Source organism: Hirundo rustica, chromosome 6, assembly GCF_015227805.2.
Source record: "Hirundo rustica isolate bHirRus1 chromosome 6, bHirRus1.pri.v3, whole genome shotgun sequence".
Lineage (NCBI taxonomy): Eukaryota > Metazoa > Chordata > Aves > Passeriformes > Hirundinidae > Hirundo > Hirundo rustica.
In genome coordinates this window covers 34455054-34527142 of record NC_053455.1, presented here as the reverse complement: position 1 = coordinate 34527142, position 72089 = coordinate 34455054, and the positions used below count along the sequence as shown (strand labels likewise).

Genomic DNA, 72089 nt, shown 5'->3' with positions numbered 1-72089 from the left:
GAGATAGAAGGAATGGCCTAAGGGGGAATCCTACCTTTGTATTTTGAAATACAAATACATAAATAAATATATATATACACACATACATATATTTAAAAATACCCAGAAACATGAAATCAGAGACAAACCTCTCCACAGTAACAATCTCTTAAGTAAAATCATGTCTTTTTTTCTCTGAGTATTCACATACAAAAGTGGAGGAAAGAGTTCACTGTTTATTGTAACAGAAAGTGACCAGTTATAGATGAACTTAGCTGTAGGAAAAAATAAAAGTTGAAAGCAACTAGCAAAAGATTATTCCAGATGGCATCTGTCATATTGTATTTAGGGTTATTTTAAAGAGATTACTGCCACTATGAAAACATTCCATTGACAGAGTTTTACTAGGCTGCATTTGAAACCCCAGCAAAACATACTACAAATATGGAAGTAAATGTGTATGAAGATTTTTATCCACATTTAAATATACAAACCTACATGGATTAAAAGGTAAGAGTGAGGTGAGTAACTTGAATACAAGTATAATATTTTAAACCCCCCCCACACACACTCTCTAAGCTGTAATTTAATAAAAGGTGAAGAATTTGCAGTTGCTACCAGCCTAATTAATAGAACACTGTACAGTGAAGTGAAAATTCACTATGAAATTTTAATGTTACTTATCAAACAGTGGTTAGGGACACACATCTTCTTGCAGTTATTGTTTAATTGCTGGAGTCAGCAATTAAATTAAATTTAAAAAAATAAAATTTGTTTTTTCATGCAATAGACAGAAATAAAAGAAAGGATGGGAGGATATCAAAATTTGACTATATTTAGCTAAGCTGGTTCTGGCATGATCATGGTTAATGTGCATGTGGTGTGCAGTGTGAGCTCAGCAGTTACTGGGCCAACTGTCTCAGTATTTCTGGGAATTCTGCCTATTCACAGTGCAGGGATTGTTCAATTGCTGCAAAATGTACAAAATGAATTTTACAAAAATGAATTGTAAGGAAGGCCCCATTACAACGATTTTACAGCAAAGATGTCAACATCAATTTTTCTTTCATGCATAGCTAATGATTAAAACAACATATTCCATTTGCCTAAGAATTTATTTCTTATTGGCACATCAAAATATTGAAATCAAAGTTATCTTTACCCTTATTACTCATTGCTGCTGAACCCACACCATTGTTCAAACCATGAAAAAATAAAGCAAACTTGGCAAGAAATACTTAAAACAAAGGCTCATCAATATTCTCCAATTTGTCAACATCTCAATTACAGCAATGGAAAAAAATGTAAATTTCATGTGCTTTGAACACTAAGGGGTCTATTCTTCTGTCAGTGCACATGCGTAACTCCCATCACCATTAATGGGAATTACTCATACATATCAACACAAGGACGGGCCCCTCAAACTTGAAAGGAAAAGATGAATTAATAAGGGCTACTCGCTTCCTGTATCTTCCTCAGTTGAAGAAAGTCATTGTTCTTTAAGAGTTTTTCATACTTCATACAGTTCACCTTTATGAAAGCTGTGCCTTCTGAAATAATGCATCTCCAGTGAAGCATTATTTATTAGCAAGTTTGATTTTTCAGTCTGGATGTTTCAGCCCTTCTGTGAGGAATTTCCTTTCTCACAGAGGACAGCTCTCTTCCAACAAAACCATACCCTATCGCTTTATAGGTAAAAAATACAAAGGAATAAAAATGTGTTCTGAATCTTTATGATGAATATGCATACTAGCTTCAGTAGGCTTACCATACTTACAGAACTAGGGGAAAAAAGTTGTAGCATTAGCTTTTGGATTAGCTTCCAAAGACTTTGCATGAATATGTTATTTCCTAATTGTTGCTAACATCAACATGTCCCTCTCCTTTTTCTAACTACTGGAGTTTGGTTCTAAGCTTTGTGTAGAGCCAGTAGAATTTCTAATGTTAAAACAGACCGTTGGGCTTTTTCCCTTAGTCTTGTAAACAAATTTGATTTGCATACTATCATTATTAAAGGATGGTATATACTGAATAAGAAATAATACTACTTAATTTTTCCAACAAGCATCAGTCCAGAGAGTTAACCTGTGATGGATGCTTCTTTTCAGTTAATATCTTAGTTGAATTTGTCCTGAACCAGATTATGGAGTCTTTGCCAAAGAAAGCTATCACGGACAGACATCAAGCTGGCACAGAAGTGCTTCTAAACTACTTTGAGATTTGCCCTAGAGAGTAGACTCAGATATTATTTATAAAGGGGCAGATCATTCAGCACAAGTAGTTACATTAAAAAAAAAAACAAACAAACAACAAAAACAAGCCTAAAAAGCCACACAATGAACTACTCACTCACATGTGTAAAACAAAATAGATATGATACTCATTTATATTTTTACTGCTCTATAACCTATCAGAATTTTCTAATCTCTGGTTTCTTACTTATGATCAAGTTTGTTACCCCAGGTCTAATCCTAAAAAGATGCTGAACTTCCTGAAAGGTCCTGAAGGAAGACAGCCTCCCTCTGACTTAGGTGAATCAGGCCCTTTGAGTGAGTGAACTATGAATATGACAGATCAAGTATACAATCCTGGTATCATAAAACGTGAAACTAAAATTATTCCCTGGTGCTTTCCTGTAGACCATATGTTTTTAAACCTTAAAAAGATTTATTTCCCATTTTTCATGCATAATCTGCCTTATTCGTTATTTGCAATATCCCATAAAGAAATTAAATAGGAATTAAAGTCTGGGAGGATCATATCCATCACTGTGGTACAAACTGATGCCAAATTCTAGAAATCATTTAGCCTTTTACATAAAGGCAGCGGCTGTTTTCACTTTGTTTTGCAAAGAATAAAAAACAGAATACCCCAGAAGACTTTCAGATGTGTTTTTTCCTCTCCAAAGGAAAGGGTGGATGATAAAGCTACACACACCTTTTAATCTTCCACTTAGAGTTTTTACACATATATTCCTTGGCAAAAACCCCAGGGTCTTCTCTTTCCCCCCCTCTTCTCTCACCCCCTTTCCTGCCATCTCCCTTGCTATAACTCAGCTAACCCAACAGAACCAGTCAGTTTTAAATTTCAGTTGGGACCCCGGTGACCTGTTAATGAATCTACAGAGAGGAGAAAAACTCACAGTGTTGAGTTATGCCTGGTGTTGCTAGCTGACTTGGAGTCAGAAATGCTTGAAGCGTTAACGTAATTGCAAGAATGTGAAAAATGAAGCGTTGGGCTCCTGAGCAAAGCGAAAGGTCAAAGCAAGCCCTACACAAAACAAGTCTCTGGAAGATGGCCTCATTAGACCATTAAATCAGCTTCTCCTTTTTCTCCTTTGTAAGATGTTTAGAGTGTTTTATTTTTATTATTGGATACGTTTAACTCTTTCCAAGGCAGGGGGAAAGTTGATCGGACCTACTACATAATTACTAATCTTTAAAATAGTACCATTGATTTGCATTTGTGGATCTGAACTGGGATAAAGTCAATAAATGCTTGGTGGATTACAGATCACTACTACTTTGGTTTGCCAGATGATCAATATGTTGTATAGCTTAGTTTTCTGTTGAACAAGTGAGGTGACGTGCTAAGAACAACATAGACACTCACCACTAATAAAATTAGGATAATCTTTCAACATTTACTGCCTGAAGGCCCTTTCCTTAACTCTTCCAATGCCAGCATGCGTCTAATAATACCAAACACAGATTAGATTAACCCTTTTTATGCCAAAGGGCAGCCAGGCACTATAGCGGAGAGACTGTCCTCCATAAAAAGACAAAATGCCTACACATTTTTTATTTGCTTCAGTGTGAGAATTATGGGTGTACTCTTCCAGGTAAATAAATAAATCTACCTCATGTAGAGAAAGTCCACAAAAAACAGTCATCATTTACCCAAATCCTTTCCATCACCTCCTTCCCCAAAATAAAATAAAATTAAAGAAAATAATAATTAAGGGGAAAAAAAAAAAAAAAAAATCACAGGATGCACATCATACACAAAAGGCAAAAGCAGAGACCCTTGGAAAGAGTGCTCTCAAAAGCCAGAAGAGACTGACTGTAGGATGAATCAATCTCTGCTGCCACCAGGCATTAGTGGAGAAGACTGTAAGTTGCTAATGTAACCCAAGACTCTCTAATGAGCTCCCATTTCCAAGAAATCCTTTGGGGCAAGTGGAATACTTGAAACAGCATTTGTGGAAGCTCTTGGCAAAACTGCAAGGAAACCAAGTTGACCCAAGTAAGTAACCACACTGGAATAACTGAAGAGAGCACCTATCCTACTTGGCATTGTCTGGGACCAGCTCACTGCTGGCTCAGGAATTATAAGGTAAATTTTCCCCCCACTCAAGGAAGTCTAAGGATAACTCAAGACAGACCTCATTCTCTTTACTGTTTCCCAGGACTGAGAGGGCAAGAGCAATCCAGAGCCATCTGCAATGGGAATTCCACTGGTGCTGTAGAATAATCTTTCAGCTGCCAGCAGCTGAATGGAGAGGTGATTTGCCACTCGATGTCAGCTTTCCTTTAGAAAGCCCAGATGTGCACAAAGTGAAACGTACTAGCAATGTTTTACCCTGCTAGAGTGGACAGCACTAGTGACTGATTTGGCCCCTCAGAGGTTTTTCCTCTTCTGCAGAAATGAATAACAGGTTTGTTGAAATCATATATATTGGCAGAAACCTGTTTAAAAAGGCAAATTGCTGTAGTAATCATCCACTGCTTTTTCTAATGCTTAGAAATATTTCCCAAGCACACAGAGTTACATGACAAGGGATCAGAGACTGTGAAACGCAAGATCCCTGGATAAGGATACAAGGGATTTCTTTATATCGAGCACGGATCAATGAAGGAACTTTTTCTAATTTCTAAGGGGTTCCTGGGGCAGAGTGATGATACAGGTGTGAGGAAACTTCCTCCCTAGGGGTGAAATGAAGATGGCAGACCAACTAAAGAAATTATTTTTAAGCAGGCAAATCATATGCTACACCAAGCACTCTAGCTACAATATACCATGTAAAAATAAACATTTGATCCCCAGTAAAGCCTATGGCCGACCAATATACATAACACCAATATGCTGTTTAGCAGTCGAGCTCTCCCTGTCATTAGCTGTTGAATCTGTAACAGTTCATGCTGGGTCTTGCACAGCTCAAATTTAATCCCATAGCAAAAAATCCTTGTGACTCATTTTGGAGTTGGATCACACCCTTTGCCATGGCTGCTTTCTATCAGCAGTAAGATTACAAATGTATAAACAATTCTTACAAATAGGAAACAAAACAAAACCACTCTACCAGAAACAAACTTTGCAAGTCCCTAGAATCACAACAGGTACAACACCAGATCATCAGGCAGATGAGGGGAACTAGTTCTGTGCCAGGCAATGGGTCATGTAAGGGACATGAAATCACATATCTGTTCTACTGTTTAGGCATGGCAAATATCATGGAGGGAAGCAGTCTGCAGCATGAGACTAGACAAAGCGACTCTAGCCCTGAAGGCTTCTCCAGTTTTGGGATCCTGCAAGGCTAGCTGGATGCCCACCCTGTCAATTGGCTCTGCTGGGCATGTGGGGAAAAAGACAGGCAAAATGCTGCAGATGTGGAAGAAACGTCTCATGGTGAGACCACATCATAAGACCTTATAGAGTTACTGGCAGAAGCTTACCATGGGTACAAAGCCAAACAAGAATGGAGTCCGCCTTAAACTCTGGACTAAAAAATATCAAAAAAGGAAGGAAAAAAAAAAAAATCATCTCTTGAGTCAAGATCCAAAAGTGACAGCAGGACATCTTTACCCAATTTTTAGCACTGGAGCCTTGACTCTTACACCTTCTGGAGTCACTTATTCTTCTAATAAGCACATGTAAAACACTATCATAACAGAATGACAGCCTTTGACACTCAGCATGGATGCAGATGACCACACATAAGGGGCAATGCAATAGGAAATAAAACAAAAAACCCTGAAATAATAATCAAACCTCCTGAACCTTGAGAAAGTTTCACTGTATATACAGAAGAGGTTTTGCAGTTCAGATGTAACTCCATTTACCATTCAGAATTCAGATTTTCAGAAGCAGAAACAAATCTGTACAAGCAAACATTTCAAAAACCATTTTTCTGTCTAATTCAGGGTTTGCTTCTACTTCATATAATTTAGCAGCTTCATAACTTCACATAGAAGTCTCTTTCTCAGATAAAACTACAGGTTAAACTCTCCATCTTTGACCCAACTCAAACAACTGCACCACAGCTGGAGAGTATGTCTGTCATTATATTTACTTACACCACACAAAAATAAACTGTAGATAACCAAATTTGTAAAGGAATTGGCAGAACTAATCAATTGTTATTACAAAGCTTGTTTGAAGATTAGATATTTCGCTTTGAAATAACAATAAAATGCAGCTAAGTGGGTTAGGAAAAGGAAATACCGTCTCCCTAACTTACAGCTGATTATACTGCGAGTCTGCCACGCCATGTTTACTCTAAGGCAGATGTACTGATATAATGAAAAAAGCTGGAGTTATTTTAGTCATGCCTACTTTGTGGAGGGAAAAAGTTTGACCTTTTACCTTGCTCACTGCTGTTGTCTCCACTCTGGGAAGCGTGGCCCCCGCTGGAGGGCCCTGGTGTGCCTGCTGAGTGCGTTGAGGTTGCATCATCGTGGTCTCTCCAAGATGAAGGATTCTGGTGTCAGAGTGCCAAGGAATTTTTTCCACGGTTCCCATTCCAATAGCAAATGAAGAACAGAAAGCAAACCGGGAGAAGAGGGGAGGAAGGGGAAGAAAGTATACACATTAGCATTTGTGAAACGGGCCAAACACCTATACTCTTTGCACAGTGTAATAATTTTCAGCAAAGGCAAATAGAGGAGATACAAAGATTTACTTGGTAAAACACAGGTCAGATTTTTTTTTTTTTTTTTTTTAACTTTCCACAGAGTTGTCTGGATTTAATTGTGTGAATAGTACTGGAAAACAATATTTCAGGACAGACAAAAAAAACCCATAAGTTTAGTTTCTTAAGGAGCTCTACAGGGCAGTGGAGGACAGAGGAGGGAAGGGCATCTACCTACATAGTTCATGATACTAAGTGTTCTCGTTAGGATCGGGATAGGAGGTATGCAAACTATCTCCCCACACTGCTTTTCCCGACTGACTACGCCTGCAAGGGGAGAAGAGGAGGGAAAATTTTTCAAGAAGTACAGGAGAACACGCATGAGAGAGGTGTCCTCACTCCCTAACCTCTCTGTCACCCATTTAAATGCTGGAAAAACTTCCAACAAAGTCAAAGCTGTGAGGGGGAAATAGGAAGCTTTCTCTGAAAGACATTACATCGGGAAAGATGCTTCCTCACGCCCAGCCACCACCTTGATATGACACATTTCAAGAGACTTTCTAGCTTTATCACTCTAACAGTTCACTTACAAGAATTGTCAAGAACAACCACCAGGTGATTATATAAAACAACACCTATAGTGATTTTTATGTAATTCATTCTACATTACTATGCATGAAATGCTACAAAAGGGAGTGCAGAAGACAGACTTACAAAGTTTGCAAAACTTGGCTAAGTAAGAGCTGAACTACTGTGCTTAAGTCACGTTATTCATGTACACTTTCTAATTTATTGGGTATTGGTTTTCCCAGAGAGAGGAGCTACTATTTAAAAGGACAAGTGAGGAAAACGTAATGTTACATTTTAGTGCTACTTTGCTGAGTGTATTCTCCTCCTGTCCTCCTCCCCTTTCCTGATCATTCCCAATACCCTGCTGTTGCTTAAAGGAAAACAGGAATTCTACTGTACAGGAAGAGCTTTATCAGCACCACATGAAGGCAGGCAAGAGATGGAATTTCCTCTGGCAGAAAAGGAGAGCAAGAACACATGAAACAGATCAGAGCAGTGGTTGGACCTTCACTACTTGTCACCTGGATGCGACAACTTAAATCGAGCACGTTATAGTGATTCAACAACAAAACAAAGAACAAATCTTCCCTCAAAAAAAATTGCTTCTTAGGTAGCTTAGGTTTGATTATGGTTTAAATCTACATTGTGAAGTAACACTAGATTATTAAAGCATGATGAGAAGCTGAAAGCAGCAAGTGACAAGACAGATAAATTTTTCGAGCAGGACTGCTTCTGACCTCATCTACATCAATGTGTAGTAGGAATAAGTTCAACATAATCAACTGATTTACCCACTGTAAAATACAGTGTAAGTGTGATTGGGACCAAGTCCCAAAATCTATATTGAAACATCTCAAAGTAATCTTCTAGCACTGATTAGTACCACATGCTGTATAGCAACACAGAATAGAACTGCCAAGTAACGGCTTGCTACGATACCCAGCAACATAAATCTGACGGGCCTGACCTGGATCGCAGCTGAGACAAAGGAAAGAGCCCATGACTTCAAAAGGTTCCCAGTAAAGTCTCAGGTGACCAAAGGGTAAGAAGGATCCAAATCCCCTTCACCTTACAGACAGACACACACATACACTCACATATGTGGTTCCACAACAGGAAGACATGAATAAAATCAGAAGGCAGGTCAGGATCTGAAATTTGCCTAACCTGTCTGCACAGCACACAGCACAACAACACTTACGGCACAAAATCACGAGCCCCTCCAAAACCTAGAAGACTGGTCGACTTTTCCTTACACAGAACTACAGCAGGAAAAAACTGCCGCCAAACAGTATTTTATATCCATTGAGGTTATTGTCTTAATTTTATCTAATTAATACTGTTATACCCCACAGTTAAAAAAAGAAACAAAAAACAAAACCACAAAACAAACAAACAAAAAACACCACAAGAAAAAGAAAAACAAATAAACCCCAAACATTTTACCATCATTTTTCAGAGTCAGGTGGAGAGAAACACAAAAAGAAAGATGAGAAGTCTTGAAAGTTGAAGCAGCCCAGGTGTTATTAAAAAGAACAAAAAAGTTGAAAATAATGTTGGCAAAAAGTTCAGATGGAAATAAAAGGCAAAAACTGTGCAAGTTTCTTTACAGCCTGGATTAAAACACAGTTGTGCCTATGAGCTTCTCTTTTTATCTCTGACTTAGGAAACCACTCAAATAGCTTCAAGCTGAAGGCAAACAGCAGACAGGAGCTCTTCAGCCCTCTGCAGCCTCTCAGCGTCAGCTGTTTGCCGGATGGTAATCAGATAAAGAGCAAGAAGAAATACATGAAAAAGAAAAGAAACAATAGCATAGCATGAGTTTAGCCCTCCAACAACATCGTGCTGGAACCTTCTTTTAGAAAACGTAGTAATTGCAACATGTTCACCTAGGATAAACTTTCCAGGGAACACAGTGAGTTATGCTAATTTTGTGTACTGCGGGCTCTCTTGTGCTGGCTGTTGTTGGAGCTCCTTATCACGTGTATGAATGTTACAGTAATTAACTGGTAACAGCTCAGCTATGTTTTAAGGCGAATGTCATCCAAAACCTATCATACAGTATTTCAAAATCTAGACCAGCCTTTCTGTTTCAAAGCCGTAAAAATTTGTAAAGGATCGCTGAATGAGGCTTCCCGCAGCTGAAAACACTTGCTGTCTTTACCAGGCTGAGTTGTTCTTGACCTCAGTTTGTAGATCCGGTTTGAGAAAGACAAACTGTATTGACTGAGAATTCAGTGTGTTTCTTGTGACACAGTTTTCTTGAGGAAGCTTTTTGTCAGAGTTTTGTTGGAGAGCAGAAAATATAGGTATTTGTTAAATGCAACATTAGAATGTTGAAGGAATTTGAAAAGGAGAGAAATAGCTAGACTTTAATATTGTAAAAAATGGAGTTTACAGACCCATAAAAAGGCAGCATTCTTTTGGTTTGGACTAAGATCATTGTACAAGTCAGGGAACTGATCTTTTTCTCCCCTAAACCATTTCCAGCCTCACATCCCTCAAAAAAAATTCTTGGCTAAATGACTAATCATAAGTATTAATTTTATGCACATCTTCACAAAAAAAGCACCTCTAAAGCATGCTTCTCTGGAAAACTTCATCAGTATAGTTGAGATACCTGAAGAGATCCTAGTCTAAAGCCCTCTGATATTAGTTACAATTTTTTCTGTTAGTTTCAATGAAATTTGTATTGAGTTATCACACTGAAAAAAAAAAAATTAAAAAAAAAAAGGAAAAGAAGAAACCAAACATATAGCATTAGATAAAATGCACAAACTGCTCATACAGCTTCTGATTTCTTGCAAGTTTAATAATATACTTTTCAGAACCTCATTGAAGAGTGTGGATGATATCTGCCAAAATGCAGATATTTTGTCGGTTCTCTGTACGTGTGCATACTATAAAAATTTCACACATGTATGACCTAAACTAATTCCAGATACCATAGAAAGTGAACAGCACACGTGTATCTATTCCCAGTAGTTTTAATAATTGGGAGCCAAATATGGTACTCCTCTTGCTCTTACCTAATTGTGTTAAAGAGCAGTGTTACTAGGAGAAAAGCAGTGAATACTGAGTAGAGCACAATAGGAGATGGAAAATAGATACAAGAAGCTGTGTCTCCAGGGGCAGTATTTTCTATTTGCTGGGCTACAGACTCACAGCTGATAATGCAAGTTGTAATTAATATAAAAGCAGGAGACAATATGGGGAAAGCTTGTACTAGCAGGGCCACAGGAGATCACTCCGCTGCTATCCACTGTTTCTCATTTACACACATGGCCTTCTCTAGAAAACATAATTTAACCAGTGTTTTTTCCCTTGAAAGTGAAAAAAAAAATTGATTTATCACCACCATTGAATTTTACTAAATCTAGAAAAGAGCAACAGAAAGGACAAGAGGCATAGAAAGCCGATCTGATACATTTCTCTTTTGTTGATGCCGAAAATCTGCTGGAAACCATAAGAGTTTTTAACTAGTACAGGATTTCTTGAACAGAGATGTTGTAATAGAGAAATCTGATACAGGATAAGCTTCTGACAAATTGCAATTCTTACTTTGTATGTCCAAAATATCTGCTGGGCAAAGTCTGGCTAGCTTTTTGTGAGTCCTGCTAGGGCTGATTCTGATCTCATACTGCTTTTTATGGTGATATTAAAGACTCAATTAACCATAAGGAATCTGCTTCTTATTTATAACTGGGAAGTAAAATCAATCAGGCCAGCTGATACCCTTGTGAATAAGCTGAGCAGGATTTGACTCACATATTTTAACTGAAGTTTCAAGTACACAACTCTGACAGGATCAGGCTCCAATATAATTTTATCAGATGAAATTGACAAAATTATTAATCTTACAAGAACAAACAAAACACAACTTGTTTTTATGAAAGAAACTATAATGGCTAGAAAGCTTATTGTTTCAAAACATGGTTGACTCAAAGGTCTGGAAAATTAATTTTAAAAACACAAAACTGAACTGAACGGAACTACTTGATACGGATGGCACTATCCTCCTCAAACACAATACAAATGCTGCTCACCTTGCTCTTACAAGTAACACGTGTAAACACAGTAATTCTACTGATGTGACTGATACCCTAAAGATCTGTATCTAGGTACAGCCATATATGAAAATGTGATAGACTACACAGGACACAGAAATTCATCACACGCATGAACCTGTGTTTCTGTGTGTGTATCTGTGTCCGTGTTCTGCGTGTGTAAACTTCAGGATGGTACCTTAGAGATCATGTTGAGTGCATTTAATAATAAACTTACTATTTAAAGAAACTTTCAATAAGACAAAAAGACATGAAAAAACTCTATTTTTACATAATATGTATGTTTTCTAAAAAAGACTACTCCTGGCATTGCTAAGGTTTATTTTCCAAAAGATGCGTACTTAATATGTTTATTTTTTGTACTCGAGTTATACCATTGAAACAAAAACAAATCACAGCAATCTGTCAGATATTTTGTATATATGTACAAGTTTTAATTCTTGTCCCTTGATTTTGCATTTGACAGGAGTGTCAGGAGCAATTTTTGAGTCTCCTAGAACATGGCAGCATCCTGAAAAGCTGCATGTTTTGTGTTTTCTAATTAAGATTGAAATCAGACATGGAATCCACCTGTCACCAAGGAACTGAGACTTGAAAAATCAAGGGGGTGTTGGTTTTTTTAAATTGTCCTTCTATGTCATTCTGTATGGCTACACTTCATCTAGACTGATAGACAAGTCAAACCAAAAAGGGAACACAGTTATCGATTAGATACTGAAAAACTATTGGTTCAGTTTGAGAGAACAGAGTTTAAAGTTAAAACACTCAGATTTGAGACTTCAGTTGTTGACGGAAGTGTGCCTTGGCCCATCAAAAAGCAGGAATGTACAACATTATCTACAGTCTTGGAAAGTTCCTGATGCTCTTTGCCCCTTCAAAAAGCACAGGGCTTACTGCAATGTCCTAAGTCTTAAGGCACATTCTAAGTTTGTCTTATTATTGTCGCAGTTAGCTACTTTGTTTTCCTTCTGATCTCGTGTTTCTTGAAACTCCCACTGAAGCCCACAAAAGTGTGGCATACCTGCAGATTCTAGCATCAGGCCCCAAATTACTTCTTCATTACTCAGTGAAGTCTTACCTAAAGATTGAATTATATTACTGGAACAGGTATGTCCCACACTATTTTTATTTTTTCTTATCTGCAAAATGTCAGGAATTTGAACAGACAATTCTTTGAGGAGAAATTTTAAAGAAATGTTGTCTGGATATCCAAAAGTACAAAATAAAGTATCTCCTCACATGAGAGCTGAAAGGTTTAATATTCAGACTAATCTTTCTCTTCTACAGCTAAGATATTGGATTTTTAATCTGTCAAGAGTCTTTTTTTATAAAAGAGATGTATGTATATTTGTATCAGTTTTAATGGTATTTTAGGAATGATGATCTATATATTATTACCTCTGAGCTACAAAAACATATGAAAAAAATCAAGAAGACTGAGGCCCTGGTCCTGTTCCCACAAAAGCCAGTGGAAGGACAGCCATAAATTTCTGTGGGAGAATTACTAGGCTTCAAAACAGGTTTGTGCTAAAGGAAGAATTATATGACACCAGGTGAGGCCAGCTACAAAAGAAATGTAATTAAAATACAAAATGTTCTCATATGATTAAAAAAAGTTTAGAAATCTCCAAATTTTACGAACATCATGTTTTCAAAATTTGAATAGCTTGAAATAAGAAAAAAAAAAAAAAATAAAAAAAAATAGCTCTGCAATCTCATCAGACATAAGAATTCAGGACATGGCCTGGTATGTTTAGTTGAACAATAGTAAATTGTCTGCACTGGGAAACCAAACTTGAACTGCAGCTGCAAAGGGTTTGTTTCTCTCTTTTCTTATCTTTTTTTTTCACCCCTAACTAATCTGGTTCAGCCAGGGCATAGCTGTAATTACCTTCTTCCCATCTACAGCTAATACCTCAGAGCAATAAAAAAAAACTGAGGGTGTTAAAAATTCAAACACTAATTATGGGCTGTTATATTTACTAAACACAGCTGAGTAATAACAAAAGTTTCAGCTTCTTGTGGCCAGCACTACACTATTTGATCTGCCATGTCCCTGGACCCTTTACACTAACTATATTACATAACAGTTAATAGTGCACTAAAATAAAATTCAATAAGCACATTTATTACCAAACATGTACAGCACAACCACTTTCAGCTGTCTCCTTTTTTCAGCACAGGTGTATCTCTGAAGAGTTCACTCCTTTGTTGTTTTTGGGTTTGGTTTCCAATTAAGTTATATAAATAGCAGAGCAGTAGATTTTGAAAGGGGAAGCATGCAATATTTGAGTACCTCGTTTAAAGTCTTATGGTAAATATTGGCTAATCCTACAATTCTTTTTGTTACTTTCCTTCTTGCCTGTTTAGGATCTAGAAAAACAATAAAGCTGAGAGCTGCCTTACTTCCTAATTCAGCACCGCCACTGTCACTACTACCACCCCTCACATTCACATTAAACACACACAGGGTAGCTTTACACTACTTAATAACAATAAAGGGGTATGGATTTTGGGGGTGTCAAACAACTGTCACAAACTGTCACCTCCACAAGAGAAACCTTGGCACGCAACAAATTAACCTACTCTTCTTTTGGGCTATCATTATTCATAGCCAGTCAGTTGAAATGCTCCTAGTATTTCATGTGCAAATAAAACCATGAGGGGAAGACCCGTGGATCAGAATAGTGGGCCAATACATAAAACAGAGGAAACAACATGCTGTCTCTGTCCTTCTGAAGTGGCTCATCATCACCCCTACACCAACTTTCACCAAATGAGATCTAGCCTAAGGCTATATATTAAATATGCATATCAAGGCAAATGAAAAAAAATGAACCTGGAGAGCTAAATTGGACAAATTTGCATGCTTGAACTACTACATTTTCAGGTAGATGCTCAGAAATGGTAGCTCATTTTTTAATAGACTTGCATGTTTATATCAGCCATTTTTTAAAGCTTTTCCTTTTGCATAAACATGCATTTCTTTCTGCTGGAATATTGTACAGGGCAAATATAAAACGTGGGAGTTTGACTAAGCTATATAAAGGTGTTAAAGTTTTGTCAGGAAAAAAAGCTAATATATTAAAAAAAAAAATCCAATAAGGAGACACATTTCCCAAAACGCATGAATAAAATGTAACTATGTGATACAACTCTTCATTTCCCAGTTGGTGTTCTGGTTGCACAAATTATTGCTTCCTTTCAAAACAAATAGCAGGGGGCTAAAGTAAAAATGTTATAGCTCAAATCTCCAGGAAATAAAAGGCTTTAAATTATAATACCCAATGAAGTGGTAAACCCTAACGGGTGCAAGATAAATGGGTTGTCATATTTATTTGAGTTTGTTTTTGGGGCCACAATGCAAGAGGAGATTCTTCTTAGGGAAGATTATAGTTACCAAATTATCAAAATGCTAACCCCCTCCACTCCTGTCCTATCATTGTGTGTGAATTTAAATATTATAATGGAGCACTGCAAATTGGCTTGAGCATTTGCCATCTGCCAGAACCCTAAACAGGCTAGTTTATCTAATCTCTTCAATATAAACATAAGCATGCTCCATTTCTACACTTCCACTTGAAACACACTCTTGTAAAGAAACTGTACTGGAGAAACATGTTGGGGGTTTTTTTTGTCCTGTTTCTCTAAATTTTACACAGTGACTCACTATCTTTCAGGTTGCCACTCATTCCAATTTCTTTTCTAGTACTCTCCCAGAATACTTATGCCCACGAATTTAGGGTTGTAAAATGCCATGAAACAAATATTTTTGAAATTGTGTCATTCCTCATGGAGTTTATTACCTACATGTGAGTTAGCTGATAAGCAGAGAAACTTTAAGGAAGATCTGCATACATTTGGTTTTTTCCTCTCAAAATAATAGATTTAAAATGTAAAACATAGCACAAACCTTGTCATGCGATGTTTACTGAATACAAATGAGAAAATGAAAGCTAAGGCTTGGGTCCAAAAATATTTCCCGTAACTAAGCCACGCCAGAAGGGGGACATTCAGAAGAATTTATTATTATTTTATCTCCCAATTCAGCTTCAGTCCAGGTCTAATGTAATTACCAAATACACACAAAACCAACATGTTTTCAAAGGAAACAAAAGCTCCTAGAAAGCTCATTCTCCCTGGGCTTCCTGCTACTCTTCTTAACACACTGGGAAATAAAGGCAGGCGCCTGTGCAGAAAGCATGGTTAACTTCACACCGGGTGTTAAATTAATATTTCAACCGCTAAAATATTAGACTCTATCATTTAGATTATTAGTTCAATTGAATCTAAAACTGTATAAACCCCTTTGCCCCCCAGGGATGCGTTCCTATAAATAAAGTGGAGTTCACACCCACCCTTTTTAACCAGAACTATTCCTTCCCTTTTCTGCTGTGCCAGCTGCAGTCTTTCCCTCCACATCCCAAAGTCTCTCTGCATCTACATCTTTCGAAGGATCAGAGAAGCCGCTCCAAAACCCGGAAAAACAAAGGCACTCTCCTCACCACGCACACCAATGCTCAGTCCTACACACATTACACTAATTCACCAACTCCTAAAGCGTTAAAATCAACTGCTAACCTACGGTTACTCAATCATCATTCTCTCCAACTTTCTGTAATACATTGTTAATAATTGCTTCATCAAGGTTACTGTCTTTTATTATGAAGATGCTTCAGGCGTTTGGCAATAAGTCCATATTCTGACAATAAATTGCTATAAAGCAAAAGCATTGGAAACTCTAATGTGCTAACCCCTTTTTTTTTAATGCAGTGTAGTATTGCCAATAATTCTCATCACTTGTCATCCCCACAAGAGGGGAGGGGGGAGCAAATCAGCAAACTTTCTTCCTAACTTTCTTGTCTGTGTTTCCTTACATTGATGCATTGATTACAAAGTTGGCAAAGAACAGGAGAAAGCACCGATCCCCACACCAAACCAACAGTTTGCTAGCTCTCCAAGCCACCCAGACCGGGAAACTTTACAAACCATTGCAAACTCGATGCTTTACAGATGAAAACTGAGGGAAATTTTTGCATTTCTACAACTCTGCAAAGTGAGAGGGAAGTTTGAAGATGGAATTCAAGGTTGCAAGAGGTGAAGGTAGTAATAATACTAATAGACAAAAGCAGCAAAGCAAGGAAATGTGGAACAGGTCCTCTAAGCAGGTTAAAAAACTTAAAAAGTGTCATAAAGAAAACAGAAGGACTTACATGATCGGCTAAATTTGTGGAAGATCCTGAGAGTTCTTCATGGTCTGATTTGGAGCTGCCATCCCTTTCATCAATAACAAGGTCTATTGGCATTTTTCCTTTCAAACAACTAATGTACCGATGGCAGAAATTATCACACAATTCATGAACCTGAAAAGAATAACAAGAATAATAGAATCAATGATGGCAAAATATCATTTTTCAGCTTTTTTTTTTTTTTTTTTTCATAACAAGTACAACCCTCTGATCTAGTCCACAAGTAACTCTAATTAAGGGGGACAATAGTTGAAGGCAAGGAAACAATAGAGAAATTGTTGCAGCACATATTATTCTCCAGAGACTTGCTGCAGCAACAAGTTAGAGAGAGAGAGATAGTGGGCTCGGACTTGTGTGCTGAAGAAAATGTGATTTGGTGATAACATCGGAACACTGGAAGCTGGACCCAGGTGGTATCTCCGGGACATACACAACCCAGACAGGTACAACTAGTCACTCGGGACAGGATAAGTTTAAACCGGGGCTAAAAAAAGGTCTAAATGGCCGGGAGCAGTAAAATGAAGCTACTTGCTGAGGCTGTGGGAAGAGCCATTCTCGTCCCAGGGCACAGCCCCTGCCCACGCCTCGCAGGGGCCCCTGCCTCTTCCAAACATTTAGTGCTTGCTTGGGGTTAATGTGCCTGCCAGAGCTGGAGGGGAGAACGAGGGGTTTCGTTTCTTTTTGTTAAACATAATATTTCTGAGTGGGGAAAAAGAGCTTCTACTGAGGAAAAGGGTAAGGAGGATGAAAGGGGTTTAATATTTGATATTCGTAAATACTGAAATTGCACACACACACACACACAAAAAAAAAAAAAAAAGGGGGGGGGGGGCAGGAACGGCCTGGGCATGTCTGTCGGGTGTCACATGCTCCGATGGCACAAGTTACAGTGTCACAATGCATTACCACTATCTTCTCTGGCCATGTTTACAAGTCAGCCCAAACAGCAGGGAGGAAGGGAGCTGAGTGGGGGGACGGGGGGCTGGGGAAGGGGAGAGGGGGTAAGGAATGGCGTGCCCCCGCCCACCGCCGTGACTCTTACCTTTTCTAATTCCAAAAGATGAAACCTTAGTACTTGTATTGCTTGGATCATCTGCAAGAAAGTTTTGAGCAAGGGGTTACGTGGGAGACAGGAGCACGGGGGCTGGGCAGAGCCGCGAGCCCGAGTGGGAAAGAGGGAGACGGGGATTGTCAGGGCGCGAGGTCATTATCCAGGATTTTAGCTCATTGCTCACGCTTCAACAATTTTGATCAACTTTAACCTAAAGATTTGATTTTTATCATATTTATTCCAGGAGCGGCGATTAGTGCTTTATTACCGCGATCTTGGAGAAAACATCTTCCTCTGCTCGTTCCCTTCTCAGTACCCCGGCCCTCATCCCTGAGGGTCCGCAGAGAAGTCAAACACACACTTCCACCCCCACCCCCTCTCGCAGGAGAAAGGGAGGTGAATGTGTGTTTGAATAGTTTGGCATCTTCTTTACAAGCGGATTTAGGCACTTTGAATATTGAAATCGTTCACATTAGCAAAAGAATTACATTAGAAATCTCCAGCTCTCTCTTCTTAAGCAGTTACTTCCTTCACTTTTAGCTTCCCGTGGCTTTCAGACTCAGCTTTGCAATGCATTGGGGCTTGAGACTTTGCTCTGACTGGCTCTAAGAATAAAGCTCTTTGAAGCCCCTTGACGGCGACTTGCCGACCGGCCGGCGCCCCGCTCCCGTGCCGGCGCAGCCCGGTGCCCGGGCCGGCGGCCGCTGCCCCCCGCACGGCCCGGCCCGCTCCCGGGGCGGAGGAGGGCGCTGGCCGGCAGCTGGCGGAGGGGTCGGGAAGGGCGAGTGGGGAGAGCGGTGGAAGAGGGAGAAGGCCTTACCAAATTGTCCAGTTCTGGATTTGAAGAAAAAAGTGGCTTTTCGGCGCGGACCTGCAAGAAAAAGGAAGAGTGGCGTGAACTATAGCTTCTGTCTTTAGCCCCATAACCGGATCGCCCGAAAGGGGAAAATCCCTTTGACAAAACCGGCCGGTACCAAAATGCGGCTGAAGGCGCCGGGTCACCGAGCTGTGGAGGAGAGCCCGCTCCACTCCTGCCGGTCCGGCACTGGGCCGGTCGCCGGTCCCACGGGAGCCTTCTCCTTTGGGTCCCCTGCCTGCCTCCCGCTCCCTCTGCCTCTAAAACTCGGCCACAGCTACCTTCCCCTGTCATTAACGCAGGAGGGCAAGGCCCGGGGGTCCCGGGCCGGCAGCGTGGAGAGGCTGCCGGCCGCGGGCGGGGGTGGAGGTCAGGGCCAGCCGGGCCACCAGGGCGCACCCCGCCCCGCCGGAGAGGGGGCGCCGGGGGGGAAAGGGAGGCTGCCCCTGCCAACACCCCTGCCCCGTGGGTCGAGGCGCTGAGGGGGCAGCGGGAGCGCTGGTGAGGGTCGGGGGCGGGGGGAGAGGTGCCGGACCTGTTTAGCGAAGACGGCGATGTCCTCGTTGAAGGAGTCGGAGGAGCAGACGTCCCCGCCGGCCACGCCGGGCTCCCGGGGCGTGCAGGTCGCCAGCTCGCACTTCTCAAAGACCAGAGCCAAGAGGGGGAACAACGGGTGCCTACCGGGCGGTGGCACACAAAGAGAGGGGAGGGGGTGGGGGAGAGGGGGAAAGAAGAGCTGTAATCAACAAGTTTTTTCGTGGGTTTTTTTTTTTTTTTTTGTGTTTTTTTTTTTTTTTTTGTTTTTTTTTTTGGTTTTTTTTTTTTTTTTTTGTTTTGCCTTTTTTTTTTTTTTTTTTTTTAATGCACGGACACACAGATACGGACACACAGGCACAGCCACACACTGCAGTCTCGCAGTAATGCCCCGGGCAGAACAGAGGAGAAACGCATTTTGAAATAAAAATACTGGGTTTGCTGGTGAGTTGGTTGTTGCTGTTTTGTTTGTTTGTTGTTTTGTTGTTTCTTTTTTTTTTTAAATTTTGAAATTGCAGTGCCCTAACCACATCCCCCTTGCAGTCCTCACCGAGGAGGACAAAAGTGACCTCTCTAAACGTACAAGGCACCGAACGTGCTCAGCAGCAGCTCAGCTGAGAATGTTACACTTTTGCCACAGCTTAAAATACCGCAAAACCTGGAAGATCCCATCCCTACCCTCCAGCTATGACCTAAAACGAGAGCACAGCTAGGCAAACTGCAAACTACTTAATACGTAATTTTATTTTTCAAGGGGCCTGCTAACAAAAATGTGGTGAAGTTTCCTGGCTTAGGAAGCACACCCAAGTAAAATACCATCTGTCCAGATAAGTGAGCTGGGGAGGGGGTGGAGGAAGGGAGCACTTCGTGAAATATTTTCCCATAGTTGGTGTAGTCAGGAAAAAAAAAAAAAAAAAAAAAAGTATGCGTGCTAAGTAGTAAGCATGCATTTGTTTCTTTACCCCTTTGGTGTCTGATCAAGGCCCCACACTCTGTCATAGATGTTACTAGCTCTCCTTTTAGGATCAGTTAGTATTTTTTCCAAAAGGCACTGAAGGGAATCAGTGTCATTCCCTCCAAGCAAAGCCCAGGTTCACGCTTGAGTTTTGCTGGGTATGGGTTTCTTTTTCCTCATGTTCTTTCTTTCTTATATAAAAAATTCAGCTCATTGCCCAAAATGTATTTATTTCTTCTATCTCTGGGAAGAGTTGTTTGCAAGAAGTGAATCCCCTTTATTCTTACTACCTTCTGCGATGTAAATAGCTCTTTATTTACAAAGTTGGAAGAGTGGTATTATGGCACAGAGGAGAACACCAGAACAACACTTCTCCAACTAAAATCCAGAGCAATGAGAGTCTCTAACTCCTAAGTGGGGCCCATACGAGAAAGAAAAAAAAAAAAAAAAAAAAAAAAAAAAAAAAAAAAAAAAATACACCACGGGTAATACAAGACAGCCCTTCTCCCACCACCCCCCCCCCAAAAAAAAAAACCAAAACAAAACAAAACCCACAACAACCCACAAACAAACAATCAAAAACCCAACATACAAACAAAAGAGAAAAAAAACCGGAATAAATAAAAAAAGAAAAATGGCAGGACAAGGCAACACTACCTCTCTCCAACCCAGCCTCTCTCCCCAGGAGGTCTGTTTTCCACCCCGTTTCCCGGGGGTGCTGGCACCTCAGCCGAGTCAGGCTGGGATCGCTCTCGTCTCGGGATCGCCCTCGTCCCGAAAACATCCTCGTCCCGAGATCGCCGTCCACGGCAGTGCCCCCGGGCGGGTCTCCCTCCGGAGCGGCTGGGGGCTGCCCTGCCGCCGCCTTCCCTCCGGACTCTCCGGGCTCCCCCCGCCCCGCTCCGCTCCGGGGCCCACTGGCCGCTGCCGCCGCGGCCCCGCGGGAGCTCCCGCCGCCCGCCCGCCCCGCTCCTGCCCCGGCCGCTCCGCGGGCACCAGCGCTGCGGAGCCGGGCCCCGGCGCCGGGCGGCCCGGCGGCACCTACCCGTAGATCGCATCCTTGTCCCGCTTCAGAGCGTCGTTGACAGCGGAGCCCATGCTGGCCGGCATGACATTGGGGTGCGGGGCGTGGGCGCCGTAGTGCTGTCCGGCGTGGAGCGGCGGCCCATGGTTGAGGTGGTGCACCGGGGGGATCGGCCGGGGGGCGTGGGGGTCCCCGTACATGGACGCCGGCACCCCTACTCCGTCCATCCCGCCGTAGTGGGGTAGCTCATCGTACTGTCAAAAAGCGGGCCGGAAGAGAAGAAAGAAAAAGAAAGAGGAGAAGAGAGGGGGAAATAATAAAAAAAAAACCCCAAACAAACAAACAACAACAACAAAAGTCAGAAGAGAGTAAAGCACCCCGACAGACACAAACAGAGCGAAACAAAACAAGAAAGGCCACAACAGAGAGAGAAATGCTCAAAATGAAATCAACTGGGACCGGGAGCAGGGGCTGGAGGGGCTGAAGGAGGAGTGGGGGTGCGAGGAGAGGTAAAAGGGGACAGTGTGTTTGCCTGTCTGCGTGTGTGGGGGAAGACGGTCCTCTTCAGCATAGGCAGGAGAAACCCTAACAAGGAAACGGGGATGAAAAGGAAGGAAACGGAGGAAAGAAACTAGAGTTACTCTGCATTAGAAAAGAAGGGAGGAAAAAAAAGAAAAACAACAAAAAAAAACCCCACAACAACAACAAAAAACAAGCAGAATCAAAACCAGCTAGATAAATAAATCAACACTAGAAAAGAGAGAGGAAAGGTAGGGTGCATCGGGAGGAGGGAGGGAGATAAAGGGGGAAATAATCTGAAAGTTACCAGAAACATTATTTAGTAGCAATTCCCCTTGTCCTTGTCACAGCCAGAGACAAAAAAAAAAAAAAAAAAAAAAAAAAAAAAAAGGAAAAAAAAAAAAAAGCAGCTATATGTGTATACATATATATACATTCGTGTATACATAGACACACATATCTATTTCTTAGTCTTTGCTAGGCAGCAGCAGTAGCGGCGGCGGCAGCAGCAGCAGCAAGCTTTCCCCTGTGAAACCCGTGCTACTGAGCAGGCAGAGAGCAGGGAAATCGCGCTGCTGGGGAAAAAGCTAGAGAGGAAAAAAGCGTGGAACAATTGCGGAGAGACACACACACGCAGAGACACTCATGCACACACACAAAAAGCCAGCGAATAATTTTTGCTGCTATTTTTTAATAGTGGCCGCCATCATCATCAGCAACAGAGGAGAGCAAATCGGACAGGCCCCTCTTAAGAGAGGATTTATATATAGGTAAGTGTTGGAGATTTAAACCTACCCTTTGCGCCATCAGTCTGCGCTCCAATAAACTCCTGGATGTGTCGTATATTTAATATCCCAGTCCAGCAAAGAAAGTGATTTAGAGTGAAGAAGATTCCTTTTTTTTTTTTTTTTTTTGCAACCCACTTATAGACTTCTCCTATCCTCCAATATGGGTAAATAATAATAATAACAACAACAATAACAACAACAATACATAAAAAACAGTCAAGAACCACGATGAGTTTCTGTGTTTTCTTCTTTTTTTCTGTCTCTTTCTCTTTCCTTTTTCTCTCTCTCTTTTTCCTTTTTTCTTTCTCTACGCAAAAAAAAAAAAAAAAAAAAAAAAAAAAAAAAAAAAAAAAAAAAATTGTCAAGCCCCCAAACTGAAGGTTACGATCGGCCCGTCAGCAACCCACATGTAACCAAACTGTCGTGTCTCATGGCTTTTTGCCACTCCAGCTGTCAATCAAAGCCAGGGAATGTCAAGGTAGTGAATGAATGATGGTTGATGATGATGAAGAAGAGAGGAGGAATCTTTTTAACCCCGGTTTCTTCTTCCAGTAACTCCGTGCTCGGGTTTTGCCTTTCAGGATCGCTTATAGGGCTGTTGGTTTTGGTTTTGTTTTGTTTTTTTCAAAGTACTGTGAAGGGGGGTGGGGAAAGATGCGAAGAAAAAAAATTGAATAGTTTGCAAAGCCCGGACTTCCCCCTCTCTCCTTTTTTTTTTTTTTTTTTTTTTTTTTTTTTTTTTTTTTTTTTTTTAGCCCTCCTCCGGCAGGTATTTTGTCTCCCTCTCTCCCTCACTCCCTGGGATGAGCGAGTGTCAGTAAGTGTTGGCAGGTTGGCTGCCGGCTGCCTTATAGAAGAGGCTCAGTTTTGCGGCGCTGATCGGCGGGAGAATGAAGTGACGGAACCCGGAAGTAGTGGTGGCCATAGCCAGTCCTGCAGCGCGGCGGCGGCGGCGGCGGCGGCGGCGGCGGCGGGGAGCGGCGGCGGGGAGCGGCGGCGGCGGGGAGCGGCGGGGCGCGGCGGCGGGCGCGGGCGCGGGGCGGCGGGGCGCCCCAGCCGGCGGAGCGCCGGGGATGCGCAGCGCGGCGGCGGGGCGGCCGCGGCGCCGCGCGGGGGGGAGCCGCGCAGCAGCCCCTGCCCCGAGCGAAGCGCGGCGTGTAGGAAGGAGCGAGCGTGCGAGCGAGAGGGAGGGAGGGAGGGAGCGAGGGAGGGAGGAGGGAGGGAGGGAGCGAGGGAGGGAGCGAGGGAGGGAGGCAGGGGAGGAAGGACGGGGAGAGTGCGTGTGTGCGAGGGGGGGGGGGTGGTGGAGAGGCAGGGGAAACTGCGGAGAGCGAGAAGAAAAGTGCGGCAGAAGCCCCGGCCGCGGGTTGGTTTGCGCCGGGCTGTTCGAGCGACGAAATACCTTCCGATTACCCGCGGTGTCGGGCGTCTGGCGGCGCGCGGGGCCGCTCGCTCGGGTCGCCGGCTGCCGCGCGCGCTGCGCGAGCCCGGGGCCGCCGCGAGCTACAGCGCGCGGGGGGGCCGCGCAAAGTTGGTGTGCCCCCGGCGGCGGGGCTGCTCCGGCCCCGCGCTGCCGGCCCCGCCGGCGCGCCGCGCCGCTTCCCTCGGACAACTCATTGTGCTTGCCTAAAAATGAATTTTCCGGGGCATGGAGAGAACGCCTCGTTCAAACCGTGTTGGGCACCGCTCTTCATTAAGTGATCGCTGCTATCAAACACGCTCTGGATGTCTTGAAGGGGGGGAGGGAGGGCGGGGAGAGGCGGAGGGAAGAGGGGGAAATCCCTTTTAGTTTTGCGATTAGGCTGCCAGGCTTTGTAAAGGGCTTAAAAACAAAGTCGTGCTCGGTCTTTTGTAGGAGAGATCCAGATGTTTTGTAGATTTCTGTTTGCATGTTCGTTTTGAGCGGATCCGGCGGTGAGCGCAGTATTTACGCGCGTGTGTGTTGCTGGACTTTACCGTTTATCGACGTTGCGCTTGCGGAATGTATGCTGGAGTATTAGCTCGGTAATGCCTTCTAATGGTAGTGCTAATTACAGTGGGGTTATTTAGCAAATTAAGTGCGATGATGCACCCCCCCCCCCACCGCCACCACCCTTGAGTACCAAATGAACTTTTCCGAGCACACAGGCACACATACGCACGCACACACACACACACCCGCGTTAATTTTTGTGCGTTCCTCTCGCCCAATCACTTCGCTGAAGCTACACCATGCCTTACCTCAGAGCAGTCAATTACCAAAGCTACCCGGGCTCATCAATCATGGGGGATGCTTGAAGTTTGGGGGTGGAGCGATGGTCAAACTATCGATTGCTGCAGTTTTGTCCTCCCCAACCCCCCACCCTCGTTCACGGTCCCCTGCACATAAAATCTAAAACAGACTATCCCGTTAATAGTGGAATTTATCAATGATTATGTACCCGCTTGTGAACGTGGCCTCATGCATAGACGGCTTTTGAAAGTCACGGCAGAAAATATAGTATTCCGTTAGGTTTTAGTTTGGTTTGCTTTTCGTGGTGATGACGATGCTTTTCAGAGGTTTGGGGTTTTTTAACTTTAAGAAAATGACTCAAGGGGTAGTTATAGATATTTGGCCTGATTTTAATAGGCGAAGGGAATGAGCTCCAGAGGTCAATAAACCCCTCCAAAATGATGAATGATTGAGTACCTGTGATGATGATAGTGATTACCGGAGCAATTAAACAGTTTGATTAAATGAGCCATCATAACAATGATGTCTGCGGGAAATCAGCCCTCACGTATAAAGAAAGATAGTGTGGAGAGCTGACAAACGCCAGTGGGCATTCCTGCATGTTCCGCTAGCGCCGAGCCCTGCAGAGCGGGGCTGTATTTACAAATATGAGAGGAATACGGAGAAAAGTCTCTCTCCTACTTTTAGCCAGAGCTGCACCCTGCTTAAAACCCGCCAGAAGCCGGAGAGCAGACACGGGGATTTTTTTTTGTAGGTGATGGGGGGGTTTTTTTGGGGGGGTGTGGGGTTTTTTTGTTTGTTTGTGGGTTTGTTTTTGTTGTTTTTTTTTTTTTTTTGTGGTTTTTTTTTTTTTTTTTGGTTTTTTTTTTGTTTTGTTTTTTTTTTTTTTTTTTTTCCCCCTAGAGGATCTCCTCCGAGATTAAAGCTAGTCCTAAGAGCATCCGAATTGCTGTGACTGACTTTCACGGGACTGTAAAGAGAGGTGAGTAGAAGAGCCCTTAGTATGTAGATCTCTTTCAAGCAGTGGTTAAGTCAATTCATTTCGCAGGGAAAAAAACAGTCTTCTTGTGCAGTATTTTATACTCTGTCGTATAAATCGGTAACGTAATTCAAGATATTCATGGTAATGAATGCTTGGCTAATCCTTTGGGTGCGCGGAGACCTACAGAGCAGTAGGTTATGCAAATCCTTTCCTACTTTTACAGCTGTAGTTTTCTAGCAGATTTTTTTTTTTTTTTTAAGAGATCTAGTCATCGGTGAATGTTATTTGGGGTTTTTTTTTCTTTCTTTCTTCCCCCTCCCTTCCCCCCACCCCCCGCGCCCCGAAGATGCCAGATTTCTCCACTTGTATGGAACCATTTGCTTGTGATGCAGCCAGCTTAGAGGACGTGGTTCAAATATTTGTAGCTTCCAAACTTGTTTTTTAACCGTGGCGGTGCAAAGCCAGAGCCTTGTCTCTTGAGATTAACAAATGTGTCTCTTTTAGAATAGTTTCAGTATCACCAAAGAAGAGGTCTTTCCTTATAAACTGGCTGTGCAAAAGTAATCTAGCTGCATTTAAGGTTCAATGAATTTCTTCAGAGCTCAAGCTGTAAGAGAAGTTCATCAGTTTTCTTCTCAAAAAGAAGTTAGATTACTTGGCTCCCATAGAAGAAATTATTTTATTGCTTAGAATATAATTTTAGACTTTTTTTTTCCTAATTCTGTTTTTCACAGAGATGTCTGTAGGTCTCAGCTGTCTTGACTAAGAAATTCCGAGAAAACAGACTAAAATGAATGCTGAAAAAAAGCAGCCAAAGACTTTTGCAGTGTTCAATGCTGCTCCTTTCAATTGTTTAATTTTTTTCCCCCTCCTAAACTAATTAACCCCCTGCGTTGTCTTGTCCTGCTGTGCATGTTTGTAATCTGGGACAGGGACCAACTTTTGAAAATTATTTTATCTTGATAAAAAGTGAAATTTCATATAGTAAATGAAGATCTTTCATGTTCCTCCTGTGTCTTTTATTTTTTCCACGTGAAAAGAGTTGAAGCCTTTTCCCTCATCACTATAGCAGTGGATTAAAGCGCCCAGAGAACGTGGTTTATAAAGCGCTACAGTTTAGCCATTAAAAAGGGATCTCAATTTAGCGCCCTTAAGTGAATGTACTCATCTATTAACAAAGATGCTGTTGGGAGCTCGAAGGAAAATGGGATACGTACATGCACAGGGTGAGGGCTTTCGCATACTTAGGTGATATTTTTATTCCCTCCTACCTCCCCCCCCCCCCCCCCCCCCCCGCAACTGGAACTATTTCTTAAAAAAAAAAAAAAAAAAAAAGTAATTCGGTAAAATTAAAATGGTTAATTTCCATTTCTCTTGCATCACTTTCAGAACGAGGGTTCTTTTCAGCAAAAGTGTGAGATACATGTCGGGGTGGTGTCTGGTTTTTTGGGATTTTCCTTTTTTTTTTTTTTTTTTTTTTTTTTTTTTTTTTTAATACGTTGCCTCAAAAGTCCAAAGAGAAATGAGGTGTCCGGTATGGAAGTGCATCTCAGTCAACCGCCAGCTCCTTTTGCCGAGGCTGGAAATGGTTTTAACAGGCGGTAAAATTTCATCTTGTGGTGTCAAATTGGGGTCAGTTTGGGGTTAGCGCTCTCAGTGTCCGAGCAGGAGCTGTCCAGCTGTGTGGGGATTCATTAAGGGCAAAAGATCCGTTTCAAGAAAAACAATACAAAGACAATCAGAGGGCTAAAGATCCTCTTCAAATCGCATTTTACAAGTGCACCAGAACAAATATGGATGCTGAAACCTATTCCCTTCAAACTCCCAAATCGGCTTCTTAGCCCTCGGAGGGAACGAGACAGAAAATCCTCTAAAAGTTAAGAAGAGTCTGTTTTCAATCAGCCTTTCCGAAGTGTGGCATCTTAGTCCTTTGCTGGCTTTGAGACTGCCTCTCTTGCTTGCTCGTTACATCTCTCCCTCCCTCCCTCTCTCTCTCTCTTTTTCCACAGCCTTGCAAAAGCGGATGGAACAACAGGTAATATTTCAGATTTCAAGAATCAATCCCACCGGAGACCTTAAACTGCTGTTTTGCACGCGCGTGTGCTCCTAGCACAAGATTTAATGCAAATGGAGAGTTTTTAGGGCGAAAAAAGCCATGCTTGCACGAAATCCTGTTGGACCCTTTTGGAAATTTTGAGCTCCCCTTGTAGGTGATCCTCCAGTCCGATGGGTAATTTAGTCTAGATTTACTTTCCGGTTCTTAGCGTTTGTGGAAAGCACCTATTGCTAATCTGGTTTATTAAATTCGCATGGTTTAAATCCTCTTAACGTCCCTACATCTGTTAGGACAATTGACGCCTTGCTACAGGGACAAATAACTTGAACCTTAATCTTGTTTGTAACTTTATTCAATGTTTGTTTGTTTGTGTGCTGAGTTCAAGTATTTTGGATGATGCCATTGTGTTCGGTAACACGTAGACTGCATTTAAAAGCAAAACTCCTTTTAGACGGGTCAAGGATATCATGGAACACAGTGAAAAATTTAGCATATTCAAACAGGCTTTTTATCTCGAACTATCATTCTAGGCAATGTGTCATAATTAATGAAGAAAGCAATCTGCCTGTTAAAATGTGGATGCGGGACATCACCGTGACATCGTAGTGAAATTCACGTGAATTTTACTTTTTGGCTTGCTTGCAAGGCGAACCGTAGAGTTTAAATAGTACCTTTTCCTTTTTATAATCAGGATTGTGCCACAATTAAATTCCTGCCCTCAAACCCGCTCTTTGCCACGCTCTCCTTTACCCTTACGGTCGCTTTTTACAACTTCAGTCACTTTTTATTCGTCTCGGCACTTTTTGATTCCCCTCCGACTTCCCGCAGCTGCAAGACTTTGGAGGTCCCATTTCGGGTGCCCCTGTGAAGTCACGCACGTTTTAGCTTCTGCAGATCACTGGGTTCATTTAGCTCCTCACCCTGATCCCCCCCGTCTGCCAGTAGCGTACTTCGCTTTTCAGTAATGTATTATTATTTGTCGAAAATCTTTCTAGTCCTGAAAGTCAATGGTAGCCCATCACGGTGAACTTTTCTTGACCTCGGCTGCGGTACGACCGAGATCTTTGGGAGCCGGATTAGGAGTAGGTTCATTTACTTACCTGTTAAACTTCGCTTTTTACTCTCTCTTCCATCCCGTCCGCCCTCTTTGTTTTTAGAGGGAAAAACGCCGACCCAGAGCGATGCGGGGCCGTCCTGCCCCGCCGCCCGCTTTGTCCGGGTCCGTGCCGGGGCGCGGGGCTGTAACCCTCGCTGGCGGGCTGCCCCGGCCGGCGCTGCCATCAGCGGCCCTCTAGCGCTATCTGGCGGAGCTCCAACAGCGCTCCGCGCCGCCGCGCCCGGCCCGGCCCGGCCCGCCGCCCGCGCGGAGCTCGCTGCGCCGCCGCGGGGCCCCGTGCCCGGCTCGGCGGCTCCCGCGGGACGCTGTGATGGGGCCCGGTCCCAGGTTCCATCCCCGAGGGGCGAAACGAAACCCACCGTGAGAAGGGGCATGGAGATGAACCCCTCCGCGTTTGTCCGGTTTGTGTCCCGCGGGTGGGTGTGAAGCGCTGAAGTCAGAGAAGAGAAGAGATGAGATTTTTTTTTTTTTTTTTTTTTAAAGTTTTATTTTATTTAGGCTGGAATGTTTGTAAAAGTGGAGACCGTAAACAGTCGACATGTGTGTTTCCATCACGCACCAGAGGGGGGGAAAAAAAAAAAAAAATCAGCCACGAACCTGTCAGGTCTTCCGACTAATGCTGCTTGCACCGGGTAGTTAAAAATCTAGTTTGCGACTGTTCGAAGAAGCCCGAAGCATGAGGGGAAAAAAAAAAAAAAAAAATAATCTTTCCAGTATGGCATGGTAACCAAAAGGACAGCTAGGGCAAACTCAATGGCTTTAGTGTGATATCAGGGAATCCTCAAAGGCTTCAAACTCTGCTCAGAGCTCTGCTCCAGCTCACTCAAAATATCCCCTTTTGTTCTCCAGCTGCCTATAAAACTCCAGAAGAGGAGCGCTCTCATTTTTACACTGGAGTTCTCGGTCCGGAGAGAACAATATGCTCCTACCTCTTTTGATATGATCCGGAGACTCTCACAACACACAGGCAATCACTCGAAGCACGAAATCTTTTTTTTTTTTTTTTTTTTTTTTCCCCAAGAACTGCTCAGCCCATTGTTTGAAGTGGGATTCAGTATACAGCCCAAAGAGAAAAGGGAAAAAAGAAAAAATCTTGAGAGCCCGGTTTGGTATTGCACGGAGAGAGAGCTGACAAAATATTATAGCATGTTTCCCAGAAGTACATGGTGAGAGCCGGAGGTGTGTTCCCGAAAAAGGGGTTGCTTTTTATTTCCACCCACCCTCCCCAAGATTGTGATTGTCTTTGTATGTCTTTCTTTTTATCCCACAAAGAGAATGTAATATACATATATGTGTTTGCTCTCCATACAAGAAATGCCATACAATGGAATATGCGGCCGGTTAGTCCTCATAATGCTTAGTTTTGCTGTAATTAATTGAAAACAGTTATTAGGTCGTCACTGGCAATAGCGTAAATAATTGCAGCAGATTTTTACTTAAAATTGACCGGTCATAGAGTGATAGATCGATTCGAGGTATAAAAATGATGTATCAAAACATCAATGTCGATTATTTGAAATATTGTAGTCGAATCTTTTTATTGCTTCATCGGTTAAGTGTCTGAAAGTGCTGTGTTCCAACATATATTTATGTTGTCAATACTGTCAAAACTGTCAGTTTTATTACAGTGGATTTGTAATACATTTCGGATTTGCTAATTTACATAAAATGTCCACCTCAGATACCCCTCCTTTTCTCCATCTCTGGAAATCTGTGTCAGTTTAATGAAAGGATTCAAGACTCATACCTGAAGAGAGAGAAAAGAAAAAAAAAAAAAGAAGAAAAAAGAAAAAAGAAAAGAAAAAAAAATAAGAAAGGGGGTGTGGGGGGGGAATAAAAAAGGCGGTATTGCTCCATTATGTCCGTTTGGACAAACATCCGTTTGGAAAGATTAAAGATCCTGACTCGCCAAAAGAGGGAATTCCTACCCTCTTCCTCCCCCTCCCCAGGCCCCGCTTATTTCCCCAGTAGAATTTAAACACTTTTCTTCTCTCACGCCTAGATTAAACCCTCCAGGAGAATTGGGAAATTGTACAGGGATACAGTAACAAGCCAAAGCACACCTGTGAATGCCGCAACCTTCCCAAAGAGAGCAACAACCCCCCGAACCACGCACACACGCGCAGGGGTTTGAATCCTGCTAGAAAGAAGGAGACAAAAGGAGCAATAAATAGGTGTGTGATCCTTTCCTAACGGTTTGGAGCCCAAAGGAAAAAAGCAAACTCTAAGCAGTATTGGGCATTTGATGCCCCCCGCCCCTATTTTATCAGGGGCTGATCGATGTGATTATTCCCTTTAATCGCAAGCAGTGGTTTTTTTTTATTAGCATGATCTGAGGCAACTCTAATTTTCTCCAAGAGCCCAGCTGAAGGATGGAAAAACTTAGGATTAAATAAAGAAATCCATTTGCACAATAAACTCTCTTCGATAGAACAAACAGTGAAATTAGGCAAGTAACTTTATTCCCCACCCCATTCCGAGGACGAGGATGTTTCAAAGGTGTTGGTGAGATGGACCTGAGGGGTTGTGTGGGTTGGTTCTTTTCCCCTTCCCTCTTCCCGCAAACCCCCCCAATCTCCTCTTCTTCCCCATCTCCCCCTCCCCCCCACCCCGGGATATCTATGTTTAAATAGATGCTGAAGAGATTTCTGAGTTCGCGGTAAAGAAGGAAGGTTAGTTAAAGGAATGGCAGCGCGCCTGGCAGGTATTTTAATGACTGTCCCTTCCTTTGAACACTTTCAATTTCTCTGCTTCTTGTACAGAATATGTTTCCCCAACCAAGTATGATTTCTGTTATAACTCTTGTGTGTGTTTGTGATCCCTTCTGAGGTAAATTGAGAAGTACGCTGTGCAAAAGGAGGAAATCGCCCCTGGGGTGCTTTGTTTACTTTGGTTTGTAAAATCCTGCTAGGAGATGGTTTCCTCAGTGTGTGGCAAGTGTTTCTTCAAGAAATTCATCAGCCCTTCTACAATTACTTCGAGCTCCGAGGGAAGAAAGCTGCCATCACTTTCTCACATCCCAAGGTGTTGCATGGGGGAGAGAAGAAAAGGCTGGAGCATTTAATTATAATGGGAAGGGGTGGGGGGTGGGGAGAACGGAGGCTGCAGAAACCCGTCCCAAGCCTGTACCTGGAAAAGAAAAACCTGCAAGGGTATATTTGGGAAGCGTATGCCATTTAGACATTGGAAAAGTACCCCGTCTTGTGCAGTAATTAGTCTGAACAATAAACATAATTGGAACAAAATCAGTTGGAAGTTTCTGCGTTTTTAATTACGTTTCATTTTGTGGTAAGCCGTGAAATTATGAATGCCTCTCAATTAAACACTATCCACTGGTAAAGCATTTAACAACAATTATTCCTTAATCAGTTGGAATGTTAGCCACAAATGATGCTGTTAAACATCAAAGGGACGCCTTAGACGTTACCTTTTAGTCATAAGTAAGAGGATTAATTTCTATAATTAGAGGGGATAAATATGTGCATAAATAAATCTAATTTTTTTACACGTTCTCATACTGTCTGGGAGAGGCGAGGATCTTTGACACCGCTCGCACTCCCAGCTTTCCCTGGTCGGAGGGGACCCGGGAGCAGCGAGGTGAGAAGACCCCTGCGGGGAGCCCCGATCCTGCGCGCAGCTACTCAGGCTCCGGCCGCACCACGGCTAGGGCTCGGCCTGGGGTTCGTGCCCACCACGGACAAGGGGCTTCGGCAGAATTTACTTCCCTACCCAGTTTTTATTTACCTGGACCTTTTTTTTTTTTTTTTCCCTGCACCTGTGGTTTACCTGGTTGTTCATTCCCCTTGGGGACAATTTGCTGTCCCCAAACGAAGCTGGAGATTTGAGTCGAATACCGCAAATAAAATTAGCATGACCTTGATTACACCCCGTATGAATATCTCATTTACCTAATGACTTTATGTCACGTACGCAGAGGGTCAATTTCCTTTTAACCTTTCCCATTGCTGCAGTAAGCATTCTTTTATAATCAATGGCTGTTTGAATAATCAATTCGCATTTTATGATCCCTGACAAACTCAATATACGTGTGCCTGCTTTCAGCAAAGCAGCCGGCCCCGCTCCGCGCCGTTTTCACGTCCGAAGAGTTTGCGGCGAGGTTTCCCGGCTCCCCCGGGAGCCGCCCGGGCCGCGCAGGGCGGCAGCTGCCGGGCTCCGCGGGGCTGTGCGGGGCTGCGCGGGTCTGCGCGGGGCCGCTGCTCCCGGCTCCGCTCCGCGGCCGCCCCCGCGCAGCGCCCGCCGGGCCGGGCCCGGCAACGCGCCCCGGCACAAAGGCGACGGCCAGCATCCCCCCTCATCTCTTCAGCGCCGGCAATTCCGCGTGTTTTCCCACTAGCCCAACCCGAAACGTGCGGCCTTCCCGCCTTCTCCTTCCGTCTCCTTCTTAGGAATGCGCACAGCAAAAAGCCCGTCTCCCGGGACAGTTCCCTCTTTTTGGTCTCTTCTGGGGCAACCAGCCGTGGGGGGACGGTTTCCCCGGCTCTGCAGCCAAGGGCAGGCGGCCGCCCGGCAGCCCGACCTCCTTGAGCATCGCTGAGAGGGGCCTGGCGTCCTCGGCCACGTCGGCACCTGTGAAACCTCGACTGAGTCCTTGCCTCGGCCTCACTGTACCGGCGTTCGGGAGCCTCGCTCACTGCTACCAGCCCTCTTCTACTGCCTCTCAGTCACCTCCAAACCTCGGGTCGGGAAAGTTGCCCCAGAAGCACAGCCCCCAAGCACAACTCAGCTGTAGGAGTGTACGCAGAAAAGAGGGGGGTCAGGGCAAGCTGAACTTTGCAAATGTTTTTTTCTCTAAGTAGCTCACGTTTTCTGTGATCTATGGCGTGAGTTGGGAACTGAGACTTATTGCAACCCCGTTCCCTCTGCTGGATAATTAATGCTGATTCATAGCAGGTTCTACCTACGAATGTGTGTGTTTCATTTTTCTCTGCAGGGTCCATAGTTCTTTGGTATGTTGTTATTCCCTGAAAGGTAATTGCACTTGATATTCTCTCGGGGAAGGCTCATTAGCCAAGGGCAGGGTGGTGTTGCCAATCTCAGTCTCTTTCAACAACGAAATGCAAACATTTGCCCCAGAGGTTCAGTGCAGCGCTCTCCCAGCTCACAAAACTGTTCTCGGGTACAACATTTCTCTTAAAAAGCCTTAGGTATATATGTATTTTCCACCCAAGCTGGAAGCATTTTAGTTTAGGGGTCTTTCGATTAACCCTTCACTGTAAGTGGTCAAAGTTACACAAGAAGATTAGACATGTTGCCTTGGACTGCAGGACTTCTCCCTTCCTTTTATAAAGAACCAGGACACAACCCTGGATGAAACAGTAGAAAAGGTACCACATCTCACGCTCCTCTGTATTCAGCCCTTTACATTCTTAATATTTACAAAATGCATGTCGAAAACACTTTTTCACTGCCCACCATTACAGACCTATACTTGACTTCTTTCTCACCCGTGTCTGCTGTCATCTCTAGCTCCTTTCATCTCTCCTGCTAAATTAATTACCTCACTAACAGAAGGCAATGAAACTCAGGTATAAGGTAAGTTAGGGAACATAGAGTTGTTAATATATACTATTTTACGAAGGTCAATCCTCCATGATTGTTCTAATTTTACTTTTTCCCTCTGTTGTTCATAATTTAGGAAATCTTATTCTTTCATTTGAGTCTTGTCAGGATGAGCAGTATGATTCACAGTAACACAGCAGGGAAGATCCCATTTTCACAGAAGAAAATGGTCCCCACAGGAGAATGAAGAGGAAGCAGAGGGACGACATCTAGACTTAACAAGTTCTCAGACATCACCATGTTTTCCATGTTAGAATAAAAGGATCTAGGGATTTTTATTTATGGTGAATTAGATGGGATACTCTTCTTGGTAATGGTGTTAAAGGGAAGACTGGTCTTAATTCCAACCAAGGCCCTGTGTCTAAAATGTACATCTATCTTACTGCATTTACATACTTCTACTCACCATGATTTTCCTATCACCATTAGCCATGAACTCAAAAAGCAAAACTCATCTATGCTGAATCACCATTGACTTTAATGTTAGTAGATTAGAAAGGAAATGATCCTACACTGTGACTATACAGCAAATAGCTCTAAAAGACTAGACACACGCGTCACCAGTTTTAATAATTCTCACTGACCAGAAGGGCTGCCAATCATTCCATACACCTCACCTATTAAGGGGACCACAAGTTCATAGAAAAACACCTCAGTGCTGAGAATCTCTGTCGACAATGCTTTCCATGCTGACAGTGATGCCTTGGGAGGCTACCTAGAAAAGAGGCTAGACAGAATTAAAGGAATAAAGCAGGTATTTATTAAAAGGACTTCAAAGGACACACCTTGGGCAGTACAAGAGCCTGGCCGAGGCTATACCCAAGATGGATGCAAGATGGACGATGGGTCATGAGTTTTCACACTTTTATAAGTTTTGGTCCATTTACACGTTGGGGTTAATTCTCCAATTACAGCTTCAGGTTATGAAATTCCATCCTCCCAGGCTGCTCTCCTCAATTTCCTGTTGTTTATAGCTCTTGGATCTGAAGCTGTAGTGGTGTCCTTGGTTCTCGGGCTGGAAAAGGATTGTTTTGTCTAACCAAGCTGCGAGGAGAACTTGCTAGCACTTTATATGAAGTTCAGAGTTATATACTAATGCAGTACAGAATCTGAAAAATATGAATCTGGAAAAGCTAAAACTTAAGGCATCAACAGTCTTCAGTATCAAGTCCAAATCTGACCCAAAGTCCCGTTGATTGAAGGAGAACATGGATGGAGGACACAAGACAGGATTCTGCAAAGAAGTTTTGCAGGATGCCAAATCTGCAGGTGTGAAGTACTCAGCTTTCTAGGTCATAATGACAGTAAGTGTGCACAGTCAGTACAAAAAAACATCAGCCCTTTAATTCCTACTTTGGTGATTCACAAGGGCTTTTGTTTGACACTTTAAGTATCTTTCATGTCATGGTGGTACATTCTGCTTTTTCAAAAACATTTTTGAAGATGAACTGGCTTTTCAGTGATGAAACATGATCAAATTAATGTACTAATAGATTTCATTTTTAAAGTACGTGCTAAATTTAAAACTTGTCTCATGCATTTATAAACCATCACTGATAGTTCTATTGATCAATGATATAAATAGCTCTAGCAGAAGCTTTTCTTTGATGTAGACAAACATAAACAGCATTGAAAAAATAGCACACAAGTGATTGTTCTATATTCTTACCTTTAAGCTATATTATGTTCACAATAAGACATATCTAGGCATGTGTCATAATGGATAATACTATTTCTTGGGTGTTTCAGGGCACACGACTACCTTGGACTTTACAACAGCTGAGACTTGTCACTTAAAAGCATGGTACTAGTATTAGGAAAAAAAAAAAGCTCTACTGATATGTAATTATTAACCATATATTGAGATTTTTAAAAGAATTGCTTCACATTAAATACTCAGATGTTTTTATGTCTATTATTCATGCGTCAAGCTAAAAATAAACATTTGAAATATTTTTCTCTTTTATGGAAGAGATGATGAAACTATTCATTTGAAATGAACTCTTGGATGAATGCAGCTATATTTTCTGGGCTCAGATCTCTTATTCCCACTTGGCAACCCCACATTATATGAGAGAATTTTTGCTTCATTTTACTTCAAAACATTGACCAAGTAAAGCTTAGGCAAATAGTTTCTAGTCATTCACAAAATGTTCATTCGGGCTATTAATTTCATTACTCTTGATGTGTCACTGATGACCTATCATACTTCCTCTGTTTCCCAAAAGTTTGCTTGAATTTATTTAGGAGACTAAATAAATAAATAATAAAAGTGCCCAAGACTGCCCTGTCTGTGTCTGCATACTTTTGTTTTGTGCAGGTATTCATTGACAGGCTAATTGTGTTTCTTTTCCATTAGAAGCAGGATTTGGTCCATAAAGGAAATGCATTCATCTAATATTTGTTCAGAGAAAAATCCTGCTTGCTTTAATAATCACATACGCACACACATACATACATACATACATACATACATACACACACACATATATATATAGTGGCAAACATGATCAAAACAAGAGCCATCTGAACCCTCTACAGCTGCTTTGCAACTAGGGTTGCAGCATGAACCCAAGAACAACCAGTTTTGCCACTGTAGGTTGATTTCAGCTTTCAAACATTATGGAAAATCATCCGTTGCCTTTCTTCCCCCTGTTCCTGGTTTAACTTTTTAACTTCAGATCACTTTTCCCCAAAAGAAAATGGCCTTTGATACTCAAGTAAGATCATGTTTTTTGATTCAAAAGCAAATTTCTTTTTGCTGTTTTTTTTCAAACTTGATTTGCTGAAGAAAATCTAGCAAGATTCTTAGTATTTGAGAGAGTCACTGCTCTCATGACACAATCCTCCATAAATGGGAAAAAAACCCCAAATATCTTGGCCCAGGTTTTCTTGGGCACCTAACAGTTTAACAGACTTTTTTAGATTAACAAGCAGGAAAAGAATAGGATTTTGTATCCACTGTGCTGCAATCAGTATACTCATTAGGTGGAGTTTTTCCTGGGAAGGGGTATATTATTGTACTGTTGGGGATTTATTCTACTGGATTTACCACAAAAATAAGTCAAATTATTTTATTTTTCCCCTCTGATAATAAAGTGTTTTAAGTCAGAGGTACAACTTATTTTTCACTCAGATTTGGAGATCTGAATTGTCTTAAAATCTGAAATACTAGGATGAGACTGCTGATTTTGGTATTTCTTTCTGAATAAAATACTAAATAAAGCCATTTCAATTCCAATGAAACATGCTAAATAATGTTAATATGAAGACACAGACAAAGAAAAAACAGTCAGAAGTAGCTCATGGACCTCTTTGTCTTCACTTAAGCAGGAGAAACTCTAGGGAAGTTAATGGAGTTGCAGTGATATAAGACTCTAGTAAGGTGAGAATTACACAACTTGTGTTTAACTTGATGCTATTACTTTAAAAACAGAGTTTACTTCACTAAATAACCTGAAAAATAAACAGAAAACAAAGGGCAAATGAGACAAATTACAAGTAAGCATGCATGCAAAAAAGGTAAGTGCAAATTAGATTTGAATATTCATGAGTCACAAATCATTGACAGTTTGAAATAATGCAAAACAGCTTTATAAATGAGGTTAAGGCAAGGGACATCAAAGAAAGGCATTGCTAAATCAATAGCAATTTGATTGTGCATATACTTGTAAATTGTGGTTACAGTTTTTGTGACATAGGAGAAAAATACTGCACATGTAGTTAGAAAGGGACACATAAATATTCTTTTTGAATGTGCTATATTTTTGCAATTCAACATTTACTTCAAGGCCTGTTGTTTATAAAAGTGACCAGATATAATTTTTTAATTTTTTCCCCCAGGAGAATTATAGTGTCCTTTGAATATCCAATCTCCTGTGTTGTGTTGCTTAGTATGACAAAAATTCAGTTGTCAACAATACTGCAAAATAGAATAATTACTCACTTCATTTGACTGCAGTAGAGGGATCACCTGCTAATGAAAGTCCTGTCATAAAATCATAGTCAGTGGAGATTATCTCCTTCTTTCAGAGAATTTAGCTCTCAAAAGTGGGAATCAGATAAATTGCAAGTCTCAGAGCAAATTGCTGGAGCACAGGGATTTAAAAGAATGATTGCTTGAAGAATGGCCAGCGTGACCATTTAACTCAGAGCTTCTTAATTTTTCTGGCTGTAAGCATCAATAAAGTATTGGGTCTCCTGTCTTATTTGTGAGTTCTGTAGATATTTGAAATTGAATGGTTTAAAATGTTGATAAGAATACAGAACCAAAAGGCAAAACTGCCAGAAGTAATCTGCCCATTTAAAATTACTCCAGGGTGTTTGTTTTTCCTAAGCGTTTGTATTTTGATTACCTAACACTCACTCTAATGTACTAACCAATTCCCTTTCTTCAATGACTTTTACATCCCATGTGCCATCCTTACTCTCTGGCATGACAGATGAAGCTCTGCTGGGTCAGGTGAAGCCAAATATATACATTTACCAATACTGACAGCAAAATCAAGGAGGGATATCCATTTGGAAATGGCATAGGGTACTCTGGTTCTATAAGAAGCAGCACATGACTTCTTGCAGTGCTGCCTTTAAAACCATCCACTCACTTGAATGAAGCTGGCAATTAACTCTTGTCAAAACACTGTAAAAGGGAAAAAACAGATGTTGAATAACTTAGGAAGGGGATAACCTTATGTTCTGCCCAATCCCCTGCATGAGCTTCTCAGAAGATTATGTATCTCTCATGCCATCACAATATCAAAAGATACCTGTATGTGCCATGCTTGAATTCAGAGAGCTTTCTGCAATAAAGTCTTTAAATCTGTGTATATCTCAGCATGGATAAACAATAGATAAGTTAGAAAGAGTACCTCAGGAATGTAATAGACTCAATTGTTTTTCCAGGAATGTTTCCTTCAACTTTCCCAATCTGTGCAGAGACAAATTAATCTCACCTTAGCAAGAGTGAAAGGGAAAGTTACCTCTTGGTCTTAGCAGAGATCGTGAAATCAAGCCTTAGATTTTCTTCTGGCTCTCTCACTGAGACTGGCCTGGTTTATCAGAGTTGAATTATATGTATCCCTCCATCTCTACAAAAGGAAGCTCACAGTAAATTTCTTTGTGGTTCTGTGACATGGAATTAGTAAGAGAATATGAGATCCTCTGTTGTGAGGTACCAGTATATGTCCAATACATTAACTTCGTAATCCTTGTTCAAAGCTCTATTTTTACATTACATGATACTACAAGATTCGTTTGCCTGTTTATAACCTTGTGCATTTTTAGTAAAGCACATCTTCATTTAAATGAGAAATTACAATTTCTTTAAATTAGAACTTATTGTCAAAAATAATTTGTGTGTGCCTATAAGCGAAGGAAATAAATACCAGAACTTTTTTAACCCTTTCAGACTTACATTGTGCATATCACTGCGTAATGTGAATGCTGCTTTAAAAAATGTGGTTGTCCTGGATAGAGCCAGCTTTAACTAGACATTGCATTACGTATGAAAATAGGTCAATGGTGTTACAGACCGTTCTTCAGTTCAGCAGAATACCAACAGCCTGTGTCAGGTGAAAGTTTCAAAGGGTTGGGTTATTTTTATTTTCTGGCAAATTCCTTTTTCCTGAAAAAAAAACAAAACAGAAAAAGGTGAGCTAAAATTATCACAACCAGAGACTGCAGTACTCAGAAATCTGATTAAATTAATCAGGATTTTGCCTTCTAATTTGTTCCCAGATTTCTTTCTCTGCTTTGCTCTTTGTGGGATTTTCTATATCTTTCCAACCAATTACCTCTACTGGTAATTTCCAAGCCCTTCTTTAAGTCTATCGATACTGATTTCTGGCCTGTGACTTGGGATATAAGCATTTACAGACCTAGTATGTTATATGTGACCTGAAGCAGGCAATGCAGAGAAGCTCATATAAGACCACTTGAATGCCACTTCTCTGCTATGAATTATCAAATCAAATAAAGGGAGATTTGGCTCCCTAGATTTATACATTAAACTCCCTAGATTTATACACTTCTGTATACCTCTTCCCAGGTTCAAGAGTACAAATACTCCTTTTGGGAGCTTGCATTTTTCAGAATCAGAGAATTAGATCAGTTGGAAGGGCACGTCAGGATGACTGAGTCCAACTCCTGGATCCTCAAGAGTCACACCATGTGCCTGAGAGCATTGTCCAAACACTTCTTGAACTCTGTCAGGCTGGTGCTGTGACCACCTCCCTGGAAAGCCTGTTCCAGTTCCCAAACACTCTCTGGGTGAAGAACCTTTTCCTAATATCCAACCTAAACCTCCCCTGATACAGCTTCCTGCCATTTCTTTGGGTGCTTTCACTGGTGACAAGAGAAGAGAGCAGTGCCTGCCCCTCCTCTTCCCCTCTGAGGAAGCTGTAACTGCAGTGAGGTCTCCCCTCAAGTCTTCTCCAGGCTGAACAGACCAAGTGACCTCAGCCACTCCTCACGTGGCTTCCTCTCAAGGCCCTTCAACATCTTTTTTTGCCCTGCTTTGGATGCTAATAGTTTTTTTGCATCATTGCCTTTGGCTATCTTTACCTCTCCTCTCCTTTCTTCAGTTGTGCAGAAAAACCAAAACAGCAAGTAGATCTCAGTAAGACCAAATTTGCTGCAGCTGGTTTCAAGTTTCCCATGCAGTAGTCACCTTCAGCTGCATTTTGGGGAAAAATGTATTTCTCTCGTATTTTTGGGCTTTTACTCCTTTCATTTACAGTGCACACCAGGTTTCTTAGGGGGTGAGGGACAAAGCTTTGATGATCTCCACTACTCTCTCATGATAGGGTCCTCAAAGCCTGTTATGAGCAGGACATGGTTTTTCCACCTTTGACTTATTTAACTGGGAGAGAACAAAGGGGTAAAAAATTGTTCCTCATTTCCAAATCTCCGTGGTTCCTGCCTTCTTGGCATTCCTTCTGAAAACCCTCAAAATTGTATTTGTGTGTTGCTGTCTTGGGGAAATAGGGGAATGAGATAGGAATAAGATGAGAAGATAGCATAGCTAGCTCTTGTTCCGCTCTCTAAGTCAGTCTGTGTTGGGGTTTTCTGTGGGTCTTTGATCAGAATCCAGGAGGAAAATGGGAGAAGACTAAAGTTCAAAACTGGCCAACTTATCCTTGCAACGGAGAGTGGAATGGAAATGAATACAGCAGTATAGCAATCTCATATCTGTTGAAAGGAAGAACTGCTAAGGTGAGCAGAGGAGGGATGGCTACAAACAGGAGACATCAAACACTGTGATCAGCCAGCAAGTGAACAGCCAGCACCTGAGTTCCATAATGCAGTCTTGACTGGCACACCAGTCGAAGACAAGGAAAATGATGTAAGTTAACGAAATGTGAATATTTGTGGATAATTTATGGTCAGCAGCAACTGTGAGATCACAGTGAATCTCTGAGGCCCCAAGGGCCTGAAAATGTGGGGTTTGCATGTAAATAAGGACATAGTAATCTGACTGAAGTTGATGTTGTTACACTATAGTTATAATAAACAAAATAACTTAAAAATTATTAGAAATCAGGTAAAATGTTCCAAGAACATTGATTACATTTCAAATCAACTGTACCAAAAGACAGTTTCCCTTAAATATGTAATATATTCACAAGTTCTCCTTTGTTTATACAAGAAAACATTTCTGCTTTGTGGGCATATGTGTTCTATAGGTTTCCACTCCTAAATTTAATCCAAATTGCTAATGCTTCTGAAGTATTTAAAAAAAAAAAAAAAAATTACATAATACATTTTCTCTTTAGAGCAAGTCTAGTGATTGCCAAAAACTACTTGTCAATACAATATTAGATCATGTGTGACCCAGACCTCACATGTGTCAACAAGTATATTTGTCTCCTTCTGTTATTTCAAATTACAGGAGAAAGAGACATAATCCTCACTGATCAATTGGGAAAAAATGCTTTACCTTTTGTTATTTCAATGCCATCTGTTAAAATAAACCAAATGCCAAACTTACTACATACACAGGGCACTAAAATGGCTTTTTAATTTAGCTTGCATATTTCAGAGAAAGCAATGCATTTCTATATACTCTGACTTCTTTACATGAATTATTATGTACTGCAAGTGACATCTACTGGAGAAAGCAGAGCCTAAATGCCTGCTCTAAAAACTTTTTTTTTTTTTTTTTTTTTTTTTTTTTCCCTTCCTATTAAAAGGACCTCCCCTCCAGGAAATATAGCTGTTATTTAACGGAAAACTTGCATCTATGCCACTGAAATGCAGTTACCTAATTGTGTTCAGGGTAGTTAAAGAAAAACTGTCTTTTTCATGATACAGAAGGTGCAGAAGGCTTTTTCTTTCTTTATCCTTTTTTTTTTTTTTTTTCTTAATAATAAATCTTTTAATACCACAAATTTGCTGAGTTTACAATAGAAGACTGAGAGCAACAGCTGTTTGATCACGGTCATCCATGGTGCTATAAAATTACTCTTGATGTTTTATAAAAATATTCACCAAAAGAAATATGACTACAGGTTGCTTGCATGTTAACAGATGTTATAATTTAACAGAAATTTACTTGAAGACCTAATGCAGAACCATACTACTGTCAATAGTATTGAATTCATTACCTAGAAAGTCTGAAAGCCTGTGCACGGCATTACTTAGTGGCTGAAGCTGTCTATTGGACACAAATTCATAAATACCTACACTGTGTTGAAGTGCTTGCAAGTTGTTCCTATCAAATGCTGCATGAGTTTAGGGGCTAAGATCAGCATCTTTAAGAAACACCTCGTCGTCAGTGAACTATGATCAAATTCCCAGGAACACTGGGAGCAATGGGGAAAGCTGTGAATGCAGAGGTCCAGTGCCACTCAAAACTCCCAGGAGCGTCATTGCTTCTTAAGATGGTCTCTTGAATTTTTGCTTAAAAGCCAGTTCAGGTTCTTGTTTAGATGAAGCACCAAAAAAATCAGACTGTTCTTAGTTGATACCAATTAAGTGAAGACTAAACAACTATTTATAATGGCAAACCACTTCTAAAACGACTAAAATCTTGGGAGAAATTTCCCTAGTGTAGACCAAACCCTAGGGTTTAAATGAATATTCCCCACCAAGCGTGGAAATTTTTTTTTTTTTGAGCCAGAAAAATCAGGTCAGAAAGTAAATCAATAGCTAGCAGCCATTTAAAAAATTGTTTATCTAATACAGCGTTTAATTTATATGCAATTTTCTGGATCAAATATATTTCCCTTTTATAAGGAAAACTTGATGGTTGCAGGTGAGGCATTAGTGCTGTGAAAAGGGACACCCTTTTGCACAGCAGTCAGAGGAAGCTGCGTTAAGTGGGTAATCTGTATGTAATATGTTGAGGCCTGATTGTCCTCTCTAGCAGTAAAAGTGCTACAGAAGAGGCTAAAGGGATGATATTTCCCACAGGATTTCTGTGTAGAAAAGGTTCCTGAACTGTTCCAGCACAGGTGAGTCTTACCCTTTTCTTGCTCTCTGGCAGAACAGATTGGAGAAATGTCTCAGACATGCTGGATTCCAGGGTTCAAAACCAGGAGATAGATCACATGTGTTCACCTGTGCTCCAGGTTGTTGGCACCTCACTCCATCCTTTGGCAATAATGCTACATCCATATTCATTCTCAAGCTTCCCTAGCCCCTGGCTATCTCCTGGGATTCATGTTTTCCACAATAGATATGGATGAATCAGAGGAAACTACATCTCACATTTTGTCCCTCCCAAGAGATTCCTCTCTACATTTTCTCTTTACAAGCCCTCAAGATTTCCAGTGTTCATACAGAATCCTAAGAAAGAAAGATAATGAAAAAAAAGGGATTGTTATGAAGAAAAAACATGATCTGACTGTGTAGAACCTTTCACCTTTATTCTTGGAAGTATATCAAGCCTTTCAGATTTGTGGATATGGAACAGAGATTAAGGCAACACCCAAATAACACTGATTTTTAGCATTAGTATTGACTGTTAAAACTGATGTTCTCTGGACAGGCAATACACAAAATCATCATGCAATGTGTTTAGTCAACTAAACTGGACCTTAGGCTTTGCCAGTGTCATATACTTAATACTTTACAATAACCTGTCTTATCTAAGTTCACATTTGTGGAAATTGCCAGAAATTAATTCTTGTTGTCTGCATGATTTGAGATTTGTCTCACAGAGCAGAGGCTGATCTCTTCAGATAGGCTTTCTTTTCTGGCCTAAACTGAGCTTTTCAAACATTTAAAATTAAATTTCAGTATCATCTTCTAAGAAGTGCTTGCCAAATGCCTTACAAATGTCTAAAATAGACATTCATTTTTAGAACTTGAAAGGGGTACATAGTCTAAAAAATCAGCCCTACACATACAATAATCTAGCTTATTGCTGTAATCAGGCTTCAATAATTTTTGTTCAGAAATTTCACTTTTCTTATTTTCTCTGTTGCTAAATACAGCAATTGCAAAAGTCAGAATGTAAACTGCCCATTGGAGAATTAGTTCTGATCAGACTCTACTTTTATGTTTTGGGGCATTTATATTAGTATAAGGGAAGTGTAAAATGGTCCCCCCCCAAAAAAAAAAGAGAAGTAGATTACAAGAGGGGAAATGGTCCTACAGTACTGTTTCAGTACAGTACAGTGTAGTACAGTCCCATTTTGACATTGGGCACCTATGCAGAAGGATTGTAATGTACTATTGCTAGCCATCAGAAAGGACAATGCTCTCAGAAAAGCAGCTCTTTGAGGGGTGAATCATGAAAACACCACCGTGATGGTGAGAATGAGAAATAATTTTTACAAGTGGAAAAAAAAAAAAAAAAAAGTCTATCGGCTTTTCTGAGGTCAAACAATACATTCACGCACATTGTGTGACCACAGAAAACAAGCCAAAGCCTCCTGACTGCACTTTATAGTAAATGACTATATCATGCTTGATTATGTGTGTCTTGATTTCTGACGTGAGGAACATGGATATTATTTCCTGTGGTTTTGCATGAGACGTGGGAGCAAGATTACATCTTTCATAAGCTGCCAACCTGATTTCAGAAAGTCTTGAAAAACATGTCCTCTGGGGAGGAGTATCCACAACCAAGATGATGTTCTGGATTTCTCTTTGCTTTCTGACCTTTAGATAACAGAGCTATGCTAGCAAGTATTTGTAAGAGTATATGTCCATCCACCTGTCTAGTGTCTCTGCTTCTATAGTGGCTGCTGTGCATCCTTTACTCTAGCTGAGGGGTACAACATATTTTCTGTCTCATGTGGCCTTCCTTTCAAAAGGTTTAGGATTAGAAAAAAAAAAAAAAAAAAACACCAAACAAAACCAAGAGAAAACAAAACAAACCCACAAAAAACCAAACCAAAACAACAAAAACCCCACAACTGCACTGGCAGATCAAAATATTCCTGTCTAAGTAGAGCTGTCTAGAAATCTCTGGAATATCCATTTTTATAATCAAACACCTGGAGTTCATTGCTGAAATAAAACATTTGGAGAAACTGCATTGCCATATAACAACTAAATCTCCTATGTACTTGAGATTCATCTTCTTGTGCTGGTGAGATCAATGTTACCAAAGACTTCCAGTCCTCCAGCTTTAACCTTGCAAGATGTGGTATACAAGTACATATTCAAAGTTCATCTGCTTATCCAGAAGCTTTTTAGAAAAAATCCTGAAGCTCTTTAATCTGCACTTTTGGACTGGTGAAACTGGGATAATTTCCCAAGCACAGGCTTCTTCTCAGATCTTGTGACATTTTCAGATCTAGTTCCAGAGAAAAGTGCTGTAAACACCGCCTTTCTCATGATGTTCAGCACTCTCATACTTCTAACACGGGAGAGATTATATTCTCAGGTGACAAAAAGATGCAACTTTATATTTTAATATAAAGTCTCTTTTAGTTTCCTGTAAAAGCTCTGAGTAGGCTAAGACAAAATAGGATTCTGGTGACTCCAACACGATTAATCAAATGAGTGCACAGATCCTCTAGATACTCTTACAGGAAAACTCTTCAATCTCTGCCTTGGAGAAGTGTCAATACCTTATAATGGACAATATTAAATGAGTTTATCAGTAGACTGATATGTTCTGTGACTGTATAACTTTCAATTATCATAACAAAAATAAAATGTTAAGATTAAAAGGCATACTAGTAACATTTCCATATACTTTAATTTGGTTGCATAAATACACATTTTAAATTAAGAAAAAGTTCTTAGATACAGTCCTTAACTGAGTTTCCTGGAAAAAACCAGACCAACTATTTCTTTGAGATGTGTATGTCTGATAGACTGTGAAATAATATGTCATGAATCCCTTCTCTTACACTGCGTATTATTGTTATATTTTATTAATGAAGTAGGATGGAACTTGCTTATATAGAAGCACCACAGGTTTCAGTATATAAACAAGGTTGTTTACATATTACTTCATACTTTTGCAAGATAGTGGCACAGTCCAGAGGCTCAGGAATCCAAGAATAAAATTTAAAGCAATTAAAACACACATTCATGAATAATAACAAATTCACAGTATTTTCAGGCTTTGAACATGACAAACCCAGTCACTTGTCAAAGATTCCTCATGCTACAAAGAGGCTGTCCTAGGGTAACTTTATGATGCCTGTATCCCCAATCATCTGTTCTGTTTGTGCTGTATATTGAGTCTTGTGCCTTTAAGACTGGTTCTAAGAGCAAGGAGAAGCGCGGAGTTTGTTTTGAGAAAACTGCCTGACTCCTCCACATTCTTCTGCGGACGGCGTGTTCGGCGGAGGCTTGGAGAGACTGCAGGACAGAGATCTTGTTTTGCTTTTAGTTAGTTTCAGCTAGCTAGGGCAGAGAAGTTCCCTGGACTGTTTTTTTTCCTTTTTCTTGGAACTGTTTAAACCTGCTCTGGACTGAAAACCCAGGGGAGCACTGGGGGCTGCACCTGCGGCCCACCGGGGCCTGGACCTCGGCATTTCCCAGCAGCGCTGGAGGGACTGGGACTGAGGAGACGCTGAGAGAGAGCTGAGCTACACCCACGGCAAGGACTTTCTCAATTTGCCATCTCACTTCAGAAGGAGAGGTTTTATTGTCTCATATTATTCATTCTTTATACTTGTATACACTTCATTTGTTTAGTAAAATAGTTTTTTCCACTTTTCTCCAAAGAGGGTTTTTTTTACCAAACCAGTTGGAAGAAAAAGCCACTTGAGTTTGCTTCCTTAGAAAGATCCTATACAAGAGTTTTCCCCCAAATTTGTCCCGAACCAAGACAGAGGCCTGTTGCTGGAAGCCTCACATCAAGCTGTGTAAAGAGAAAAAAGTTGTACAAAATAAGAGATTTCATAAACAGAAAGTACAACCAAGTGGTTAAGCTGTAGCCTCTGACAGGTTTAGATTTGTTGCTATCCCAGAAATTCTGTAAGTAGCATTAAGATAATATTTTTCCAGGTGACCACTGCGTTTGTTGAATGCTCCCATTGCAGTATTTTTGTCTTGACTTCTACAATAGCTATCATAAGTGTCAGTGTATGTACTGGAAGCTGTGAATATGTCTAGCCCTCATCTTTTGGAACAAAGAAATACAAACTAGGATCCAAGAGCTCTGGGCCTACCACAGATCTGCTTTGTGGCCCAAAACTGGCCATGCTCCTTACCTCTTAGTTCTCTCATCTGTGGAAAGGGAATTATAATATTTTTCACATAAGATGCAATAAAAATAATTAATGAGCCACTATGGAAAAGCTCATGAAGACATGAATAATTTGTGTATTTTGTGTATTTTATGTATTTGGATGGCAGTATTATAAATTAGTCAGGGACCCACACATGGACTGGTAATGATAAAAGGAAATATAGAACAGGATCCTCATTCCAGCCAATACACAAAGTGGGGCAATAGTTTTATAAAAGAAATTTATGCAGACACATTTAAAATATGTGGCATAATGCATAAAAATAAGGCAATATAACTTTGTTTGGCAAGTTTCCTTCTTGAAATTTCTTGAATTCTTGAATTTTCTATCTTGCAAGGTCCTTTCAGGTATCAGATTCAGCATGTCATTTTTTATTTCAGTTTTACCAAGAACTGGACAACTACAACAGGTCAAGAAAACTTGGAGCCAGAAATCAAATGTGAACATACCTATCTATTCTTGTAATAAACCAGCCCAAGACATTTTTACGGTCAGATCTTCAAGTGTTGTGAAAGGGTAAATCTGTGCTGAAGTCAATTGAGCTGTATTCAATTTACCCTGGCTCGGGATGTGGCCCCTAATCCTTTAACAAGATTTTAATGTTAGCCATGTGATTTCTATCTTAAAATCCCTGCAGGCAAGGCTTGGATCGAGCAGGGATATGATGGGGAAGAAACCTAAAATATTTTTCTTACCTTTTCTTTTTTAATTATTTTTATCCTTGTCTGCCATCCTGTTCTTCAGAAGCTCCATATTCACTTGGAAATAAAAAGTATGTACTCTTGCAAAAAACCCCTTGAACCTGTGAAACGAAAGCTAACTTCTTCTGAGCTGAGTTCTTGCATCTGAAGAAGCTCTGAAAGTTTTTCGTGGTGCAGAGTGATTCATTAACTGAAACACCTATCAACAAAACCATCCAGGTTCTGAAACTGTCAGTCTTGGACTTGGGGGTTTTGGATGCTCGCCTGTTGTTCTTGGTCAAGGATGTATCAGAAGATCCCAGCAGAAATGCTAAACCAGATAAACCCAACAGTGCTTGCCAGCCTTCCATTTCTCCAGGCCAAGCCCTATCATCTTGAACTGGAAAAATATTAACAAAGCAAAAGCACACCCCTCTTCTGGTCAGATTTGTGAATACAAAAAGAATTCTGAAATTTAGAAATTTAAAAGCAGCACAGCAAAACACAAACTACTTCAAGTCTGGAATAAGTGAAAAAAATCATCTTTTGGGGCTAATAGTCTAATACCCTACATGGGAATCTTGTCTTCTATAAAAGCCTTTGAGGTTTTATCAAATCTCCTTTGAAGCACATGTAGATATGATGCACTAACTACCTCTAGGGTAAATTTTCCCTTCATCTCATTGACCTTGTAACTTACATTTTGTTTTTAATTTTTATATATACACATTTCTCTCTTCTTTCAAGTTAACATGCCATTTCCAAACTCAGTTGATCATCTTTCCTTCATTTTGGACTATTGCCATTTAAATGTTTACAGACTGTTATCATAACTTCTTTTCCTTAAGCTCTAGCCATGAAGTACCCTTAGCTTCTCACAAAATAGATCACACCTTGTAATACTTGTTTCTGTCATCATTTCCTGGACTGTCTCTGAGACACGTGCTGTGCATACTGAACATGATGGCAGACAAATTTATTTACAAAAAAAAAGTGATGTAACACAAAAAACTTTTGAAGGCTATTCTGAATAGATCAACTTCTCCAAGTAGCACAGAATTTGGCTAATGATAAGAAGTAGAACACCTCATCAACCATTAGCAGTAAGCTAATCAAACTCTTGATTCATCTCTCTTTCTTTTCATGCGTAGGTCTGCTACTTGTGCAACATTGTTAAATTGAAAACTCATGTCCAATATGGTATCTTTCACCCCAAATCTTTTCTACATTACTGTGCTTCCTATAGAATGTTCCTTTGATTTTATGCCAGATAGTATTTTTCTCCATGTATATTATTTTATACTTGCCCACATTAAATTGTATTCATTTTAATGCTTTCTAAGCTTCTCTGATGTTTGTTATTTCCAGTCCTTCCTATTTTGGTATCAACTCTAAATGTATTTATTGTACAATTTCCTTTCTCTTTAAGATCAATAGAGGTAAAACCATTATTTTATTGTCCTGATTTTCAAGGATGCTGAGCACCTCTCTCTTCTGCAGGCTCCATTTGTACCTCTGCACAGAACTGCGTAAGTCAAATTACTTTTCTCAGCTTCATGCTAGAAAAAGATTGAAAAAAATATATCTTCTGGATCAACTTCAACCCAAATTATTATTTCTTTCCTTTCTAAAATGCGGACTGAATAACATTCATTTTGGATCAACCAAAAGGTTCCTATTAATCTAAGGAAAAGCATTTTGTTTCACTTCCCTTTAAAGAAAAGTTATTTCCATCAAAAATAGGTGCATTTTCAAGTGAAATAGAATATTAAATAAAGATCAACTATTTTATTCTTTATAAAGGGTTAAATGGAATACTATTTTTCATTTTGTTGCTTAAACAGGTGACATGAATTCTTTATTATTTCTATTTATTTTAATCTGCCAGAAACTAAGGATGATACCATGTGAGTTCAGAAAACTGTGTTTTAATCAATTCCAGATTGGATAGCTAAAAAAGTAACCGTAGGAATCTCCACTTCTAGCTGCCTTCCAGGAGGTAGGTCACATGGATGTCTCTGCTGGAAGCTTCTTCCGGGTTGGACATCCAAATCCCTTCTTTGGCCAGGTTTCTCTTCCGAGTTCTTGCCTTACACTGGCTTGAAAATGGTTTTTCACTTTTTAGTTAGTTTGTGGAGTTTGGTTTTGTTTGTTTGTTGTGGGTGGTTTTTTTTTTTTTTTTTTTTTTTTTTTTTTTTTTTTTTTTTTTTTTTTTTCCCTGTGGAAAAATAGAATTGAAGTAATTCTTGTAAGCTCTATTTTCTTTGCAAAACTTGGATTTTACTCCACTCCTGTTACTGTTGGCATACAGAATTTTCCCATTGCACCACTGATCCCAGGGACATTTTGCCTCAGGACAGGCAGAATTTTTGCCCCCATTACCCTTGGGTGGACCGAGACATTAGTCGTCAAATAGCTGGTGTATGGGGAAAGATTTTGGAACTGTCATCTTTGGATCAATATTCAGCAACATGAGAATCTCACGGCATATCTGAACAGGAAAGGATGAAATTTTTACCTGAATGCAGTTCATCAACACCAAAAAAGTAGGTTGAAGAAGAAAATTTTCTCCTACCTCTATTAATGTAAATGTTCCTTTTAATTGCCATCAGATAATAAATTAAGAATGGAGCTAAATTTTCACCAATAGAGCATGCTACTTTCTATCTGATTTGAAACTCGTGAAACAGAGAAATATTAAAACCAGCTTTCAGATTAGCAGAGAAAGAGAATAATCAAGACTCTCTGGCAGAAAAATCTATCCTCACTTTAATATACAGGTGAAAGCTGAATTACAATTGATAGGTCATTTGTGTAAAGATATTTTGGACTATGGTTACATGGTAGAATATTCAGCTTAAGCACTATCCCCACTCTCTTACCTACAATTAAAACATTATGCCCTTAACTTCCATGACAAGATGGGTTTTCAAAGACCTCTCATGGGAATCAAAACAGTAATTACCTGTTCATCAGGCTCGAGAAGTATGAGCTCTCATTTTTATATAGAGCTCATTAAAATAGATTTGGAAGATAAATGCAAATATATGAAGAGGTGGGAAGAATCCCTAGGTAGAGAGATTTCATTCAAACTGTGGTCTGTAATTTGGCACAGAGCAACTACTACTTCCATAACTATTATTAAAAGAAAGTCAGGATAAAATGTTAGTTATAGTTGGCTCTTACCTCTTCATGCACTACAAAATACATAAATTATTTTCTGAGTCTGACAATAGGATGAAGAGAAGAATAAAAGGTTTGTTCCTGTGTTTGGTAAGAATGGCCTTATAACCCAACTGATGACCCTGTGTCAACACTGAGTTCTGAAGTCATGGAACTATCAGAGTTAGAATGCCTCCTCAGCTCTCTGTAGAATTTAGGAAAATTCTGTGAGACGCTATATGTTGAAGTCCATATTAAAGTGCTGAAATATTTTGAGTCCATTTCATTGACCAGATCTCCTGGCCTATCTTCATGCATCTAGGCTGTGGTGCATGACTACTAGAGGATGGTAATTCAGGCAAGTGTGAGATACCAGAGTTTAGCTGCATCAACGCAGACACTTTGGCCCCTTGTTTAGTCGATATATTGCCCATTCCCTGATGCTGGAACAGGATTACACTTGGTTGTATATTTTCTAGTGTTCTGTTCAGAGTGGTATTAAATTTCTTGTGAACTGAGGCTGCCTTTTTCTCTACCTTTAAAATATATATTTTACTTCCACTAATAGGTCTTGCTGTTCAGAAGTCAGTAGCTTGTAAATAAAATAAGGAGCCTTAATTATGGCCACGATTTGATTTCTGAAGTCTATAAATGGGTTTCAAAATCCCAAAAGCTCAATATTTGGCCATTAGCTCTATCTTCAATAATTCTAAATTACTATCCTCAGTTGTATGAGGTTATTAATATAAAAGAACTATTCCTACTGAAGCCAATGGCAAAATTCTTTTTGTTTAAGCAGAAAATTTTGCAGATTTTAAGGACAGAAAACAACAAACAAGAAAAGTGCTACCTAACTTTTACACTAGAGTCATATTTCTGTTTAAGATACTTTGGAATTGGGAAATGCCCCCTTTTGTTTTGAAAATTGCAAATAGATAGTTCCACAGCTTAATAAACATAGCTTTTAATATATATTTCTAATTGAAGTTTATATAGCAAAGTCTTCAAATTACTCTTAGCATGCCTTCCTGTGTTGGACTAGAATATTTTCTATTATTAGGAATATTTTCTTCATGTTGTTTGAATATTTTCTTCATGCTTGAAGACTATAATCTAGGAATTTCTTATATTCTACCTTCACTAAATAAAGAGATTGATTTTTACTTTGACTACAACAGATGCAGGTATACTTACCAATCAAACCTATAATACTATCACCAAACCAGATGGAATCTTTTCCACACAACCACATTCCTCTACATTATGCTATCACCTTCAATTTTTCACTGGTTATATCACCTTATTGTCATTACTTAATTCAGGATTCATGTCAGCAGTGTTGGCTAGAGCCATGTAGACTTTTCTTTCTAAGATGTTGGCAAAATATTAATTTTTCCAAGGTATGTTAAAAGCCAACACTATTATCTCGTGGAGTATCTAAGACAATGTCTTGGACAGTGTCCTCTCTGTTGTTACTAATGGATGTTATTTTTATTTTCTATGAAATGCAAAAGTATAATCTTTCCAGAAAAAAATAAATATTTGTTCAATTCTTCTTCCTCTTCTGCAGACTCATAATTTCACATTTGTTGCATAGTAGGCATCTGTCATCACTAAGTACTATTTTTTCTCATATACTACAAAACCAGGAGTAATATTTTTATGAACATCATCGGACATAGAGTTTTTAGATATTTCAGTTATTTGCATTCTGCTGTTGTTGATTTTTATCCACTATAATCAATGTCTCATCTCCCCTCTCTATTTAATTATTTAAAATCTTTGACTCCTAATAGAGAGCATTTTCAATTTTGAAACTAAGTTTCTGCTTTGTTCTATGACTAAGCTCCTTCCTTCCTTCCTTCCTTCCTTCCTTCCTTCCTTCCTTCCTTCCTTCCTTCCTTCCTTCCTTCCTTCCTTCCTTCCTTCCTTCCTTCCTTCCTTCCTTCCTTCCTTCCTTCCTTCCTTCCTTCCTTCCTTCCTTCCTTCCTTCCTTCCTTCCTTCCTTCCTTCCTTCCTTCCTTCCTTCCTTCCTTCCTTCCTTCCTTCCTTCCTTCCTTCCTTCCTTCCTCCTTTTTTCAGTAATCCACAAATTATTTTTAAACAGGTTCCAGTTATCATAGGCATCCATCTTTAAACACTCTATTCCTCTCAAATCTGTTCAAAGCTGGTTTTAACTGTGTATGTGTGTGTGTGTCTCCTGCACCAGGGGTCAGCCACCCTCAGTGTGAGTGATAAATGGAGAGGTTTAGAGTGTCACACAGCAGCATTGGTCCAGCTCCATAAATGAAGGGCCATGAGATCTGGAGAAAGGTAGTTTCCTAGTTCTTAGCTTCTACTGAGTTCTGAGCTGAGAGCCCCTAACTCAGAGACAAGACAAGATGGAAAGAAAAATGCAACCTGATATATCGCTCCTGAAACACCTCTGGCTGTTTGACTGCAGAATGGAACTGTAGCTTGTTTGCACATGAATAGAAGGTTATACTGTGCCCACTAATACCTTGATAAACTGGTAAATAACTTGGTAAATAATTCTTTATGCATAAGATCAAAGCTACTTCTTAAACTTTCTTGAATTTCTTTAAATACTTCTATTGGAAGGTTGTCCAGAATTTTCAGAAACTCCAAGGAACTTTCAGTGGGTAAAATTTCCTGCACATCAGTCCTGATTAACATCCTCACAATGCAATTTTTCTATCTGGACATCTCAGATAGATTTTTAAAGAGCTGTTAATCCTCTTCCTAAATTCAGTCTTGTAGCTTGTTGTTAACATCTGCACCACCCATTCATCTCAAGATTTATCATTTAATATGTTGATCAATAAACATTGCAAATATATTTTTTTTTACTTTGTCAATAGTTTTAGACCAGGTAATGCTATCTTTTTTATACATCATCCACCGCTTTTCCTGCAATATCCCTCTCCTTACTAACAGTTCATAGCCAGTGATTTTACATTCCAGTGATATGAATCATTCCATTGGATCTGGTATTAATCACATATAATTGCTCTCTATAAATTAGTGTATCTAACGTATTTTGTTTATTACTTGGACTAGCACTAGCGATTAGGCAACTAATTTTTTTTTTTTTTTTTTTTTTTTTTTTTTTTTTTTTTTTTTTTGTCTCTTGGTGCCTTAATTCTTTACACACATTCTGTTTTGAATGAAACTTGCATGTCTGAGCATATACACTGTGCTCTAGCCGTGGGCAACATCACTTTAGATGCAAACCTAAAGCCTTCCCAGCTACTTCAGCTGTTTTGTCACCACATGGAACATCTCAAGTGTGTGTGCCTGTATGCTGTCTATTGGATAGGCTTCCATAATTACTCAGCCATTTTTTAGCATGTTATTTTTAGAAGCTGGTTTAAATGTTATGATAATGACATTAAGGAATTTTCATTAATTTAAGAGTTTGGGATTTTCTTCTCTTTATCAAGAACAAACGTTGCAGAAGTTGTGAAAGCACTATTATGTTCCATTGGTCAACGCACAATTTTTTAGGTAATTTCAATTTCTATACAAACACAGCACTAATTAAGAGTTTGGGTGTGAGATAGTGAAAGGGAAAAACAGAAATTTAATAGCAAAAGGCAACAACGGACTTGGCTCTTGACAGGTTGAAAGAGATACTTTGAGTTTTAGTATATTACAAGAACAGCACAAATATGCTGAAACATGCTCAAACATAACTATAGATGAACATGCAGAGCTTTTTAGCTTCCAGGCTGCCAGCATTCTCAGTAGTTGGCTCCATCTTAACACAGCTTTACATTGTTAAAGCTTTCCAAGTTTATAAATATCTTGGAATCCATGATGTCCTGCCAATTTCCTTCATTTTTATTCTAGACATCAGTGGTTTCTGGCATAAAATTTGGTGTATGAACTGAGGATCTGTCTACACATATGTAGGTTTCCATACTCTCATACCCTCTACCTTTATACATGCCAGTCATATGAACTAAGTCTGAGCAGACCAACTCTCCTGAAAGTGTGGGGAATTGCATTTGTTTTGAAGCTTGGATGTAATTTGCTAGGAATAGCTGGACTGGCCTATAAATACGTGATTAGTGAACCTTTGTTTACACTTACCTGTATCTGTGCATTCTGGCCCTTCTGCCTCCGCAACATCTATACGTTTTCTCTTTTGCAGAACTTTCTAGCCATGTAATTTTCTCCCTGCTTCCAGTTCTTATGAACACTGCTCAAGTACAGACATAGCAGATCCCCACCCTCTTTGCCAAACCAAAGATTACCCTCATACATGCAGCTGGATAACCAGAGGAGTATACCAAGATTCTTGTTCATTTCTGGAGGTGATATTCATACTACTATGACTTAGCATGAAAATATTTACTACTACTAAGCCATGGGAAAGCAGCTGGGGGCCTTGACATGCTACTGATCCAAACTGTTTTGCTAAGCATAGGTCAAGCACTTGTAGCAGCTGTACTACAAAAATGAGGAAGCAAATCCTATGTTCAGCAACTTACCTTCATGTTGTGGGATGTCTCTGTTCGGTGGTACTTGACCACAGTTTCTCCATGCCACAATGAAGAGCTCAAAATACATCATCACCTGTTCTCTACCCAAGAGCATGACATGTAAAAAAAAAAAAATTTGATCATACTGAAGAGGAATTCCAGGAACTGCATCCATCTTGGTGCAGGCTTATTCACATCCTCATAAGGCTGGATTTTTTAGAAGATATCTGAGAACATGTAGTTGAGTGAACTCACAGGGACAGCCACTTGCTGCGTCTGTAACCACTTAATTTTAAAAGGATAGTGTTTTCCATGTTATAATTATGAAAGATGATTAAAAGTTGAGCATGTTCAGCTTCAGGCAGAGAGTATGTTATTAATTTTTAAAAATAAGTTGTTATCTTCTTCTCGTGTATCATAAATGAATGTTAAAAATGGCCATCAAGCATAGGAAAAGGTTCACACACACAAATATTGCATATTTCAGAAGACAAATTTTGCAGTGTTCAATATGCACAAGATAGCAGGTTTAGCAGGTAAAGATTACAAAATTTTGAGAGAGCAATAATTTTTGTTCCAATGATACCAACTGCTTGCCAGTAGTTTATAATTCTCCTGGTTATTGACTGTTAATTAACTGGAGTCCTTGCTGAAGTCCAGATATATTGCAGTTCACTGCTCACCTTCCCTGCTCTGTCACTCCACTGCAATCCTATGTGGCATTGATAAAATCATTTTGTGCTACTAAAGGCTCACTGTCTAGTTCAGCACCTACTGAGTTCCTCCTTTCTATGATCATAGACAGGGTGCTTTTCAAGCATCCAAACATGTCCGTGTCATCACCTGGCTGACAAGTTAGATATTCACTTCATTCATGGATACATCACTTCATCTCCTGTATTCCTCCTGCATGCATGCTTATACAGGCTTATTTTCATTTGTTTTTCATTCTACTTTCATGAATTAACTTAACATTTTTGCTATTAAAAAAAAAAAAAAAAAAAAAAAAAAAAAAAAAAAAAAAAAAAGTAAGAAGGAGAAGCTAGCCCAGACAAGTTTGTATATTGGGAAGAGTGTGTTTGTTTGGAGTTAGCCTTCTTTTTACTTCAAGATGCCAAAACTCATTTTGTCACTAATACTTTTTTTCTTTTAATTCTCTTTTCTTGTTTTTGTAGGTCCGTTTGAGAACAGGCATAAGGGTGAAGCTCAACAGTGACCTTTATTTAGAGGATATCATGATTGCAGAAGTACTTGGAAAGAAGAGCTAGAGGAATCTGTCTGAGTTGAATAATTAGCATGGAATACAGAGAGGCTGATGAAAGTGTTCACTAGGCAGATACAAATTTAGGAAGGGGTTCTGGGCTGTGTTTGGATCAAAGAATATACTGAGGTCTAAAAGCTTTTCATTTTTATTCTACTTGATCTCTTATATTGTTTCATATCAATTAAAAAAAAATCCTTTCCTTTCCTTTGTAATATTTGCCTTTCAAAGGAATAGATGTGCATAAATGAAGATATTAAGTTTTATTTTAAAGTGCAAATCTCCAAAGACACCACTCTCTCCATACAAAGCTTATAAACAGGTAGTATCGGCATTTGTATAAACTAATATAAAATTTCTTTCAACAGCTCTTCTTCACAATAGCACTCTCCAAAAATAAAAGCTTGCAATTACTAGAAACTTAAAATGTGTACAGCAAAATGAAATTAAAAAAAAAAAAGGAAAAAAAAAGAGCATAGCAGTCAAATGTAATTAATTAAGCATCACATATCTTTCCCATCTATTACTCATCATCATCAACCTGTGTTGACAGGATGTGGGCACAGACAACCTATCCTTTGCTTGCCTTGAGCCTCTGCCGCAGTGGATGCAAGGTAAAGACAGGACCCATTCGGGTCACGGCTATTGGGCTGCAGACTCGCTGTCCTGGCCCCCGAAGACTGATTATTGCCATTGCCCTCACCAGCGCTGCATGCTGCCTAGCAAGTCCCAGTCCTATGCAAAGCAAAGCCTTCACCACTTTGGCATCGAGCAGATAATGCTGGTGGCATTGTATTCCCTTGTTACACATGCCTGTTCCAGATAATTTTAAGACTCACACTGTAAATCCTAAAATACTATACATTTTTTTGTCTTGTTTCTCTGTCCAATGAGCCAAACCTAAAACTGAGTGACGTCAATGACACCAATTCATTGAGTGGGATAGCTGGTGATTCATGTCCCAAGAGAAAACTCCTGATATTTTCTGGGAAAAAAGAAAATCAAACCAAATCACACCAAACCAACCAACCAACCCCCCAAAGCACTAAAATTCTTGTTTGAACATTTATACTTTAAAAATTGCAATCTTCATACATGTTTATTTGATCTCTAATATTTTAGGCATCTATCAAAAGCCCCAAGTAAATAACATGGTTGAGCGAAGTCTGCAGGGTTTGATGAAGTAGATTATATAGAATGTACTTATATTTCAACAATAACATTTCACTACTTTTCCCGGTATAGTTTTAGATTATGAATGCTTCTTCTATTTGGAATAATGATTTCATTAGTCTTTTTCAATAGTTCTAATTTGGTATCAGCATAACTATATTAAACCTGTCATCAAGTGTTTAAGCATCATTTTTAAAAACTTATATATAATTTCATATATGTATATAAACGAATAGTTCTTTTTATTGTCAGGTTCTAATAATGTTCAGTCACAGATTACTCTGTTTGATGGAAGAGTAAAGACACTTGGATGTCTAATTCTTCATTAGTCTTTTCCTTGCTGTAATGAGCAAAGGTGTAAATATTAACACCTCTGATTTTCAAGCATTAGTCTAGCCTATCATCCATAAATTCAATTTCATACAGCTAAGCTACCTCAAAATTGAACTACTTTACCTTTGGTGAGTAATATGACTTGAATGTTTGATTTACTCATATTTTGGAGTATAAGATTTCTGTTTCTGAAATATAACATTTTTTTAACAATAACCTTTCTGATTTTGTTATGCTAATTTATGATATTTGAAATGGCATCTTTCAAATTATTCAATGATAATGGATTAATTTCAATTATTATTTGTTTGTATAATTTTCTCTTTATAAATTATTTGTTGCAGCCTTTGTATTGTTTTACTGCTTGTAATTGACAGCTTTATAATACCTAAGGGCATATTTGAGATCTCTTTCTCTTTTCAAACACTCTTCTCTATCCACAGCAACGGCTGTTTTTCTTTGTTTCTTTGCTGTCTGTGTAAAGCAGATCAGAGGGCGCTACTGAAGGTGGTAGAATATTACATTCTGTTGCAACTAACAGTTTACTTAAGCTATGTAACTAAGTGTCCTGTAAAAGCAAAATGCAATTGCCCTGGCAAATCTGATGTTTTCATAAATCATGAGCAAAACTTTAAGGTCGCGAAAACCTGAAATATTTGTATCCACTTTTTAATTGTTGATATGCTGATGTCAAGCTACCATGCAGTGTATTTTTAGTAGCTCTCTCCATGACTAGTTATGTGCAGAAATAAGAAGTAAGGCGTATCATTTCTGGCAGAACTGGAGTGAATTAGAAATTCTTTTTTTTGAGACATTTTAAAATATTCACTTTTTTAACCTCCTTTAAATCTACCTCTTGCTATATTTTGCAAGTGTAGGGATTTAATGCATGATGCCTACATATGTGTACATAATATTCTCTACCTTTTGTCTTTAATATTCCTTCATTTTTAATTATTAAAGATAAGTATTTGAATTATAAATATTCTAGTTATACAGGAATAGGCAAAGCAGGCACATACCCTCAGGCAAAATTCTTCCATTATCCATAATCCTTCTGCCTCCTGCCTCCATTTCTCTACCTCCTATCTTTATGTCGTCTCAAAAAACACAGAGGCATTCTTTTAAACTAACCTCCTCCTCCCCACTTAAACCATAGAAATCCCTTCTCAATATGTATAGGGGCCTATTCCTTGAAGTGGGATGTCATACTTGTCCTAAATATAATAAAGTGCTATCTTCAAGGCATTTCTGCATCCAAAACACTCCCCAGAAACCTGCCTAGTCCTCCCATCTAACCAGCCTGAATGTCACAAATCATAGCACAGAAGCTGCTTTATAGTGAATCATTAACATTGTCAGGAATGAGTTGGCAAGGAAAAAAAAAAAAAGCTTTCCATTAGAGAACTGAGAGAGAATATACAAATGACAGCATTGTCATTTCTCTTACATTGTTTTATAAAGTGCACAACTGATTAGGAAGACATTATTATAGAATGTATACGCTGTGTATGCATACATGACAATTTTGTTTTCATCCTCTACTGTTTATAAGTATGTATGGATGTGCTTTAGATTAACCGTCTTACTTTAGGTTTTTGAATTATATGAGTAACAGTTTCATTATGTTGAAAGACTGTGCATCCTTAACAAATATATCTGGAAACTAAGAGGTACACAAATGCAAGATATATGTGGAAGGCGTTTCTAATCTACGGAAAGATTAATAAAGATATTCCTAACTCCTGTTAGAAGGCATCTGAAAAGGTCCTTTAGAATAATATCACTTCAGTATAAAGAGACTGTTATCTGATTACAGCTTGGAGGTGTGTGACTCTAATATAGATGCTTTCTTGTCAATTTTCCTGTTTGGCACAGCTTGAACGGGATAATATGTACTTATAACATGTAATACAATTAGTTCTCTTTTGAGCATCAAATATTGTAAAGAAAGTCATTTTGATCAATAAGTGTGATGCTTTTTATATAAAAATCTAATATATTTGTGTTGTAAATTATGGGTTTTTTCCCCCTTCATATCTTAAAAGACAATTGCATGGAATTATACATGGCTTTGTTGTTCATGGAGATAAAAACGTGTCAAACCATCACTGGCAAAAAAAAAAATGTGTGAGGATATACAGTATACACCTAAAAAAAGGAAGATTGACTTTCAAAGAACAAGCTAATTTGCTTTGACGATGGTGGTAGCTTTCTTTAAATTGTTGTAAAGAGCAATGAAAAGTATGTAAAGCAGAAAATACTCCTCAGAATTTCACAAGCATTTGCACAAATAATTTTAGAGTGCTTTTCTTTGTCTTAGATGGTCGTTTGCACAGTGTGGCCATGCTGACTACAGTGCTTTGATGTAAACCTGGAATATGTAAGCCATTTCAACTGAGTTTTGGATTTATCCTCAAGCCACTGAGCTCAGGATCTGGCTGTATTCTGCATAGTTACTGCTAGCCAAAACCAACAATTCCCCAAACTTTCAGTCTCCTACTGATATTTAGGTGTGGTTTGAGTGACAGCATTACACAGACAGAGGGAATCTATTTTTTTCTCTTCTCAAAAAGGTTGATTGTGCAAGAGCTCCTTCAGACAGAACAATTTGCGTGGTATCCATCAACACACAAACTACTTCCTTCACAGGGCAACTGCCAGGAATATATAGGCTCCAAAGGGGATGACAAAATAGCTAAGACATGGCAGCCTAATCAGCCTAATATTCAGATGATGTTGCCTCTAAAATCACTACATCTTGTCCCAAAACACTTTTGGGGAGGTGGCTGAAAAGGACACTATTTTTTCTACCTCTCTTCTGGTACAATGGAGGTGATTTTAGAGAAATGTGAGGTATGAATGCTAACAGTAATCCTAATAAAAATAATAACACCTAATGAAAATAATCACAGAGTGAGTCTTTTGCTTTGAGCATTATTCACATCTTCCTCTAGGGAATCTTGGGAGATCTTTGCATAAAAGCTTGATTCCATGGCTAGTCCACTTCAAGTACTCTTTGAGGTCCTAAGAATTAAGCCTTACAGACAACTGGCATGAGGTAGCTATTATCTGCTTGTTTCTTATATGAAGCCTTCACCTTTTTCAAAGAAGATGAAACTTCTAGAGCCAAAGCCACTAAATACAGGATTTTTATCTGACAGTGAGACTTTAAATAGAAATATATCAGAAAAGGGAAGGAGACAGGACAAGATCCCAAAATCCATCAATTCTCTAAGACATGCCTCTAAGTAAGAGAGGCATAAGGAAGAATTCCATCTTAAGCAGGCAGTAAGATTTTCCCTGCACTGGTATACTATTTGCTTGATCAAGAAAAAGAAAAAAGGAGAAGAAGAAGAAGAAGGGAAAAAAAAAAAAAAAAAAAAAAAAAAAAAAAAAAAAAAAAAAAAAAAAAAAAAAAAGGTGTGATTTACTGACCATTTATAGAGAATTTTGCCTGATAGGTTAAAAAATGCATGCAAGTATGCTTTTTTATATAGGCACATAAGTATAAATGTTTTAATTACTGATAAAATAAAAATCTGAAATAACTGTTGCATCAGTTACAGAAAATACAGATATTTCTGTATAACATGACATTGTTAACATGTTACTGTTTTCTGTGTGTGCCTAGAGGACACACACCTAAAGTATTTCCCTTCAGGAAACCAGGGTAGTTTGTTTTGTTTGGTTTTGTTTTTTCCTTTGAGAATGGTCCTGAGTACTAAGTGAATTTTGTCCAAAGGCTATGCAGATACACAGTGAATGCAGGCATGTTATTAGGAAAAAAGGCAAGCTGAATATTAGAGTTCACTTCTTGGTTAATTCCTCAGAGCTCAACCCAGATAGGATCAAACACCATCAGCTCTCACTCAAAGACACTGTGCATGTTAAATACAATAACCTGCACTGGTTTTCATTTTATTTACTAGAACACATTATTAATAGCAACTACCTAAACCTTCAAAACAAATTTTGGAGGAAATAACAGTCAAGGAAGTGTGATGTAATTACACACCTCAATAATTCAGCACCAATGAAAAATACAGGACTGAGACTTGGGATTCCGTTGACAAATGTAAAATATTTCCCAGCCATCGCATGATACACAGAAAGAATAATCATCCATACCCACATCTTCATGCTTACACACTCCCCTCCCCTTCCTAATATAGTAGCATCAGTGAAGAAGAGGAACATGATAAAAATAAATGATGGATGTCAGGAGAAGGAAGGAAAATATTGTTAAACGCATGCAGACACATGGCTCAAGAATGCCCTGGGCACGTATACCCAGTAACGAGTATCAGACAAACTCTGGCTAACACGTAAGAGCCGCCAGCAGCGCAAGAAGGCAAGAGACAGAGAACAAAAAGAGGATTCTGTCAAAAGGCTTGACTTCTGTCTGGACTGTGTGCTATACAACTAACCCAGTACCAGAACACCAGAACCACGCACATGGTGCCTTCGCTGAGGCACCTTGCAGGGACATGAAGGCACTTCTCTGCACAGCAGTTACCCAGAGGCGGAAAGGTCTGAACAAAGCTGAAACTGCAGAATGACTCACAAGTGGACTTAGAATTCCAAGGCAGGGAGAAATGCTGGATGGCGATGCCAACTTGAGCAGAGGAGACTGGTATGGACAGGGATCAGAAGGGACAGGGAGAGGAACAAAGATGCATCTGTTCCTCTTCCTATCTGTTACATTCTCTTTAGAATGCAAATTCTTCAGTAAAGCAGAGATCATTCCTGCCTTTTCTCCTGTATGGGGCCTAGCACTGTATTATATGCAGTATAACTCAACCAGACAGCAGATGCAGCTCATACTTTGTCAAAGTACTGTTTATGATACAATTAGAGATTTTGTTAGGAAAGCCTCTAATAAATCATTTCACACTGATATGCTGAAATCTACTATTTTAAAAAGTGAAAATATTTGGTTTAATAAGATAATATTAATTACAGTAGCCATAGATTTTTAATTAATTTTTTTATTATTTTTTTCTTGTTCTGAGATGTGTTATAATTTTGGAATTTTCCATTAGAAAAATTCCACTTTTCTTCAGAAAAGCTGTGTCTTTGAAACTTTTTTCTCTAAAATGCCTAGCTGATTTTTTAACTACTTTAATGCCTTTATGCATAGGCTGACAGGTGATAGAAATATTCTTTATTTGGTATTTATTCAGTGGGGCTTTATGGGAAGATGATATAGTAGATTCCATTCAAAGCCATATGATACCACCAATTTACCAGTTAAAGGTTACCTGCCATATGGAAAAGTAATCTGAACCCAATCATAGTGTATCTTGAGTACTTTATGCTGTGCAATAAATAGAAATTCTTGCTTATGGAAAAAAAAGAAGAAACACCTCTCTATATTTTACGTGACAAGAAAAAAAAGACTCCTCCCATGCCCCTTATCTCCCTAAAGGTGAGGCCAACCTAAAACATAACCAGCATATTTTTGCAAGGAAGTTGCCAACTTATTGTCAAAGAGAATTAGTACAAAGAAATATGAGCCTTTGCCACTAAGAGTAAAAGACTAATAGAAGAACTGGAGAAAAGATAACAAAACACCAAAAAGCACAAGAAAATTTGATTGTTTCTTTTAGTTACTGTTTTCATCCTTTATCTAAGAGAATTAATTCCTTCTCAGTTACTTTTGTGAAATTTGGTATTTCTGCTCTTCAAAGTCTGCTACCACTTCATTCAAATTTCATTTTGGGTGATCTTCCCTCATTTGAGCTCTGTTTTCTGTTTCAAATTTAAATTATTCTCATGATATAATCCCCCTTCTTCTCCAGAATCTAACAGCCTACATGCAAGCTTTAACCCCTTTTTAGACATTTAAATAAGTATCATGAATTAAAAAATATTGCTGATAGTACAGCTGAGCTCCCTGAAATCATACAGAGGTGTAAAGCCCTTAATGTTTTTGTAAAAGTAAATAAGAGCACAGTAATTGTCATAATGCACAAAAATAAACAAGTAAATTTCTTGGAATATATTGAGTATATGTAGGAACAGGTGATTAATTCATCATGTTTGCACTTATCTATTATCTGTATCCTCTGTTGGGGTGTCGTTTCCAGTCATGCTATCATGTTAGTCTCTGCTGCCTGTTTGCTGTACTCTCAAGTAAAAGCTCTTGTACTGAGCCGAATTTGGTTTTCTATATAAAATGTCAGGATTGTCTTAGAGTTGTTAAGAGGGCATTTGAACCTCTAGCCCCCAGTGAAATATGATGTGTTTGTGTAGATATCACTAATTACATCATTAGTATACCGAGTAGTAGCTATTCAGAGTAAAAAAGGAAAATAGAGGGGCAGAAGAATTTAGGAGCACACTTTCCTTTTGATCCCAGGGTGATCATTTCAGTGAAAAGCATTTTTTCCTCCCTAGACAGGAGACGAGCACTGTCTGCTACTTTTTTCTAATTTTCCCCCATAGGAACCATGAAGCAGAGCAAAGTAGGCCAGAAAATCTAGCCCGTGGCATGTTGCTGTCTCAGTCAGATATCATATCCATGTCTAGTCCCTTCATTACCTCATTCCTCCTACATCAAGAAGAGGCCAATGTAAATTGCTAAATGAAGAAAGCTATGTGGTCTTTCAAGTTAAACAAAACTCCTTGCATCAGCCATTCAACCACCAGAATACACTCTTGTCTCAAACAAGACATTTTGATGAACCTCCTACCAAATTTAAGATGTAACAAAGATTAGTAAAGTCCAGAAAGCTGCTTTTTTGAGAAGATCCTTTTTTAGTTTTACACTAGTTGCTTTATTATTTGCAAAAAAAAATCTCATCTAAGATGCAGCATCTATATTCCAGTAAAGTCCTGCTTTTTACCCAATTTTCCAGCTGGATTGATCGAGGCAAAAGGAGGTCAAGTGACTTGCCAAGGTCAGATGGCAATCCAGTGCTTTATCAAGGATTAGAATTTAGGAACCTCCTGATTAATAGAACAAATAACCTCCATGCACCAAATCCCCATGGGATGGGCAAGTCACAGAACTGGGTAGGATTAACCAGAAAGGACTTGTCCGCTTGGGTAAGCAAAATATACCCAGCACAGAAGAAATACAAACATTTTCAAGTTGCTGAGGCATAATCCTAGGAACCATTTACATCCGTGTGCTTTTGTAATTTGTGGAGGTTTTTAAGAGACCAGTAAGGCACAAGGTTAATATTTGAAGCCATGCCATTAAATAGTATGCATCCATCTTTATTTTAAAAAATAAAAAACAACCCATCCCAATAGCATTATTATTTTAATTATTTGAAGAGGCTCAGCCACTGGCATGAAAGATTTGCACCATGGAAAGCCCTGTCTCCTAACAAAATGGCACATGCTCAGAACAGCAAGTAAACAAACATTCCAGACGTGCCTTATGTTCCAGCAGCAGCGCCTCTTAAACAAACCTTACTAGCTACAGAGCAAAAATGGAAACTGTCTGTTTTGATTTAAATCTGTCCCTAAGCAGTTTCCATGAGTTAACACAGCAGAAGCACAAGCACAGGAACAAATAAACAAACAAACAAAGAAACTTGAGCTTGCTTCTAACAACTGAACTGCCACCAGTTTCCAAAACGCAATCATAGAGCTGTCCATTCTTGCACCACAATTAAAAGCAACTCACAATGGAGGCGAACTGCTCCACCCCAGCCATGGGAGAGTGTGTTGAAATGCTAATTGCACACAAAACTTCAGTGGTGCTAGTGATTAATATACTTATTGTTATTGTTAAAATTGGAATGACAAAGAGTATAATATAGCAGTGCTTTTGTGTCCTCTGGCTGTTCAAAAGTGTCTCCTTGCACTTTCTTTGGGTGCCAGAATTACTCAACTTCATTTTACGGTTTTCACTCGCATTGAATAGACAGGAGACGTGGAAGAACAGCTATTGGAGTGTTTTAAATAAAGCAAAATAGGTAAGGGTTTTTTGTTGTTGTTGGTCTTGGTTGTTTTTTTTTTTTTTTTTTTTGCGGGGGGGGTGTTGTTTAGGAAACTTGTGGTGGGGAGTAAGAGGGAACCAGAAGGATATGTTCTCCTAGGTGAAAAAATAATGGAAGAAGATCTGGACTTGATTATAATTGAGAGGGTCCTGATTTGTTACTCTTTCAACTTTACTCAAGTCATAATTCCTTATTCACTCCTATAAACTACTGAGATTTCCTGTACAGCCCACCAAAAGACTTCACATATGCTTAACAAGACGAACACAAAATTGGCTCTCACTAAGTGCAGTTACATGCTCAGCTTTAAATATTTACTGAAAACATTTTTCTGAATAAAGGGAAGATATTCTGTGTCTTGTAGAATCCAACTTTCAGAGTCTAACTGCAACAGAATGATTTTCAGGGAGAAATGGATGGTCATATGCTCTGTAAAACAAGTCCCTTGTTAATTTCTGTGGGATTCATGAGAAAAACAACCGGAATCAATATTGGCAGATCCTTGCTAAATGGCTAGGATGGGACCGTTTATAATCCTGGTCGGGATAACTCCGTAGTGACTTGATTATCTAGTCTAAGTTAGTCTAACTTCACTACAATGTCTAACGTACTTAGTATTACCTCAGCAGTAAGTAGCCTATTTATGTAGTCCCATGCCTTACATTGCACAAACTACTAATTATAATAAATATTTAACTCAAAAGAGGCTGTAGCAGATCATAACCCACATTGGGAGTGATACTTAAATAGAAGATGTTCATCTTCTCTGTCAGAAGACTATGGGTTGCTCACCTCAGCTTCAAATGGCTTGGCTCCATTGCCCATCATGTATAAGGTTGACATAAAACATTATTGATGTACTTTAAAACCAAGCAAGTAACTAAATAAACAAAAATGCCTATAACATGCCCAGCACACAGTGATTATATGGCTTCTGCAGCAAAGAATTTGTTGATTTTTAAATATCAAAGAACTGACAGAATAAAAGCAAGGAACATCAAACAGGGCTACAAGCTATTGCTACCACTCAACTGGATGCACATCTGTGAAGGAGGAGGAAAAGAAGGAGAAAGACAGCAAAGAGGAAGAGCTCCTGAAGGTCCAGGAAGCTGGACTCTGAAGCATAGCTCAACAGAACAGCAGCAATAGGGAAGAGAGACTCCTGCAATTGACCTTGAGCAGATAATTTGAAAACAACTTGTGATTTTAAAAGCTGGTTCAATCAAGCAAGTCTAAACCACAACAAGCTAAGCACACAGCAGGTATGTCACAGCAGGTACTATTAATTTGTGAAAGTGAGGATCTACTCAGAAGTTCACTACCTCACCACACAGAGATGTTCAGAGAGAATTAGATTTATTTTAATGACTGTTATTTTTTCACTTCTTCAGGCTACAGAATAGAAATGATGCAAAGAGCACAATTAAAATATCTTTTTTCCTCTCTGGGATTGTTACACAGCAGTTTGGCTTTACAGTTTTTAAGAATGTGTACTGCCAAAAGAGACACCCATTTGTAAGCAACTTTGTGAGAGTGATTTTCCTTCTTAGTATATTGTCCTACAGAATGATGCATAGGAACATGCATTGCTCAAGGGAAGAGTAAACAAAACATTCAACACAAGACTGATGGAGAAGGAAATTGTTACGTAAGTAGAGGTTCCTAGTGCCTTTTTATATCATCACCATGGGATTGGCAGGTATGGCACGGGATTTATGGAAGACTTGTCTTTCTGGAAAGACATGTGGAATAAACTATGGCATCTAAACCCCAAATACCTACACTACATGTATGCACTTCACAAAAGTAACTATATGAAAAGTATTGTGAAATGTGGCCGAATTATTTCGATGTCCTCAGTACTTCTTAAGAGAGAGACTTCCCTCCGCATCATAGTCTCAGTGTTAAATTTTTACAACATATCCTGCCTTGAAAAATTATAGCAGTGTCCTCTCACGTCTGGCAGGCGTGCAGGCTAGCTCAGTTCTGCACTGCCACAGTGAGGATCGGTCGGGGTTACAGGCAGGGCGAGTAACCTCCTCCCGGTGGGTTCTGGGTTCCCCACACCAGCGAGTGGACTTGATGGAGTTGCGACTGCGGCGACGGAAAAAGAGTTGTCTCTCTTTAGGCAGAGTAGAAAGTAGTTTATTAAGGGGAGTCCTGCAAAGAACTCCGCCTCAGACCACTGCTGCCCAGAGAGAGCAAAGATCAAAGCTTGACAGCCACTTATAAACGGGGGAGGGCTGACAATGGGTCAGCCAACCAGGGAACATGGGGGTGGTAACAGGGGTGGCAACCTTTGAACCATTAACAAATCACAGGAGGGTAGGAAGGGATTCCCCGGGCACCAGCCTACCACTCCACACCTCTCCTGGATCTTTCCAGAATCCAGGGAAGGGTCTCAAAGTGACAGACAGGACAACCACGAGGAGAGGGGGGGATTAATGGAACTTAGATACTTAGCCAACAAGTAGGGAAGGAATGATTGACAGAAAACGTCTGGTTAAACAACCAGCTTATAAGGGGGGAAAACTATTACCAAACACAGGGGGGTACAGTGGACTAAACCATTACAAAAATAACTTACAAATATTACAAAAATAACTTAATAACTTAATAAAACAACTCTCACACCATTACAAAAAACCATCTGTGTCTGGAAAGTGCTATCTGTTTGTCTTCTGTTTGAGTATTTTACGGCAATAAAGGAAGATGTATATGATCCCATACATGTCTTTCTAATTGTCCATCTTCATTCCCTAACAGACATGCCTTAGACTCAATGTGTTTGTGCCTTAGACACAAAGAGAACTACAGCTTTAAATGACACAATAAATTGAGCTCTGCATACACTAACAAATTAAAATCCAAACTGTTTTACAGTTGCATAGATCGCATTAAAAGCTTAAGTCGGACTGAGATACAATGCGCAGCAATAGATGCTCCTGTCCCTCAAAACACCCATGCTCTTTTCTTACCTGAAAGGTATTCCATTTGTGTGTCTTCCACACAAACTGAGAAACTGCACTTCTTGGTCCACATGTGGGTGCATATTTGGAGAGGATATGGCTGTCTGCTGGTCGGGTGGTGAGGTTCTCCCAGGCTTTGTAGCTGTGGTTCTACCACTGGATGTGGCAGTGAGTGCATGGTGCCTTGGCCAGCACCCAAGGCAAGGCTACAGCTTCCTTGGTTCCTCTGCTAAAACTGTGATCACTTAACACAATAGATTGTTCAATCAGTGCTTTTTTTTTTTTTTTTTTTTTTTTTTTTTTTTTTTTTTTTTTTTTTTTTTGAGGTTGTTGTAGGAAATACATGCTAATTTGGAAAAAGTGTAAATTTAGCATTTGAAATGTACCAAATGTGTCCTTGCAATATCTGAGCCTGATTCTGCCTTACCTGCCCTTTGTTTAGGGTGAAAATTGGGCATGAGACTGCCCAGTTCCATTCGACCTCCACGCTCCATGGTCCAAATTTGGTGGGCAGGATTATGGGATTGCAGCACTGCGCCTGGTAGAATTGCTGTCCTCGGATTTTTCTGGGGGTGCAGCACCCAGAGTCAGCCTAGAGATGGAGGACATCAAAGGCGGTCCCAAACATCCTCAGGTTATCCATGTATGCACGAAGCAAAATAGCTGCATACATGCATAGCAACCCCTACAGAAAAAAAAAAAAAAAAAAAATACACACCACAAAAACACCCACAAACAAACAAACAAACAAACAAACAAAAAACTACAAAACACACATTTTTTTGTGTGCATTCAGATTATGATTTAAAAATATTAAATACAAACAAATTCAAAGATAGACCAGAGATTCAAAAGTAATGCCAAGAGATTTGCCTCATCTGTTCCTTCACAGATCTATAAAACAAAAAGTTGTGCTGGTTTCAAGATACTTACGTTAGTGACATAATGAACATTTTTAGCATTTGAATTCAAGTAGGATTAAGTAAGAGGGGACTGAAGAAGAAATGTAAAGACTTGTCTCTTAATATAGATATATCTTTTTAAAATGTCCTGAACAATCAGAGAGAGTGAGTCCTCCTTTTTTTGAGAACCCAAACATCAGAGGCTGGAAGAATAGCTTTGGCTTTTACTTCCTTGATTATTTCCTAGGTTTCTCTCAGACTCTGGCTGTTATTTTAATTGTATATTCCAATTCATTTAGCAAATTAAGTTTAGTTTAGCTACTGAAAAAAGAAAATCAAGATGTATGGACAATGATAAATGTGAGCCATGAGTTATTCTGTATAAATATAAAATAGCAACAGAGTAGAAGAACTTCATAAAAGCTGTGGGGTTTTTTCCATACAATTATGAGACAAGAAAACTTAAATAAGTTTTTTTGCTATGGGGATTGGCTTATTAGTTTTTATTAATGGATAAAATATTAATCAACAGAGTGCGTTTTAGTCAAATCACCCTTCCATTTTTCTTGTCAATGTCTGAGTTATTTCATGCCTAGAAATAAACAATTAGATGATTTAGGAGATGTATTTTCTTAGATTTTTAACAGTAGATTTCAGCTGCTGTTGTATACTACCTTTCTTCTCACAGTGATGTGATTATTGCTGTCATACGTATTGCTATGTTGAACAATGTATGTCCCATATCTTGTTATTTGCATCTCTTATTTCACAGTGCTTTGCCTGACTTTGACTTCAGGAAAATGTATTTATCATACTTTTTATATACTGTGGTTTAGGGATCATGGCAGGTTGTACCAATAGGTAAGAGGTCAGTAAGACAGCAGTAGCTCTTAATCTGACATGAAAGAGGGGTCGAAGAATTACTGTCATTGGTAGCCACACAGCTGCAATTGACTATACAATTCAAGAATTCAGAAGGTTCCTTTTGTGCAAACTGTATCCCTAAACACCTTCCAGAATTAAATAATATGATTCCACACATGAATGATGACAAAATGGAACTTAGATACTTAGCCAACAAGTTGAAATTTGAAAGAGCTGGTACAGCAAAACT

The 72089-nt window shown here is 39.7% G+C and overlaps 1 protein-coding gene and 1 long non-coding RNA gene across 7 annotated transcripts in view; one reads left to right on the top strand and one right to left on the bottom strand.

Annotated features, from left to right (window-relative positions):
* MEIS2 (Meis homeobox 2) overlaps positions 1-22748 on the bottom strand; it is a 174796-nt gene extending 152048 nt beyond the window's left edge. For 3 of the 6 annotated variants that reach the window (XM_040066605.2, XM_040066609.2, XM_040066610.2), the window contains exons 1-7: positions 22450-22742; positions 21157-21389; positions 19158-19299; positions 18587-18637; positions 17758-17808; positions 16680-16829; positions 6565-6679 (exon numbers count right to left, since the gene is read on the bottom strand). In XM_040066605.2, the coding sequence (XP_039922539.1) occupies positions 6565-6679; positions 16680-16829; positions 17758-17808; positions 18587-18637; positions 19158-19299; positions 21157-21389; positions 22450-22461 (754 nt within the window). In that variant the 5' untranslated portion in view covers positions 22462-22742. Of the gene's footprint in view, positions 1-6564; positions 6680-16679; positions 16830-17757; positions 17809-18586; positions 18638-19157; positions 19300-21156; positions 21390-21961; positions 22033-22449 lie in introns of those variants that run through there. The other 3 variants (XM_040066606.1, XM_040066611.1, XM_040066612.2) reach the window with 2 other exon arrangements.
* A 6402-nt stretch (positions 22749-29150) lies between these two features.
* LOC120753860 (uncharacterized) lies at positions 29151-32054 on the top strand. The gene is made up of 2 exons (XR_005701240.2): positions 29151-30983; positions 31136-32054. It is a non-coding gene; the product is annotated as an uncharacterized LOC120753860 (long non-coding RNA).
* Positions 32055-72089: the final 40035 nt, after the last annotated feature.